The sequence below is a fragment of the Scardinius erythrophthalmus genome, assembly GCF_964197995.2.
Source record: "Scardinius erythrophthalmus genome assembly, chromosome: 9".
Taxonomy (NCBI): domain Eukaryota; kingdom Metazoa; phylum Chordata; class Actinopteri; order Cypriniformes; family Leuciscidae; genus Scardinius; species Scardinius erythrophthalmus.
Window position 1 is genome coordinate 23,034,924 of NC_138229.1, and position 63,567 is coordinate 23,098,490.

A 63,567-nucleotide genomic window follows, 5' to 3' on the forward strand; every position below is an offset into this window, starting at 1 on the left:
AGTCTTGGAAAACCTGGATAAACAATATTTCCTAATTTTAAAATTGATTGATTTCCAGACCTAGAAAAGTCATGTAAGTTAATCAAATCTTATAACTATGTGGGCATTTTATACATTTTATGAATATATATTTTTCTTGCTATGCCAAGCTCTAAAATTTTGTAACGGATGGAAATGAGTAAAAAAATATTTGTAAAAGTCGTCACCCTTTCAAAGACACATGAACATGGCCCAAGTAGTATGACACAAGTCGTCTCTCTAACAACTACACTGAAATGTCTACTAATGTAAGTTCTGTAAACCTTGTTTGGGGAGGGGAGTGGGAATATAACTACTGGCTTCTGATCCTCTGGGATATGATAGGAGCTGCTCAGTGGGGTAAAACGTGCAGCATCACTGCTTTTGCTACAGGGGTGAGAAGCTCTTAATGTGATCAGACATCTGCTGAAGACAGAACTCACATGACACAGTATCTGTAACAGAAATAGCAACTGTTCACACTGCCGCACACATCTGAATCTTAATTATTCACAGACTGAGATTTGAATAGATTCAAAGATTTTAGATCTGCATTGTATGTGACGGATGGATATAATTCAGTTTATTGCTGTGAGCAATGTAAACTGATATCATGAACTGGGGCCTATTTGATCTTCTTAAACTAATCAACTCATAATTGCTTTAATTTCTGTCATTTCCTCAACATTCTGTGCCTCGCCAAAGCCATGTGCCTTCTTTCTCTGACTAGACGCATTGTGTTTTTCATGTTGAACTGAATTTGTTTTCAGTTTTAACTGGAAAACGTAAATGTTCAAAAGGGTTGCAGTCAACAGAATTGCAGAATGTTCAGATTTCCAAAAGATTAATTCCTAACAAAAGTCTCCTCATATTTTGTAGTGCTAATGTGAAAGGCAGTCTTGAATGACCAGCACATTGGTCCCTGTAAAGTTAAAAGAAGAAAAGTCAAATAACGAAAGGATATGAGAGTACGTGAGAGGGGATTTCTCCAGCTTCACAGCAGCCAATCTCAGATCCTTGGAAAACCACTCAAATCCACAGGGAGAGCTAAGTGAAAAAAGTTTCAACAGCTGACAGAAATGGTTAAGCTCTTTTCCCGTGCCACTGATCTCTGCAGAAACACTTCACGGTATCAGGTCTTTTCAATTTCAAAAGGTGAAATGTTAGAGGATGTGAAGTGTGAAAATATCTTTGAAACACTGTGAACAGCTGGCCATTATTCATCCCAGGATATTCTCTTTCACTCAGGCTCTTTGTTTTGATTAGGCAATCATGAAAGGTAAATAATGAGCGCATGCAAATTAAGGCTTTTACAATGCCAGAATGAATTGTGTGGCTTTCATGGAAGAAGTGAGGTCGGCTTTACACGGATACAGCACCTCCTGGGGAAAAAACATACTAACTACAAAGCGGCTTCCACATACTCAGGGCCAAAACTCATAAATGTTTTCCCTCTGGCTCTCATCCAGTTTTCCAGTTGAATAGATGACTGCAGGTTTTAATGTAGGCTTCAGGTTTTAATGTAGGTTGTATGTCCTCCAAAATATGTATATCATCAACAACATCAAATATTTTGACATGATTTGGGGCGACTATAAGACAAGCATACCTTATTCCCCGACACTGTGGAAGACTCACCTCATTGAACCCTCATGGCCATGAATCTTTCCACTCGAATCCTGAATCTCTGTGAATGGGGCTTGCAACAACAAAAATTAGATGAAATTTTTTTTAATAAAATATATATGTATATATATATATATACTATAACCCAACTAGGTGCAAATAAAGGCTTAAAACAGCATTTAATGTCACTAAACATTTTATTAAAAGTTTACTAAATTAATAAACAAATATAGATATATACTGTGTATAGATATATTCTAATTGATATATTATTTTAGAGTATATAATTTATATATGTCCTCACCAAACATTTCATTAATTCATAATTCAATTTGTGTAGTGAACCAATAAACAGTTAAGATAAAAATGTTTAATTTTTGAACAAACACACATTTGTCAGATATCATATATACTATATACTTTATATATACTGTATATCACCAAACATTCAGATGTTACAACAACATCCAGTTATGATTAGAAATGAACCCTTGACCAACACCTGTAGCCAACCAGCTCCAATCTACCCAACTGTATATTGTAGACAATAACATGTAGATCGGTTTTGTTGCCTCATTCCTTGTTCAAAAGCAAAAGGCAAGAGCAAAAACCTTGGGCAGGCTAAAGGTTAACTGAGGACTTGAGTGAGGAGGTCATATAAGTATAAGTATTTTTACAGTATAAGGGCTATTTATCACATTCCTTCTGATCAATTATACCTATCTGTTTCAGTACACACTTGATTGAGCAGTTGATGGTCCATTCCTTCATTTATCCAGTCAAACTCAGTGTAAAGGATGAGAATTAGTAAGTGGAGACATGCTTTGCTCTGGCCCATTAATGCCTCTGGCTTGTTGCCCATGTGAAGAAGTTCAGGCAGCAGTGACAGGGTTGTGCATTTTTTAAAGAAAAACCTTTCATCCACAACAGGACATTATGTGCATCAGATGCAAAGTATTGTGAACTCTCTCTTTTTTTAATAAGATGTTGTGTGTTACAAAAAAACCCCATTGATTGCATAGACAAAAGACCTACTGGTGGAGAAAATGTGGGTCCACACGTGCTGACCCAAGTGCAAAGGTTGACAGGTCTGTGGTCACACAGTTCAGCCACAGCAGAATTGGGACATTTTAGTTTGGTTAATTAGTGCCCCTGGACATTCCCCAAAGGGGCTCAGACTGAACTCAATGCTTTAATTGCTTTCTGTGTGCATGTATGAGTCTATACGTTTTGCCTGTGTATTATTTTTATATTTCTGTGCTTACACTCTGTTCCAATGTTCCAAAAGGGGGTTTTCACAGCAATGCCATGAAAGAGCAATTTTTGTTTCCCCAAAGAACCTTTCAGTGAATAGTTCTTAAAACAACATTATTTTTTATTAGTGTGAAGAACATTTTATTAATCTACAAAACCCTTTTCCACCATAAAGAACCTTTCATGCGATAGAATGGTTCCATGGATGTTAAAGGTTCTTATGTAACCATCAAAGTCAAAACAATAACCTTTATTTTTAAGAGTGTAAAAGACCAACAGTTTAGAGAAATTCAGATATTTATGATATACGTCACACCAGATTTAAGTCACTTCAGATGAAAGTGTCTGATAAATTAATATTCTTCAATCACACTTCATGTTTGTTGCACATATGCAAGAAAGTATTAATTTTGCTGATCATAAAAATAAAATTGTATACCATGCAGCCATGGTCAGCATTACTTTGCTAGCGTCTTTGAATACATTTCCAAATAAATGTTGTTCTACGATGTCTGTGAAATTATATGACAATTCACAAAATGAATGAAGCTTGATGAGCTCAGTAAACAGCCATAGAGGTATGAGGTCTGATTTTCATTGCACATCATTCTAAGCAGCACATATTTATTTCAGCAGCCATACTAGCAGGTCACTGTATTTACAGCATATTCTGAGCCTATTTTTTGCCACACGATCATAATCATGATAATGTAGACTCATTAATCTTTGGAGTATAACTTATTGAAATTTGTGGTCATGAACTCATAACAAGTTAATGGAAAGGAGTGTCTACTGTCTGAAGAACCTCATTAAATTCCAAATCTACATCTGTGGCACAAAAAAGATTTAGACATTTGGGAAGACCTGTTCTGTGTGATTGATGAAGCAAATGATATATTAATCAACAGTTGTGTCTCTACGGTTTCATCCACCCAGCTGTGCTCAAACCTGAAGGGCAGGTCTTCACAAACCACACTAACTCTCATTATCCACTAAACTCTCACAAGGACCTACATTTGTAGCAATTCTCAATTTAGTAAAATAAACTAAATTCAGTTAATAAATCATGCCTTTTCCATAATTATGTATATAGAAAATTCATAGATTTTAACATATACAGGGCTTGACATGAACTTTTTTGCTCACCAGCCACTGTGGCTAGTGGTTTTCCAAAGTTACTAGCTACTCAGCTCAATACGCACAATCCAACACCAAAATTAAAGCCCTGTAACACCAACCATAATCATCTGGAGCAAATTAAATGAGTGAGTAAAGGGACACGGGTTTGTGTGTCAACTCGCTGTCGGAGAGATTAGAGAGTGAGAATGTGCAACTGGTATTGTGTCTCCTGCAGATAAGTTTCAAATATTTCAGTATCGATTTGTGTAGAAAAATCTATATTTTTGACAACAATAGATTGCACTTAGTTTCTTATTTCAGATGCCTTTTTAAAAGACTATACAATTAAAAAAGTATATTTTATCAAATTCAACCTGAATTGTATATATATATATATATATATATATATATATATATATATATATATATATATATATATATATATATATATATATGTCACGGATAGGTGCATATAGTCAGATGACGAATACAGTCAGTCATGGGTGATCCACACTCCAATCCAGTAGGGGGCAATCGCAGTAATGCAAAGCTGTTTGCCAACTGCCACAACAGGAAAAAGAGCAAAAGAAGAAGAAATGATATGCTCCAACCCAAAACAAGGGCATTTCTCAATACCAAGTATGCAAAGTTCGGATTTGCGTCCTTGGTAGTTCTGACTTGCCAAGTTCAACTCAGGAGTACAAACCCCTGGACGGGAGGATGGAAGTTCAGTGATTCTGCTAATGGAACAGCAGCGTTCTCGATAACTCACCTCGCCTTGGCTACTACGGTTATCTGTATGTATATTTACAATAAAACGAAATATGTACACCACCCTGCCACTTTTCATTTTAACAAAAAAAAAACATTAATAGACTCACAACTGTGGTTCAGGCAACGTGTACATTGATTATCTTCAATGCATGTATATTTACAACAAAACTAAATATAAAACACAACCCTGCCTCTTTTCATTTTCAATTTAAAAATATGAAACATTAAAGGTGCAGTATGCGATTTTTCATAATCGTTGTTGAACACTGTTATATAACAAACACAGCTCTCCCTTCATTTAGATGGGATATGCTTCTATCATAGCAGAAGGATAGCAAAATAACGTTTCACGAAAAACAAAGCAAAGTGTTATCAACAGAAAAAAAACAACAGGTATAAGTGAAAAACAAAGGTAAGTTTATTTGCAAGTTTGGATAATAGCAGCTGGCGAGGATATCAGGTGAGAGATAAAGCAGTCAGATAGTTTCAATAGACTTAGCTGTACGGTCACCGTTCTTTCTTGTGTTGCAGGTGGTGATGATCATAATAGTCACTGGATCTGGGAGATGGATGACTGAAGACGGACGACTGAAGACAAAAGACGGATGAAGTCGATCTTGTACCAGACTGCGGAAATTCCAACAGGTAAGGAGCTAGGTAAGTTGAAGCTGGTATACAACAATGAGACCAGACTACTGTAATGTGGAGGGAGATAATGAGCCGGTGCGTGGGTGATGAGTGATTATCCGTGGCAGGTGTGATGCTGGGAAGTCTAGTTCTGTGGTGACTGGGTTGGTGACTTAGGATTGTGACAGTACTGATGTACAGAACAGTACAGAAGGCGTGACCTTACGCCAAACAGAATCACTATGGAGTCATCCCTGGACTCTGGTCAGGGGCTAGATCCATTACAAGACCCTGGTCAGGGGCTGGAGCCATCACTGGACTCTGGTCAGGGGCTGGATCCATTACAAGACTCTGGTCAGGGGCTGGAGCCATCACTGGACTCTGGTCAGGGGCTGGATCCATTACAAGACTCTGGTCAGGGGCTGGAGCCATCACTGGACTCTGGTCAGGGGCTGGATCCATTACAAGACTCTGGTCAGGGGCTGGAGCCATCACTGGACTCTGGTCAGGGGCTGGAGCCATCACTGGACTCTGGTCAGGGGCTGGATCCATTACAAGACCCTGGTCAGGGGCTGGAGCCATCACTGGACTCTGGTCGGGGGCTGGATCCATTACAAGACCCTGGTCAGGGGCTGGAGCCATCACTGGACTCTGGTCAGGGGCTGGATCCATTACAAGACTCTGGTCAGGGGCTGGAGCCATCACTGGACTCTGGTCAGGGGCTGGATCCATTACAAGACTCTGGTCAGGGGCTGGAGCCAGGGTGTGTGTGGCCCCAACAAGCAAAACAGCAGATACAAAACTGGACAGGACCACATCTTTGAACCCATCGAGGCAAACAGGCATGGTAGGCTCTGGAATTTCTCTCACTGGAACAGACTCAGGAATTTCTCTCACTGGAACAGACTCAGGAATTTCTCTCACTGGAACAGACTCATGAATTTGGAACGGACTTGGGGATTTCAATTACTGTAACGGACTTGGGAGTGGATTCTGGATGTAGGGACCTGAGAGGGCAAGATTTCTTCAGGGCCTTCCAGATGGAAATAACCACAGGATCCACCACTTTCGCTTCCAGGTTGGCGCTGTTAGAAACAGCTTTCCTAGACTTGGGAAAGGTAACCTTGATGCGGAATTCTTTGCAGGAAGGGACTCTTGATTCCTTTGCTCGCATGAGGAGTGAAGATAGCAAAGGACTTGGGAGGAGTTCTGTGGTGTCTGGTGGCTCAATGGATAAAACCTCTGATGCCAGGATGGCTGGAGTGGACTGGAGAGAAAGCGACAAAGTGTAACTGGCATCTTCTTCAACCTCATCAACAGTGAGGGAAGAACAACTTAGCCACAGCACATAATCAATATAGCTCTCAAGGAAACAAGTGGTAGCTGACGCCGGTATCTGGTGATAAAGATGGTTGCCTAATCCACTCCAAAACATGATTTTCATGGTACCATCATTCCATGGAACCAAGCCTGAAAGCTCAAGAAATTATTTTACATAATCCTCAATTGGACGACCATATTGAAATGAGATTCGCTGGATTGCTAGGGGTGAGGGAAAGGATCATAGTGCTGTTTTTTGTCATTGTTGTGTCCGGTCTTCTGTATGAGTGTTTGCAGGAAGGCAGGCAAAGACGAAGAATTAAGTTTAACAATAATATTCCACTAGGTAGGCGAACAGGCAGAAGCAAAACATACTAAACGTAATGGAGACCGGACAAGGAGTGCAGGCAAGGGTGCAGCTTAAATAGTGACTCAAACAAGGTAATTTATCTAACCCAGTTGAAACAAAATAAGGGTACGTTTACACGACAACGATATGCTTAAAACAGAGACGTTTTTTCTTTGAGTTTTCAGGTGGTAACTCATAATGAATGTGACCATAGGAACTAAAGAGTGGCGGGAATACAAACAAAGAAACACAGGAACTGATGAAATACAAACTAAAAGTCTGTGAAAAATAAAAGTCAGTGAAAACTGAACATAATGGTGACACAAAGATGACTAACAAACGACAAGGAAACACATAAATACAGTACACAAGAGTATATACAAGCAAGAGTTGGTTTAGTCACCAGCAGCACACACTCAAAATCATGTTTCTCACATATGAAGCAGAAACAACGCAACCTCTGCATCTGTTTTTAGGCCTTCCCTCTTAGGTCTCTCCACCTTTTCTAATATTTTCCTAATGCCATTGCCTGATCATAACCCTTCTTTTCCAGTGATATTCCTCTGAGCTTTTCTCTTTTGTAATGTCTCTCTCAGCCATCTCTCTTTTCTTCAAATCTCCCTCTTGCTCAGCTCACTCTCCCCTTCCATCATAAATGGACACTCCCCCTATGATTGGCAACAAGTTTTTTGTGGTGCTCAGTCTTATCCACTTTTTAAAAGTATTTTTCAAAAATTGTTTACTGCACCTTTAATACGGGGTTCAGGCAATATGTGCATATGTAGCCTACTCTGATTATCTTCACTGTATGTACATGCATAATAAAATGAAATGACACAACCCTGTCTCTTTTTGTTAAATGTCGATTTTAATGGTCAATATCCATTAAAGAGTATAAGTATAAGAAGCTAAGAAATAAAGAAAAGCAAACAATTCATTCATACGTACAAAGTACAACTACCTCAGTGGGGACTAAATGCTGCTAGGTGATTCGCACTACTGTTTGTTAAAAATAAACAAATTGGGTATTGGGTATGTGCAGCATTTTCATAAACTCATATCAAACCATGACCCCAAAACCGAGGTACTTACTGACTCTTGACTTCTGTGTACTGTTACACCCCTAATATATATAAATATATATACAAAATAATTGTAATATAACGTTTTTCTTGTGGATATTTTGTTAAGCTCAGTCCCTCGAACACTCTGTAAGTGCAGGAAAAGGGTGGTGCCCACCATTCATTCTTTATCAGATATAGCAACAACTCTTGTCCAAGGTAAATTGGGTCTGCATGAACATAAACTTCCACAGTAAGTTTTAGTGTTGTTCTTAGCCTGCACATTGATTCGGAATGGTAAAATCCTTGCATTATCACCAAACAGAAACGCCTTTTGATACCAGGAGCAAAAGGAAAGTACATGCTTGGATGTCCATCAAACATGCTTACATCATCAATAGAGAGATAAAAAGAGAGATTTTGCTACAAGTCATCTTTTCAACATTTTATTCATTCATTCAGTCAGTCAGTCAGTCAGTCAGTCAGTCAGTCAGTCAGTCATTCATTCATAAAATATTCACTTGTCATATAGGCAGGTACATGTGATCGTCATATAAAATATTGACTTATACCTTCATTCCTCAATATCTGCTGGATTAAATTAAGAGTTTTTATTGACCTCCTTATATTTCATTGAATACACTCATTAAAATCCATTGGTTCCATTCATTGCCATTACAAGCTGTATAAATACACACTGTGTACTAATGAAACACACCTTACAGAGTTGTTTTTCTAACAAGTGTAACATATGAAACAGTGTTTGTTAGTATTATAATGTGTGTATAGTGCTAAATTTATAAAGATGTGAAATGATGTTGATGACAGGACAAAGTTGGGCCACCATTTTATATAACATCAGAGCCATTATATACACAAGATTGGGCATTTATCTGGCAGTCATATTAAGATCCCAAACTATCCTGTTATGTAAAATTAACTAAACTATTATTTGATCCATCTGCAGCTATCCAACTATTTTCTTTTGTTTGAAAAATTCCTGCATGACCCCATCTCTCGTTTGCCACACAGATAACAACGGACGTGTTTTGAAGCCGAGTGCATTTTCCCCAGCTATTCACATAACCGATTGCTAACTCTGATCCAGACAGAGAGGACGTACCAGCATCTATTTTGGCCTGAGTCCTAATTGGTCTAAAAATACACTTAATTGTCATTGATCAATTAATCTGTTAACACATACATTCTTTCTTTTCACAAATGTGTTAATGAAACAGTATTACACAGGGATGGCATTTCAAGAGTGCATTATTTGTCAGAGAATAGAGGTTTGTTTGTGAAGTGAAAAAACAAAGTTACATATATAAATCACGAGTTTGGGATTTCATCCCAGCCCTCATGAAGTTGTTCAAGAAACTTTTTCAATTGTATCACACACACCTGCAAAAATCAGTCTGGATGTGCTCACAAAGCAAATTAGTAAAATATCATCATAATACCCTAAAGCTCAAACAGGTGTGTTTAGATCTTTCCACTTATGATTGGAATAAAAACAGCTGTTTTTCTGTGTGTGTGTGTGTGTGTGTGTGTGTGTGTGTGTGTGTGTGTGTGTGTGTGTGTGTGTGTGTGTGTGTGTGTGTGTGTGTGTGTGTGTGTGTGAAGGATAGGACAAAGGAAGATGATAATTCCACTCTAAGGAATATTCAAGTCATTATCTTAACCAGACTGCTGCACTCTTCCCAGAATTCAACTCTCAAGCATTTATCTGATATCACAAGGATGCTATGTTATTTCAAATACATTTCCATGAGATTTGTAAAGTGAATGTGGGTGGAATTTTAGGTGTTATTAGGTGGAATGATGTTTGACGCAGGCATTACGTGCTATGAGATCATGTTGAATAACTGAAGGAAACAAGATGATTTTAGTCTCACGGCATCTGTGAAAAGTTCTCCAGGGTCAAATAAAAAAAAAAATTAGAGGCTCTGCACAGCTGCCAAAAAGAAGGAAAAAAAAGAAATGTCAATGCCTAGAAGAGGATTAACTCAAAAAAGTTTTAGTCTGCTGAACTCTTGATAGATGCAGGTGCTACTGCTCACCTGAGATCTGTTATTGCCCTGAACTCCTCCAATTCCTGTAACAGATCCCCAGAGCTCCCCAATTCCATTAAGAGTCCACAAACAACAGCACCATTCATCATGATCCACTAGTTTCCTCTGAAACTGAAGAATGAGCATTTCACATTTATAGGTATTTAAGTGCACTGCATAATTTTCCCATTCACCAAATGGGAAGTGCCACAAAGTTTGAAGTGCCATAAAGAATTCAGAATGAAGCAGCCAGAGAGAAGCTGTGCGAATAGCATGTGACCAATTAAGCATGAAGCCAGATGACAAGATTTGATTATTAGAGCATGAGTATACCAATGCTGCAGGATTCTGAACTCTAGATAAATAGTCTGCGCCGAGGTACCGTTCAGCCCTTCGCTATAGCGAGACCAATGGCATCTCCCAACAACAAACAAGTTTGTCGCTCTCTCTAGCACATTCCCAAAGCAATTGCCTCAAGCTAGGTCCATGAACTAATGCCAAAACATTCCAAAAGAACCATTAAATAACAAAAGGCCTGACAATAACAAAAGGCCTGACATGGCATTAAGATGGATGGATGGATGGATGGATGGATGGATGGATGGATGGATGGATGAATGAATGAATGAATGAATGAATGAATGAATGAATGAATGAATGAATGAATGAATGATTTGGGACATGGTATCATCTCCTATATGCCAGGAGCAAGAATTTCTTGGTTCTACTGAAAGTTGGAAAGAATCTTAACTCTTGCAGCTGACTTTTACTTTTGATATTAAAGACATTAATAGTGACAAAGGGTTGGTCCAGTAAAACAGATACAGCTATTCTATAGCACAATGAAGAAAATATGGCCTCTATAGAGACTCAAAGTAACACGAGAAGCTCCATATTATCTTCTTTGTAAACTAGAAAAATATATATCTTAAGTAATATGGAAGTGCTTTTATATAACAAATCAATAATCAAAAAGTTAATATGCCGTAATAGATCATTTTTAACCAGTATTGACAATTATTAAACAATGTCTTCAGACAACACACTGTAGAGGTGTTTACTTTCTGAAAGAATCGTGTTTTGAATGAATCGTTTGATTGATTGATTCAATGACTCATAAAGACACTGGTTTCACAGACAGGGTTTAGATTAGCCAGGATTAGATTAGTTCAGTTCAGCTAGGACATTTAGGCTAAGTAGCTTTTATAAACATGCCTTTGAAAAAAAAGAAAATAACTGGTGTGCATCTTGAGACAAAACTCTGACATGTTTTATGAAATGTCAGGGAAAGTTGCATTTTGGTCTGGGACTAGGCTTAAGCCTTGTCTGTAAAACGAGGGGATAAGGTCTTAAAGACATCATTTAAATGTTTAGTTTCTGAATGAATCAGTGTTTAGAATGAATTGTTTCAGTGAATGATTCAATGACACACCTATAAAGACAGACACTTGTTATGTTTCTGAATTAATGGGTGTTTTGAATGAATCGTTTGAATGAATGATTCAGACTCACTTAAAGTTGTAAGCTGCATCCACATTTGCATACTTCCCTATTATATAGTTCACAAAAAAACAGTATGTGAAAAGTATGTCTGAATGAGCAGTATGTCGGAATTCACAGTATTCAAAAAACAGTATTACTATTTCTGGTGAGATTGTGCATCCGATGAACACTTTATGCTTACTCTCCCATGAGACCAGAGGAGAGAAGTTGTAGATGGCAGTGAAGTGAAGCATTTGATGCTGGTATAGGTCACATGACAATGACAACATGACAAATTCATTATCGCAAAGTAATCACTTGTTCAAAAGAAGTATACTCACGGTTTCGGATGCAGACAGTAACTTTTTTTTTCCTGAATGAATCAGTGTTTTAAAAGAAAGGATTGAATGAATGATTCACTCATAAAGATGGTCACTTGTCACCATCTATTGGATGGCACTCTTGGTTTGCTGCTCGACCAATACAATTCAAGGAAAATAATAAAGCAATAACCTTTTTTTTTTTTATATAGACCTCATTCTGTTATGAGCACTCGCATCATAACAAGAACTGAAGGTGTAAATTAGGAAATTGAGGAAGTGACCAACCTTCAGTGAGTTGATGATGGAGGGGCATTTGAGGTGGGACAAAGTTAGTCTGGGAACTCTGAAAACATGGGAACCAGAGGGATAGAGCATGAGCAAAATCTATGGTGGGAGGAAATAGGTCACTTGCCTGAGAGACTTAAGAGGGAACACGGTTCATCTGAGTCCCACATTGTTTCTCAATGAGTTGGCCTATGACTTCAGTGACAGTTTTGTCCCATAAAACATTTTGTCCCTCATGTATTGTAGACAAAATATGCCTCTTCAATGTCTGCATTTTTTTCTTTTTTGTGCATTTACTTTCTTGTTATTTTTGCCATGCCAGTCAGGCCTGCGTCTGATCTTTGGCCCAGAAATGGTCATCATTGTCTTTCCCAGGCAGGACAGAAAAATGCTACAGTTGGTTGCCAATCTAATGTCTGAATGGATAAATCTCCAACACTGAAAAACAATTTAATAAACAGCATCAACATGAGCTGACATCATGATTTAGGTTTACATTCAGAACTGTAGGATTTCAGCTGCATCATTTATATCTTTTGACTGCTTTTAACAGTAGGCTAATCTTACATTTGTTGTAATATTGCAATGCAATGTTACAACTAAACTAAACTTGCAACCAAGTGACTTTAACATCTGTTGAAGTTTTGTGCTGTACATCAGTCTAAAGTCCCATATGATCAATTAAGAAAACCGACTTTGCACAAACTTACATTACTTTTTCTGAATTACTCGGTAAAGAGAAAATTTGAAAATTCTAGTGCCAGTGTATTCTCACTGCAGCCATTAGTCCTGGTTTAAGTTCCCAAAGCTAAATTTCTCAAGCTTAAGAATGCCTTTTAAGGCCACACTTTCTCTGCTCACTGATGTCCAAATGAAATAATAACAAAACCAAACACAGTTCCACCGATGAAAATATGACACAAGAGCTTTGATTTGAATAAAAAGAAAACACGCTTGAGAGCTCAATCCATCAGCAGTCCTCAATCAGAACTCTGTGAGAAAGCGTAATTCCTCCTCACTGTAAACCTCTTATCCTCTCAGCATAAAACTTTGTCAATGATGAATTATGATCTGTTTTCAAGAGCACAGCTAATAAAACACAAATGTGGCCTCAACAGAGGAATATTCATAACCACAGGAGCCCTGGCCCCTCCCACTCAGAGAGTGGAGGGAGGTTTTAATTTTTATGTCAACTAGCCGGTTTTGCTATTATTTTACTGCACATATTGGCTTATCCACTTTAAACACATGAATCAGCGCACTGCTTAATCTTCTAACAGGTTACACTGACCTCTGCTGACAGCCGAAGAGAAACAGCTTGGCTCTCACAAATATCCTACAGTAAATCATAAAGACAAATTAACACTCAGACTGCTTTCAATGAAATAAAATAATAATATCAAATAGCTTAGAGTAAATCATAAAGAGAAGTGAACACCCAGACTTCTTTCAATAAAAATAATAATAATGATGATATTAATAATAAATCTTGCCAGGAACTTTACATTTGTTTTCCATGACATGAGTTTTCAATTTCAACATTTGAGGTCGGTCTTAGACAACTATTAAGTATGAAGCCTGTTTTATTTAAACTGCATGAAGCATAAGGAGATTTTTTTGAGAAAAAGTGGGACTATAAAGGGATAAAAAGAACTACCCATCGATGAAGTGTTCAGGAACATCAGATTATGTTCATGTCAACATGTAAGGAAGCCTCAAAATGTATACATTTATCTCCAAGGTGGGCTATAAATATAAAAGGCCCTGGTGAAAAGTCCAGCTGAGACCATGCATGAATGTCCGCGCTGGTGGACCCGTAGTGTTTATCAACAACGGCCTTTCTGATTATAGTGATGGTGCTTGCAACAGCAAGGTCGTGGGTTTTATTCACAGGGAATGCATAAACTTTTTTTAAGTAGGCAAAATCATTTTTGAGTGCTCTAAAGGTGCATAGAAAATAAATAGGGAAAACTGTTTGGCCAGCAAACACTAACATATCTGCCCAATGTTGGACAAAGTTTCTTGTTTATTGCAAGTAGCCTACTTGAGGTAATGAGTGTGTGAATTACACTGAAACTTTGCTTAGATGGTTGGTGCTTAACGGTACTTTCGACGATTAAACTCGTGTGTGGGCGTTTGACGCTCCGTGAGAATAGGTGGCAGTATCGAGTCTTTCATTGGCGATGTTGTATTCAAATGATAATCGTCGAGAGACCATTCTTATTCCGGGTCGTTCTGTATTGTTATGCTAAGTGAAAACAGGTTTAGGAGCTTCAGGTTATAAATACAGTCGTCCTTTGAGGTTTAGGAAACAGTGTAGGGAAATACTACGACAGGATGCAAAGACCACAGTTTCGCCATCCCCGCCAGGGCTCGGGTCCACGGGCAGCGGGTTTCCGCAGCCCGCCTCCAGTTTACGACAGGACAGGGAGCATGTTTCCATCGCCTCCGTGGGCATTTTCCGGCCCTCCGCCGCCGTTTGGACCGAGATTTGGGCCGTGTTCTCCCAATACCCCACCGAGAGAGTTTGGTGGTAATAGGGGCGGTGGCGGTGGGAAATATAATAGCGGTCAGTCTCCGGGTCAAACACCGCGCAGATCGAACGCCAGTCCCCGAGGCGCACCGTTCCGACGCTCGCCGTATGAGAGTCCCGGGCGACACGCTGGATATCAGGTAGTTCACTCGTGTTCAGGACCAAATGCGCGATTGTAGTTTTTAAGCAGTCTTAAGTGCTGTGATTTCGCCTCTTTGCAGCACTCTGCTGCTCTGATCCGAATTAATTTCTGCGAATTGTGTGCGTTTATATTTTGTTGTTGGCTAAGACACTATTATATAACCTCTGATTAAATGTGGTCGTTTTAACGTCTTTCTGCATGATAATTTTCTCCTTAAGGGTTCACCACGGACATCCACACCATTTGGGTCAGCGCATGGCAGGGAGAGAGGGACAAATGATATGGAAAAGTTTTACAAACCATCAATGCTTCAAGATCCCTGGGCTGAACTACAGCCTATCTCAGTCACACAAACTCAGTCTAAATGCAACTCCAAACAAACCAATACAAGCAGACAAGGGAGGTACTACAATTAAAACGCAGTACATTTCTCTAACTTCAGTGAGCGGCAAAAGTCACTGAACAGTGCTTTTTATTTAGTGCAGCTGTAGTGCACTAAACTTTTAAAGTCAAACGGAGCCAGACGAACACATGGACCTGAGGCAGGATTCACCAGCAATAATTCTTGAGACACTGACTCCACAGCATTTTTAAAAATCATATGTACTTTCTTGTATTAAGAGACCTTCTCTTTTACTTTTATATCTGCACTTCAATGTCAGGATCATAAAAATGGGGTGCGTTTGTAACTGGCAGCCTATTGAAAGTAGTTTGCCATCTCTGGCCCACTCCCATGGAGTTTGCATTGAATTCAAAGGAATATGTCTTCAAGCTCAAAATGCAGTCTAACAAAAGAGATGTCTGATCACCACATCCACCTACCTCTCAGTATTGACTGTGTGCTGTTAAATAGAACGGGTCAAGTATTTGTAGGTTTGGCTCCTTTCCTAATTTTCTATGGACTGTTGTTTTTTTTTAAACTTTTAATTTTTGGTGACACTTTTTTGGTTTTATTCAAATCTATGGCTTTCTTTTCTGCATATTAAAAAAAACGTGATCTGATAACAGACATTGTCATTATAAATGGCCCACAAAGGACCATTGTTGAATTATAAGCCTAATTTAATTAAAATTTGAAATGCAATACCGTCCTTGTCAAAAAAAAACATTGAAAGTGGAAATCTGTTACGCTTTATTTACTAGTAAAAACATGTTTAATATCTTCAAAGTTAATCTTAATGTGGTTTTTCAAAGATAATGTAGATAAAACACCATAACATTACTACACGTCTCTGGAAGTTGTAATTCAGTAATTACACTTTTTGCTGTAGGATATACCATATGAATCTCATGTTAGAGGTCTACAAAATAGATTTTTATTAATGTAACAGAAACAAGTTTAGTATGCTTAAATGTTTGCTTTTCATTTTCATTCAACACTCGTATCACCAGAATTGCTGTTGTAATATTACATTAGAGATGTCAGGGTTTTTTTTCGTCTTGGTTGTCAGCTAGTTATTTTGATAATGCTTATAATTTGGCCTTACCTTATTTAGCATTCAGATTCCTGCATGTTTAGCATTTGCCAAGAGACACCCAAAATATAGAATGAAATGAAGACATTACATCTTGTATAAGTAATAAGAAACACTCAAACAATAGAGGCTTATATTAAAATGTCTTGTATTGTAAACATTTAGCACTCAAAGTCAGTCACTTTTTTATTTTTACACAAGTAATGAAGGGTTTCTTGAGGCATCCGCCATTGATAAATCAGCATCATTGCCCCATGGCACACTCACCACACAAACAGACCAATCAAGAGCTTTGTTGAAGGGTATTAACCCACTATGACAGATAAAACTGAAAGAACAAAAAATTCGCAAAAGCCACAGTGCAGACATAGATTTAGGTAAAGACAGTTAAAAGAAGCAGTGTTAGCTGCAAAAGAACAATATTTGGTAGAAGCCAGAATAATGTGGAAATAAACTTTCAACATCACATTTATTTACACATGGATGTGCTTATTCGAAACCATTCATCAAAGGGTGACGGTTTTCTTTTGTCTGAAATGCAGATTATGTCCAGCCCTTTTAGAGTTTCTTAGTTTTAGTATGAGCGAGTATGATTTCGCAATATGCTCTTGCCCACAAAATAACTAAAATTCTGAACATTTTAATTTACAATAGAAAATATAATTACACAGGATAAAAGTTGCAAGAAAATTTAAATTGCATATAAGTTCTAATAAAGTACACATTTCAGTCTGTGTAATAAAACATTCCAACCCGTTTTCACAGTAAAGTTGACTCAAGCTAGATGATGCTCTCATTTCTAAACAGCAAAATCCATGTGTTATTTGGGACCCATAGAAAAGCACAAATGAAACCCCTAAATCTGGTGCCATGCACACAGGGATGAGTGAATAAGCCCTTTTGACTATAAATATTTTATGCATGAGAGATTAGTTTAAATCACATATTTGAAACAAGTTTGATGCACTTAGGATATTAAGATGAAATAAAGGACAGTGCCAAAGGAGTGTTTGAATTCAAACAAAAGTTTTTGGTTAAAAGCCAATTAAATTTCTATAAACTCCATTAATTCTTGAGTTCATTAGCTATTTAGCTGTTTTTGATCATTTGCGCATTGTCTTAGGAAGTATTTAGCAATGCCTATGTGTTAGGCAAAGATATATATAGCTGTAATATTCTTTTAGATAGGTGCCTAAAAGCATTCATGCTTTTATATATACTCTGTATGTATACTCTAACATTAAGGCTTTACTTTAGGAACTGAAACAGAACAGGTGGTTTTAATCCTAAAAACACACCGTGAACTTTGTAACAAATAGCTTGGAGTAGTAGTATTTTCCCAGCAGTGTTAGTGTTCAGCACTCAATGGACTCGCACTTAACTAAAAGCAACTAAAGTGAACGAAATCCAGTTACCAGTTAAAATCATTATAGTAGTATTTTGTGGTGTGCTTGAGCTGAGAAATGTTCTAATCTGATATGTCAGACCTTTGACACCATTTGTCATTTTAATGCATATCTGATATTCTGTCCACTTATACCCATCGAAGGACCAGACAAAGACTGTTGACTAGATGTGTTTTTAAGAGGTGATCTCCAGCAGTTGACTGGAGAGTGATGGAACCTGATGGATTTTTTTTTTTTTTTTTGAAGCAGTGGAAGGGTAGAGAAGAGATGTAAGCATTCTAGTGCGACTCGGTTGTTATAAAATGCAACATCTTTCTCGAATTCTCTTTGCCAAACTTTTCCTCTTCTTTTTTCCATTTTTCTCTTTGCCATCTTCCATTTTTCTGGCTCTGATCTCACGCATGAGATCAAAAAACACCTGGAGAGATTATGAAGTTTGTATGAATGTCTCATTGAAGAAGAAAAATAGTCCATCCAAAAATGAAAATTCTGTCATCATGTCATCCAAACCTGTATGACTGACTGACTCTCTTCTGTGGAGCACAGAAGAAGATATTTTGAAAAATGTTTTTGTCTATACAATGAGAGTCAATTGGGGCTGTTTTTGTATCTGAAACATTTTTCAAATTACCTTCTTTTATATTTCACAGAAGAAAAGAAAGTCATACAGGTTTGAAATGACATGGGGGTGAGTAAATGATGACAAATAACATTTTTGGGTGAACAATCCCTTTAAGGATCACATGTAATGGTCGCCAAACCAGGCCTACCTTATCTACGTTGGCACGGGTTTTGGCAGAAGTCTCGACGTAGCTGACTGCCCACTGCTCTGCTCTCGCCTTGGCCTCCTCAACCCCGACTTGCCGTCGGTCCTCCAAGTCTGACTTATTCCCCACCAGCAGGAAAGGTACGTTATCCTCCTCCTTCACCCGAAGAATCTGTTCTCTGAAGTTTAGGGATAAAATGAGAAAACTTTGACTAGTATTATATTAATCATCAGTTTCAAAGTCGTTTCTCTACCTGAAATCAGCAGTTGCAGCAAAGGATTCAGATTCTGTAATGGAGAACACACAAAGAAATCCCTCTCCGCTGCGGAAGTAGTTGTCCCGAATGGCAGCGTAGTCCTCCTGTCCAGCCGTGTCGAGGATGTCGATTTGGACCTCCTCTCCATCCAGAACCACCTTTTTTCTGTAGCTGTCAGCTTTAGTGGGCTCATAGTCTTCCACAAACTTGAAAGAGACCAGCATAATTATACTTTATGGGTAACATCAATTTACACACTGTGAAATTCCAAAATATTAAGTCTTACCTCATCATACATGAATTGCAGTGTTAGTGCTGACTTGCCCACGCCGCCACTGCCCACCATTATCACTTTGTGAAGGGCCAAAGCGTTCCTGTTAGCAGCCATGGCTTCAAGCAATGAGACAGGTGGCAGTGCAGAGATGAAGTAGTGAAAAGTCAGAGGTAGATGGGTATTAAGGGAACCCTAGAAAAAAGGTCTTTGAGAAGAACACAGCAGATGTTAAAGCTTGTGAAACTTTTAACAATGCAAGACTGGTATTGTACTTGTTCAGGAGCAATTACCGACATTCATTAATAATAATATATACCTGCACCCTTTCAAGTCAGTCAAACATGATTGGGCTGATTTTTATGAATAATCAACTTTCTGACCCTGCCTGTAATGATGAAAACACAGCCCTACTTTCTCTTCCATCCTCTGAGAAAATGCTAAAACAATGAGGCTTCTCATTAAGGCTAGCGTAGCATTTGTCGGTTCCCTTCCTAACTGACACTGACATCATTGCTCACTCAGATTCTCTTAAAGGACTGTCAATAGTTAAAGGGATAGTTTACCCAAATTAAAATTCTGTCATCATTTACGTACACTTCTGTTGTTCCGAACCTGTATTATTAATTTTTATTTTTATTTTCTGCATGTGGAACATAGATATTTTGGTATTTATGCTGATAACCAAACAGTTTTGGTGAACATCGACTTCCATTGTATGAACAAACATTCCTAAAAATATCTTTTTAATTGTTTACAGATTATAGAAAGTCATAAAAGGTGAGCAAATGATGACAGCATTTTAGGTGAACCATCACTCTAAATATTCCTAACAAATGTACATCTATGTGGAATCAATTGGCTTCTATGTAGCCAAGAAAATCCAATTTTAACTTTAAAAACAATGAGAGATTAGCCTTAAGGTCAGCCAACTGTCCAGATTGTGAGACTATTGGCCAAAGGTGTAATCTGATAGTATGTAATAATAACATTAAAAAAAATCCTCTTTAAAAACCTGAAATCATGGGTGGAGTTACTAGACAATAATATAGGATTACAGCTATTGACTCAAGTGCAGACTGCTAACTACAGCTTCTGTTTAAGGTTTACTCAGTTTACACAGTGGCTAATGGTAAACTACATGATGCATGCAGTACAGTTGATTGCTTTTACATGATTGACCCCACATTAACAGCTTGTTTGTGCAAAGGGTGAGGGGGTGAAAAAATGAACAATTCAAATGAGCACTTGACTAATGGGGCATCACATTTCTATAAAGGTGCCTCAGTAGGCTTTTGTTTGTGGCAATGGTTCATTTGAATAACAGGCGAGAATGTTACCAGGTTGCAATTTAAGGACTGGCAATAAAGCAGTAGGCCTAAATATTTCTGGACCAAAGACTACAGGTCAGTAAATATTTCAATACAGTGTTGATAAAAGGGCCTTCTGTTAATTCATACATTGACATTCATGCATTGTGAGATGAAACAAGTACCTTATCAAAAGATATTTTCTGTCATTAAATGTTTTTACTTGTTAGCCTTTACACTCTATATGAGCAGATAGATAGATGTTTAAGTACCATACTACTCTGAGGTATTGATATCCACCTCTTAGGGAGTAAATAAGGCAAAGTTCCCCTCTTCAGGGTACTTCCCCAGTGAAAAGCTGTTTCCCCCCAAAAGGTACAATTTTAGCACACTGAAAGTGTAAATAGCCTATGATATAATAATAGCTATACACGTTCTCTAATAACGGCCTTCACCTGTAGCAGCAGTATCATTTCAAATCTAGAACGTGTTGTAATTTGTCTCTACAAGCATTTCATTTTGGGAGATTCACTATAATAATGTTAAAGTACATGTAAATATAATTTACGATGACTACATCATCACATCACCTGCTTCCTTTAGCGCAATACTAACAGCTCAACGTGCACGTGACAGCTGTGATGTTGTAAAAAGTGTACTTTTAAAATCAGTTTATACAGTGATCAGGCCTATTTCTGACAAATAAAAACTAGTTATAGGGTCGTGATACATTCCTCAACAATTAAATAATGGCTTACAATGCAAGCACGTGATATTTGACACCTGTTCCGCATGTACAGTCGTTTACAGGAAAACAAGACTCGCTTGAATGGACTTAATTCATTCAACAGCCACAAGTGAGTGAATTATTTCAACGGCCTGCTGTGTCCCATCATTCAAAAAAGGGAATAACGACAACATTGATTCAGAAAAGTGCTCATTGGTAGAGCTAATGCCTGCTGCTGAGCTAGCTAGCTAACTCAATCATTTCGAAATGACACGCACGATGGGCTGCTGTAGTTCGCGAGCACTTGGAAGTAAAATCACGAGTGATTTTCCTGTTATATTTAAATACTGACAGCGCGCTAAATGCCACTTCCGTGTTTAAGAGAGGATTTCGTTTTAGCACTCCACAGCTAATAGGGAACACTACTGCTTTAGTACGTGGTGGTCTTTTAAGCCATCTAACAAATTAAACGAATGGCAGTCTTTATTACAATAAAAGTTGTAGAAATGTGTGTATAAATCAGATACGTTACTTACCAAATGAGCATGAGCTCGCGAGTTTGAAGTCTTGTTAGCTTTGCTGCTGCGGGCAGATTTGTTATGCTTCAGTGCATGACTCAGAAGGGAGCAGCACTGCTGTCAGCTTCGGCTGGCTGGGCTTGGTCTTCTTCACACTGACTAACTTACCAGGTTAATTATGAATTACAACAAGAAAAAAAAAGTGCTCATATGCTAAGACTTGAATGTACCACGCCACATTACTCGATGGGGTTACGTTTCCGTCATAGGTTTTACTTCTCAAAACAAAACAATTTTAGCCTTGTTTCTTTCACCTTTAAACCTTTTGTAGTACCATTGTCTTGTCGATTATACATCTACTACAGTTTCGACTGTACAGTAGAGACGCAAACTAGCATGTTATGTTTTGAGACGTCATCACAGTAATTGTCCACCTAGAGGTCTCCTGATTATTGTACATCACTGCCAGCCAGGCTAGCCTTTAAAATGAATGGAGAATTATTATTATTATAGTAGTTCAACAAAAATAAATAAAACATTCTAACCATAAATGCCGATTATCAAGTTGGCATTCAACCATTCAGATTCTATAGATCTCTCATAAGGCCATGGTGATGGTGAACTGTGTGATAAGTAACTTTTTAGTTCCTCTCAAATAGAATCATAAGTAACATAATGAATTAAGAATTAGAAGTTTTTTTTTTTTACAAAATATAAAAACATTTATCTCAATCTGAATTTCACTGCATTAGATGCAAGTGGCAACGATAAACGTGGATCACAAAGTTTGACAACCAGAAAGTGTCCCACCCTTTTTGAACAATACATTTAGTTTAATTGTTTAAAAAACAAACCAAAAACACTTGTTTTGATATTTTGTTATATAAACTAAATACATTTTTACATATATAAAACTAAACTGTAAACTGCTTGTAATGTTTTTGAAATAAGTCTTTAATGCTCACCCTGGCTGCAGTTTTTTATTCAAAAATATAAGATCAGTAATATTGCGAAAGTTTTATATTTTAAAATGTAATTCCTGTTATGTCAAAGCTGAAATTTTCAGCACCATTACTCCAGTGTCACATGATCCTTTAGAAATCATTCTAATATGCTGATTTGCAGCTCAACAAACATCATCACAGTTAAAAACTGTTGTGCTGCTTAATATTTTCTTTCAGGGATCTATGATGAATTGAAAGATCAAAAGAATAGGATTTATTTGCAATAGAAATACTTTGTATCATTTTACAGTAAAACCACAACATGGCTTGGCTTCAGTCAATCACAGAGATATATTATTATTCATGAGGTAAAGCCATCTGAAGAGCGTTTATTTTGTACTCTTATGAAAATGTATGTGTCAAGATTAAATCAGAAATATCAGGTGCGTGAAAAGAAATTGAAAAGAAAAACACCTTAGGCATTTAGTCAAGAGCTTTGAAATGAAAGTATATGACTTTGTTTAAACTGTTTTTGACACTATAAGCTATGATTGAATCATACATTTGGTTAATATGACATCTCTGCTGGCTTTGCATTGAAATGCTGCCTTCGAGGGAGGCACTGAGCTCACCGAGTTTACATAAAGAGCCACAGAAACATTGCTGAGTGTCTGCGTCAGCCGTGCAATTTATTTGCGAGTATACAGTAGTGGCTCTCTTACAAGTGTCTGGTTTTAAGCATGACATATTACTCTCTCTCTTACACAATGTAAATCTCCCCATATCTTACGCAATAACCTTCTTAATTGCTGACACGTTATTACTTTAACAGCCCTTCAGTCATATTGGAGTCGCTCTCCATTCTTTCCCCTCAGTGAGTGCGCGAGGTTGGTGGATGAACACGCTGTATCGCACACCCTGGTTAGCAGCAGCGCGAACGAATCCGCTATTCGCAGTCATAGTGATGGCCCGCAGCGTGTCCCCCGTCCCAAAGATCATCAGTGATCTACGGTTCACTTTTGAGCTCGCAACTAAGCGGCTGGTTCGCTCAGACGGCTGGTCCGGAACCACTTTGAGTCTGGCTAGCAGCTCCTCGGCTCGGGATTTTTCTCCCGGGCCTCCTAACGTATCCAAGATCACGCGGAAATCTTCAACTGCAGAATGACAAGCAAACAGCTCTTTTCCCTTCATGAACTCCTCCAGCCGGGGCAGGACCTTCTCTTGCCGTTCCTGTGCGGCCTGCTCTGTCAGCACCACCTCTTTAAAAGTAAAGTGACAGTTGCCGTGGCTGAGGGAGGACACGTAAGTTATCAGAGTGGTGATGTCAAGGTTCACCCTGTTGCACACATCTACCTTCACCTCGGTAGGGAAGGCGAGGCTGGCCACAATGGTGTCTCGATCAACACGGGTGTGCATGAGGTCTGTATCGTCACTGTCGTCTTCAGCGTCGTCTTCTTCCTCAACCAAAAAATCGTTTTCTCCTTCCTGGCCCTCTTCCACACCACAATGTTTGTCTTCACTGTCATCCTCCTCCTCTTCCTCCTCCTCCTCCTCTCCACCTTCGAGCATTGTATTAACAGCAACAATGTCACCTCTCACAGATATGCCCATCTCTTTGAGCTTGTCTGCCATAGGGCTGGATACCCCGTTGTAGAAGGCAAATATAATGTGAGGGTTGCTGTACTGCACAGGCTGCTGCTGACTGGCCTCAAGGAAATCTTCAGCTTGCCGGATCACGCTTTTATCCCCATACTGGCCGCGGCCTTGCCAGATGTTGTGCAGTGCCTCCGCCTTGCGCCCGATGGCTTTCACCCAAGTGTGTCCTCCGTTTGCCACCACGTCGACTACCAACGTCTGCTTCTGTCCGTCAGGTCCCTCGTAGGTGAACACGTGCAGGACGCTCAACACATTTTCTAGATTCTCGGCTGACTCAACGATGGCCCTTAGATGAGTGAGATTGGTACTTTGCAGATGAGACTCCTTGATCACAACCTTGCCGGCCTCCACCTTCTGTAGGAACTTGAGCTCAGCTCGGAGCTTACTGCACAGTTTAGCACGTCCCTCGACCTCGCGGCCTTGTCGACTGCAAATCTTGTCCACTTGCTCAAGCAGCTCCTTGGCTACTCTGATCCTGTCCTGCAGCGTGTTGTAAGTAGCCATTGCTGTTAAACATTATTCCTACAAAATGAGAATGAAAAAGGTTTAAATAATGACCACAGAGCTACAAGACTGACTCTCTCTCTCTCTCTCTCTCTCTATATATATATATCTTTTTTTAGTAGAATATTTATAATTAAATCATCAATAATTTTCTGGATTTGTGTATTCTGGCAGGGTAATACACAAGATCTTCCAGGTAATCTCCCAAAGCAATTTCGCTTTTTATATAAACCATTAATATCAGCAAAAGCAGGATACAGCAATATTTAAAGCATACTTGTATGAGCACTAAAGCGCTAGAAAAACGAATAGTTCGCTAAGGCGTGGTTTTAACGAAACACTATAGGATAAAACATATATAAAGATATAGCTTTCTTACATTCTTACGAGAATATCAATCAATGCACACATTATCACGCTGTTTTTACACACCGGCTCATAAATACGTGGACATGTCAGCTTGCTTGGTTAAAGCCATGGTTTTCTACGAACCAGTCACACTTCCTCCTGTTTGCTTTTAATGAGAGAAGAATAACAACTGACCGTTTAGCTGAAGAAAAGCGAAGTTATCTGGAAACTGATAAACACTTACAGCATTTGTACAGGTTAAAGGCAAGTTCTGTCTCTTCTGTGTTTTTTTGCCTGATGCTTTTTCAACCACGAAGAAGAAGCAAGCAGCGCTGTCATAATGTTAGTGAGTTTGTGTTGCCACCTAGCTTGGAGGTTATGAATTGCATGAATTGTTTGTAGGTTAGTGTAGTATATTGTTTCACATGTGACATATTCAGGGCAAACTTATTGTATATTTTGTAATTTTATATTTTGATGACATATTTTGCATTATATACAAGTCCGCCTTTATTAGTCTATTTTGCACTGCCGATTTTCTTCACATAGTGGCGTGCATTCATTAGACACTTTACTTTTTTTTTTTATATAAATGTTACCATTAGGGCAAACATTTATTCCTTTAGGATAAATAGTACCTTTTTTATGTTACTAGTATTTTTTAAATACTAGTAAGCAATTCAGTTAATTTATTTCAGTCTCTTATAATTTTTTGACTTTTTTTTGCTTCTATTAAAGTTAAATCAAAATCTTGCTACTAAGTTTATATGTTATTAGTAACAATTTAGATATACATTAATGCTGAATAAATATGTTTGTTTCAAATAAATTATTAAAATGGTTTATCTAGCAACTATCGTCATTGTAGCATGATAAATAGGTAGGCCTATAGTACAAATGCTACTAGTAAAACTGAAATAGGTATACGATCAATATTATATGTATTTACTCATCACAACTATAGCCTTATAGCACAGGAATAAGTAGCGACTAAATGAATATAAAACTAGACACTTTTGGAATGTATTTTTTTATTATTATATATGTACCTTTTATTATTCCTAAAAATCACTTAATGTAAAACACAATATACAGTAGGCTATGTGTGTGTGTGACTGTGTGTATAGCCTATACATACATACATAGCCAGTATGTGTGTGTGACTGTGTGTACATATAGGCTATATATATATATATATATATATGTGAAATAAAAAAAATACTGTTACTGTACAGGAAAGAGGGAGGATATTAGGTCAAAGTGAGTCGCGCTCGCTCGCTTGCATGGAGTGAACTCATGGTTACAGATTCTGCACGAGCGTATGCGTGCTCCTGACGCAACAAGTATCTGGTTTCCAGTCTCTCCTTTGGATGACTACGCGCTGTCTGGAGACGAAGAGCTTTTAACATGAAGAAAATGCATAGCCAACATTGTATCTGAAGTAATACAGTTTTTAAACTGTCGTTTGTGGAGCTGCGCTAAGTTTCAACCGATTGCATAATAGTGGCTCTGACTTTTACCGTTATTTCTAGTCTTCTAGTTGCATTACAGGACCGAACTGTATCTGAAAGCAGTCTTTGGCGGATTTGCATGACATCTTTTCTTTAGCCGTACGTGTTTTACGCATATGGATACTTTTCCGGAGCGCAGACGGTAGATTATGCATTCCGCAGGATGGGTGCGAACAATGGGAAACAGAGCGGGAGTGAAGGTGAGTGCCAGAATCAAACTCTAACAGACAGCCACAATGCTCATTTTCCACTGTTAAATCTCGGTGTACAGCAGCCATAGTTGTGTCAACGTCACTATTCCCCATTATTCTTTGTGGGCAACAGTAGCCTTGCAGCAATCATCTAATTTTCGGTCATAGCATGAGCTTTTGATACATTTGAAAGGTCTTTCTGATGTTTCTGGCGTTTGTCCAAAATAAATATGCATATTACATGCATGTATGTATGTATGTGTATGTATATAGTTATAATTCTCCCATGTCTCTATGAACTGCATTTTGCTAGGCTGAATATTGGATTCATACATGAGAATTATGCCTATTTAAAAAAATATATATAATTAATGCGACATTGTCAACTGTTTCATAACACATAATTGTTTTTTAGTATTTCATAATTTTGGTATTCAGACTTCTACAAATCTTCCTATAAAAATATAATACATATTTATTTTTCTTCCAACTTCCAACACATTAAAGGACTGCCATTCTCCTCTGTTTACCTTTTGTCACAGAGGCACACACAACAATTGTTGCTGGTCTAAAAAAAAAGAAAAACATGGTGCCTGAAGCAGCTTTATGAGAACTTAAGAGGTTTGTGTTTGTAGCTAATAAGAAATGAGTTTGTGCCAGCATCAGAGTGCACAATTCAAGCTGACTGTTTTTAGACTAAAGTAACCATTAACGAAGGGTGTGTGTACTTTAATAAGCTGGGAATCATGGCCTAACACATTTTTATCATCTTAGATTGTGGGCTAATCTCATTTCTCCAAACATAGAGGTATACAACTGTGATTAGGCCAGGGCAAAGACTCTCCACTGAAATGTGAATGCTGAAGGTTACCACTGATCATGTCATAATAACCATAAGCATTCCTGCCAGAGATTTTGCTCTTAAAGAGTAAGTTCTTGGCAGTGTGAGAGACTTGTGGGTTTTTAAAGAACAGCAGATTTCTCTGGAAGGTCAAGGTTTGGCCCTCAAGACTGGCATGCAGTGAGAAAACCTAGAACTTCCCACATGCAGCTCTCCAATTTGCATATTTCACATATCACATCTTTTGATGTAGAGGTCCTTTCAAAGTTGATGTTGTCTACTGATTAGATCAGTTATTTCTACTTAGGACCTCCCTTGATGTCATTAAACATAGCATTTCCATTCTAATGCACTAAAACTGCAGTTTGTAAGCCAACAAATTGCACTTTCCCTGTAAAGTGGCATTTAAGTGGCTTAAATGCATTAAAATACTTGCTATTGTTTATTCTAGTGTCATTTATGAGATGTTTTTACAGAGTACCAGTCTTCTTTTCCCTTTGTTTGTTCTACAAACAGTACACAATGAGCCTTTAGTACATCATGGATGCATTAAAGCAAATGTTTAATTTGACGACTATATGAACTATATATTTTCTTCCTCAAACTAAAATCAGGATGTCCTGGATCTATTCCAGTGCATTTTTTTAATCCAAATAAGTCATCCTAAGGAAACCATCCAAATTAAAGTGAATTAGGTGCTTGCTTCTTTTTGTCATTTTCATGTGAAATTTATGGCTGACTGTCTATGGCAGTAGCTTTGTAGAATTCCATCAATGTAACGTTTAAGTCAATTAATCTCATCAGCAGTGAAGCACATTCTTAAGAGACAATGAACAATAAACAATGCTTGTGATGCGATCAGACGTTGAATTCAAGGTTAGTGTCTGAGCAGATTCCACTTGGGTTCACTGATTTCACTGATCATTAAAAAAAAAAAAAAAAAAAAAAACCTGGCCTGAAATGTCTTTAGTGATATCACTGGGAGACTATTTAGTGAAAAACAGGTTTGTTTACAGAGCAAAACACATTTTTTTTGCTCAGCATGTGGAAGCTCCATCAGTCAGACCATTTAGGGTAAAATAAAAGCTTATGCGAACTTTAGTTGTGTTTGCTCTCTCATCGAGCCTGTAAACATGCCTCATATGTGACCTGATGCTCTGAAGTGCCATTGACACAAACAGGAGTGTTTAGGAAACATTCACACCAGGGCATGTTGTTTTAGGTTTACTGTTATCCAAAAAAACGAAATGCATTTGTTCCTCTGGTTATCGGGTGCATTGATTCAGAATAAATCGCAAATTATCACAACGAACCAAAATGCAAATTGTAAGAAACATGGGGTTTAGGTTTGCTATTGTGTATCGACTCTTTCCTAATTTGGAATGAACTTTTCAGAGACTTGTAAAACAAAAGGCTTTTCATTTAGTGTTCCAAAGAACTTCTTGCTCACCATAAAAAAGTAATTTTGGCTTGTTTTTCATAGTTTTCTAGTAACTTTGATCATCTTTATTTAATATTTAGTGTTTTTTTATGTGATGAACTCAAATGAATGGCACTTCAGCTTGTTTTTTTTTCAGCTTTCTGAAATGTAATTTGTAAAAGAGCTTCAACTTTCAGGTTTTTTTTCTCGTGTCCCTGCCATTGGGGAGAATCTGTGGGAGGCATGGTTTGTTATTCTAAGTTTGTGATGGACAGAAAAAGAATGCCTGGCATTTATCGTACGATTTGGTGAATTCTGTTGCATTCGTCTCTTTTAAACTTTTTTAAAAAACTTTTATTTGTGCATTCTCAACGTATAAAATATGCTTTGATTGACTTTTTTTGTATTGTGTATAGCATCATGTACAGATGTGTAAGTGTGTTGAATATATGATGCAGTTTTGATGATTTCGTGTCTCTTTGTATTTTTTATCTTGCTATGGCTTCTGCTTTTTAAGGCTAATATGTGTATTCTCAATTTGTGTTGTTACCATGGGTGTCCTGATGTGTCCTGGGGTGTTCTTTGTGATTTTAGGGAAAGGCAGTTCCAGTATTTCCTCCGACCTGAGTTCAAGTACGGATCAGACATCAACCAAAGCTCCAAAGAATGCAGCTACCAGTGAAGGTAGGCATATGGTCCTCATTAACCATCACTAGCTAGCCTTTTGTTTTTTTTCTTGTTTTGTTCCTTTGGACTTGTTGATTATTTTGGTGGAACTTTTTTTCTAAAGCTATAAAAACTTCCATCACAAACACTGCGGAGAACAGGGTTTCAGTTTCATCCTTTTTCTCTTTTTTCATAATCTAGCCTCCAAATCTGGTCCAAATCCATAGCGTTCTTTAGAGTGTGCCTTGAAGGAAGAAAATCCGACTGGAAGTGTTTGGGTGAACTGTGTGAATGTGGATGAAAATAAAATGACAAATTCTGGGGAAATTGTGAAGCTGGCTTTAGAGGCCGTTTTCTTGTAAAGCTTTCTCAAGGTGACTAATTAGAAAATATGCCATATTTGTTTATTTAGTCTGGGTGTGGTTATTTAAAACAGATTTTGCTCTAATAAACCATACCAAGAATAAATGAATGAGAATTCCAACAAACACTTAAAGACCCCATGAAGTCAAAATTTGTATGTTATGGCTTTTAGTTATATAGTTGAGGTCATATGTACACTACCGTTAAAAGGTTTAAAGTCAGAAATTAATACTTTTATTCAGAAAGAATGCATTAAATTAATCAAAAGTGTCAGTAAAGATATTTGTCACAAATGACTTTAGTTTTAAAATCAATGCTGTTCTTTTTAACTTTCTATTCATTAAAGAACTTATTATTAATGATTTCTGAAGGATCATGTGACACTGAAGACTAGAGTAATGATGCTGAAAATTCAGCTTTGCCACCACAGGAATAAATTACAGTTTAAAATATATTAAATTGGAAACCAGTTATTTTGAATTGAATATAATTGAAATCATATTATAGATTTTATAATATATAAAATTATATTTTGTTAAAAATGCAGTCTTGGTGAGCATAAGAGATTTCTTTTTTTTTAAAACAATGAAAGTCCTATAACCCCAAACTTTTTAAAGGTAGTGTATGCTTTTTAAAGTTAAATGAACCATTATCAAAAATAAACAATTAAAATTTACAGTCTCTCTCATTTAGGATGAACCAGAGTTAATGATGACTCATCCTGCACTGCGCAGATTATTGTCCAATCAGATGTGAATTCCTCCCCCTAGTATCTCTTGCAAACAACTAACAAGTAGCAAATCAACTGCATAAACAATAGCCAGAAATAGAAGTTTCCTGTCCAAAACTTCCTGTTTCTATAGGAAATAATACATCAACACGGAAAAGAAGCATACAAGTGATTTCATTGGGTCTATAAATCTAAAGGTAAATAAAATAATGTGAGAAAGAACAGGCAGTAATCTGCTTTTCTCAATGTTTGTAGCTGTAAAATGTGCTGTGTGTGGACTTGGGGGGGAACATGAAGTGGATATGAAGGGGGTGGATAGCATGTGCGGTGTGGAGGGTTGTTCTCCAGTGAGCTAGGGCATCCTCAGAGCCAACCTGTGGTGTGTGTGTGTGGTTGCGGCCTGCAGTATATCCAGCCCTCAGTGAGAGCAGATCTCGTCTCTTCTCAGCTTGTCCACAGTAATGTCAGAGCGGTTCTTCCAATGACTGCCTCTGCGGCTTTGATTTACACCAACTCCGCCTTAAACACGGCAAATGGGAAGATGTTGTAGCCACTGCTCAGTATAGACTATCTAAGCCATTGTCTCTCTTTTTGCCTACAATTTGGTCTTGCAACCAGCAGAGGTGTTAAAGGGATAGTTCACCCAAAACATTTAAATTCCGTCGATACTCGTGTATGACTCTGCAGACCACAAAAGAAAATATTCTATTTTTGTCCACATAATTAAAGTCAATGTGCTCCAAAACAGCATTGTATTCAGTTGACTTTAATTGTGTGGACAAAAAGACAGAGACATTTTTCAAAATATCTTCTTTTGTGTTTGGAATGAATTTGGGGTGAGATAATGATGACAGAATTTAAATTTTTGAGTGTGAACTATCCCTTTAAAAGTACTTATTTATGTTTATAAGCTTAGTTAATTTTACTCACATCATTGGTTGAGCCAGAACTTGACATTTTGAATCACTCAGACACACAGGGCAATATTAAACTTGGAGAGGAAAAAGTATTTTTGCATCAGAAAAATTACACACTTCACCTTCAAATGTCATATTGAATGTGACATATATACAGCTTATAGGAACATTTAGAGTAAAATGACCAAACCAAACCAAATTAGCAAACTCTCAATTTATTCAAAGCTTGAAACTAAACCCACATGAATCGTGGGTGGTCATTTAGTCTCCACATGCTTGCATTTTACAAGGGCAGTTTTTGAAATGTATTGAGGACAAACTTGGGAGTGCTTTTTTAGATTAGCACTGAGTGCTAGCGAGGCATTTTTGTGTCCTGAGTTATTTCATTTTAATTTGCATGTGTGGCTCCTCATTGTTTGCCACTCCTGGGATGGAAAAGCTCAGCCACTCATTTGCTCCATAGTGAGTCATCTAGCCTTACGGTGTGTCAAACAGAGCACTAAACTTGCCACTGTTAGAAGTCAGTCACAGGGCGGTTTGACTGAGGAGAAGTGGGCAGAGCTGCTTCGGAGCTATCAGATAGCATTGTTCTGAGAGACGGCCCTTTCCTACCAGCACTTCCTCACTGATAACCCCACATGAGTTTGAGCCGTGCTGCTTGCGCTGTGGTGTGTTTTTATTGCAGAGTAAAAGCATATGTCAGCTTGCTTTGTATTTTCATTTAAGAAAAGCTTTCTGAAGCTATTTATATGGGATATTTGGCATCAGAAGCCCTTACAGTGGTCTTTAGCTGTTGTTTATGCCTCCTGCTCTGATCCACTGAACATTCCAAGTGTGATTAAATGTGTTACAGAGAGCAGTTCAGTTTTACACTTTTAAAGATCAGTTACTTTGACTGGAATGTAGCTCTTGACCCGTATCAATTTGACCCTAAGGAACTTTTGAACTCCATAATGTGTTGCATAATGCTATTAGATACTAGGTTGCATAATAATGGTCAGTAATGAAAACAACAACAATTTATTATTACTAATAATAGAAAGCTAATTGAAAGGAAGAGATCCTTCCCTTCAGAGCGTCTCCAAAGCCACACCTCCTCCAAAACACAGCAGAGTCTGCAAAGAGACGAGACGAGAGACGGCGTTAAACTACCTCTTGTCTCAAAGCACATAACATTACAATAATAGTGAGCGTAAACAACTTACAGAGCTCTAGTTGCTCTAGATTGCTAATATCCCACACCTGACTGCTTTTTTCGGCGTTGATAGTGTTGATCTGCATAGCCTTCGGAACACGCTGATGACGTGTGTTTTGCACGCGAGCAGGTGCGCGGAAGTATGGAAATACATATGTTGATAGGCAGGCAGGACAATTGTATTGCATTCAGACAGAATGCGATGATTGGACGGACATTTTTTTGGTCCTGAGACTTCCACAGAAGATATATGTACATGTTTTAAAGGGGTCCTATCATGCTTTTTCACTATTTCAACTTTAGCTGTTGTGTAATGTTGCTGTTTGAGCATAAAAAAGATCTGCAAGGTTACAAATCTCAAAGCCCACTCCAAAGGGAGATATTTTATTTAACTGATATATATTTTATTTAATTCCCTATCCAAGAACTACAATGAACGTCTAGTTTGGACTACACCGCGTTTTGTCCGGGCTTTATGAAGTCACAATGTTACTCATTTAAATAATCCCTGCTAACAGAATACGCAAAAAAGCGGATGAGGCCTCGTGGAATTGTTGCAATGTGAAAGAGATGCTGTTTTTTTCCACCCCTTGTCCAACTCATTTCTTTGACCTCCCTAAGGCTGACAAACCTAGAGTGGTTAAAATTGATTTTATACACTGTTCCTGCACATTAGAACCCCAACGTTTATCTGTGTGCTGCACATTTTACGGAGAACAGCTTCCAGAACCTAGGAGAGTACAATGCAGGCTACGCATAAAAGCTTCTTCTGAAATGGAGCAGTTCCCACTTTGTCGGGACAATCTGTTGTTTGTGGATCACAACTTGTAAGTGTGTCTTATTATTTGTAGTTGTGTTTTCTATTAACAGTTCCAATTATACGTTTTATAGTTGCTATGATGTAAACAAAGAGCAAAGCTGTTTGCCTCTGCTCGCCTGCTAACTAACATTACAGTGTTAATATAGTGTTTACTGTAGCTTTTGTAAGCTCTCGCTTTTGTATGGCTGTGATTTTTGTGGTTTTGTGATTGATTACTGTTTGCATTACCATATTTTCCAACAAATAACATGATTAAATGGTTTATAATTATATAAATATATTATAATAACCACTCTGAAGCGTCCTTTGAAATCCATGCTTGCAAAGTCCATGCGTGAAATGCGTTCTTCTGGACGATCCTCTTGTTTGTTAACATTCTTAAGTCTGAATCAGGCTTGAATTTGTTTGAAATTGACGCCATCCTTAATATTTACATATGAGCAGATGAAACTCGTGGTTATGGTAAGGGGTGGGACATTTCCCGAACACGCGCTAAACGGTGAAGGTATTTGAACCTTAGTTTATTGTAGTACATTATAAAGTTATTATGTAGTACATATGCAATAATAACAACATACAGAGTGTAAATAACTATATCAAAATAATTAAATGGATGCCGCCTTATTGGGGCAGTAAAGCCTTCCCTACACCTACCCGATAAACACATTATTCCTACTATTAAATACTAAATAATTAACTATTAAATAAATTTTTATTTAAAACAATTGCCTTTCTGAGATTATATGCGATTGGGAAAAGGGAGAAGAATGAGTTCAGATTCAAACTCGGTCAAAATTTACCACCACCTACCATACTCTCCACACCACTGCTCCTGTTAAAAGATGGGTTTCTTTAGTAATTTTGTCCCAACCAGTTAGTGTTAGTGTAGACACTCCAAAAATATCAAGAGCACAACTGTTTTCAATATTGATTGAACAGCAAATCAGCATATTAGAGTGATTTCTGAAGGATCATGTGACACTGAAGACTGGAGTAATGATGCTGAAATCCATCGCAGGAATAAATTACCTAAACAGTTTTTTAAAATTGCAACAATATATAATATTTCACAATATTACTGTTTTCCCCCACAGAATTCACAATTGCAGCCTTGATGAGCATAACAGATTTTTTTTTTTTATGTTTAAAAAATCGTACCGACCCCAAACTTTCGAACAGTAGTGTATACTATCAAAGTGACATGCTTTAAACTTCTGATCAGTACTCTACCATGTTACTAGCACAATAATTTAATTGTATGTAATAAATTAAGTTGTACATGATATGTTGCCAAAAATGCACCAAAATGTAGTAATTTGTGGACTGATAACATCTTTTGTTGAAGGTGTGCTTTCTTATTTTTAAGTTGATAGCCATGCCAAGCAAGAGCATGGACAAAAGCTGGATTGATTTTATCAGATGTAATTAGCCTAGCAGGCTTTGCTAGTCCTGCTGGAAGTAATCATTAGCCCCTTGCTAGCTACATCTTTAAGAAACATATGTTCTCTGTTTTAATCCCTGAGCTGTAAACTATGACTCTTAAAGATGACCCAAGGAGCTTTTCACGAGCCTGCACGCTTCTTAGTATACTTGGATGATACACATGATTTTGGCTAAGACCATGCTGATTTATCAGAAGAAGTTTGTTTTAAATTATATGTCAAGGTTATTCCAAAACAGGGCATGCTCAGCTGTTTTTAATTAAATGAGCTGATGGGAACGTAGTCCTCTTACATCTGAATTTTTCACCGTAGAGTTCCCTTATTTTTTACAGTTTGTTAACTTATTAGCAATGACAGATGTTATACATCACATCGAATATCTTTCATTCCCCAGTTCAAACCTTGAAATTGGTGTTTGAAACAGTCATCCAGGTCTATGATTTCCATCCTGTCGATACTTTTCTCCCTAGACATTACACATAGGCTCTTACTAAGCTCAAAATAGTTTTGAATTCCTCTATGAAAGACTGTGAAAGTAAAAACGTACGTCAGGCCAGTGGAATTCACTCTCCTTGACTATGGGATTGAAGGGAGTGCAGACTGACTCCCCTAAGGAGGAGTAGTCTTCATTAGATTAGAAAATTGTTCTATACAATGTTGGGAAATGGTCAGTGGTAGACATTTTATTAGCTTCATATTCATATATCAGTCAGCATATGTAAACAAATGAAGGAACACTTTGTGCTGTGGTTGAATAATGCCCTACTGAGTGCATATCAGGTCCATCACACTGTTTTAAGGCAAAGTTTCTCAAGTTTCTCAGCATTTACATATATATATATATATATATTGCAATAAATTGAACCCAAAACTGTTTTATATATTACATATCCATGTACAAATATAATTTTTAATGATACTGTTAATTGCATGCTTTACTAATGAAATGTTCTTTTCTAGTTTTCTGCTCTTTGTTTTAAATCGTGCCACTGATGGTTCAAATGGTACAGCCGAATCTGTTGAGACAGTTGTACCGTCGCATGGCATATATGGTCGTACCACATGTTTGTGATTATTGCTGTTGCGGTTGCCACCATGATGACGTGGCACGTGGGCCACAAATATCGCAGCCCATTTGTTATGTAGCTCTAGGTGGTAGTATATAGACTACCTGATACATGAAAGGGATGATCACAGTAACAAACACGTGGTGTTTAATCACACGTGGTAACAACTATTAAGGCTCTCTTGCACCCTAAAGTGCCTTTCTTGCTAACAGTGATCTGATATAGAGGGGTTTAAGTGTGGTTCCTCTTAGTCTTCTTTTCATGCAGAAATCTGATCTCAGCGTCTGAAGCGTGCTGGAGAGAGAGGCGTCCGGGTTGAGTTGAAGTTCACGGTGAGAGATATGTTTCCATGCTGTAGAGGTGTCTCGGGGTCACACACACACCCTCATTCTTGCATATATATTCATCTGTCTCTTTAATGTGGTTGCTTATATTGGTACACAATGACTGATACTGCAGATAATATCTTTCTATTTCATGAGGGACTGTTGATGCACACAATGCTAATATAAATATGAGGAGTTTGTTTTTCCATGTTTACATTAGATGTTTCAGTAAAACTTTCCTGATTTAGCTAGATCAAGTGTGCATTTAAATAAAAAAAAAGTGGATTTGTGGGAGTTCATGGAAAGAGCAAGATTCTAGTTAAGAGGTCAAAAGGTCTCTTTTTGCTAACTTTATAGATATATTGCTTTGGAACATAGGAAATCGCCTAGTGTTAATCTGCATCGCTATTTGTACTCGTTGTGAATACGCAGGCCACAAGAAGTAATTAGGTTGGGTTTTTTTTTATTTTTTTATATCACTTTTACTCAGGCCATGCTAGCTGGCAACAAAGGATTCCATTCATTATGCTAAGCTAAGCTAGCGCTGACCCTGTCAAACTAAAACAATGCATGCACTGAGACAAAAATGCATTTGCCCACCTATCTAAATGTAGGAAAGAAGGTGAATAAGCCCTATTTCAAAAAACGGTGGAGTGTTCCTTTAAGGCTATTAGAGTGAGGCATAAAACGGGTATAAAGCGACATGTCTTTTTTCTGCATTCCTTGCCAGGCAGCTTTATTGCTTTGTAGTTGGGCTTTATGTCAAAATCTGCACCCTGCTGAGAATGAATTTTGTGAAAAGCCTTCAGAATATTACACTATAGATACACTAGATAGATTACAGTGTGAGTGAAACAAATGTGACTAGTTAAACAAATATTAATGCATACAATGGAAATATCAGGGAATTTTATTTCCAGGTGATTTTTTTTGTTGTTGTTTAAAGGAACACTCGACCGTTTTTTTGAAATAGGGCTTATTCACCTTATCTCTTGGGCTTATTTGCGTGATATCTCTGCGCCCAAGTAGCAGTGCTTCGCCTAAGTAGCTGTGCTTCGCCTGTGATTCCCCCTAATATAGTCCCATGTCAATATCTGCCTAGGAAATCGCCTAGTGTTAATCTGCATCGCTATTTGTACTCGTTGTGAATACGCAGGCCACAAGAAGTAATTAGGTGGGTTTTTTTTTATCACTTTTACTCAGGCCATGCTAGCTGGCAACAAAGGATTCCATTCATTGTGCTAAGCTAAGCTAGCGCCGACCCTGTCAAACTAAAACAACGCATGCACTGAGACAAAAATGCATTTGCCCACCTATCTAAATATGGGACAGAAGGTGAATAAGCCCTATTTCTAAAAACGGTGGAGTGTTCCTTTAAAGGAGAACTTGGTAACTTTTTTAACTTAATAAAACTGTCTAGAAATCATTTGGATGGTTAAACAACCTGTTCTGGTGATATTGGTGACTTTCCCCGCTCCCCCCAGCGTTCCCAGGCGGAAAACCAACCTTGCAACTTGGGGACTACCGTCCCGGCAAAATAGAAATTGGAAGTCTCGTGAGAAGCGAGAACGAGAACGAGCGCGAAACACGAATTGCTTTACGGCAATTCAACATAAACACACACGCATGTACAATGTATTACCAGATTACCCACCTCGGTAGTCAGACATAGCTCCACGCGATACAGTTGGCTTGCTCCGATCAAAACAAGCGCACATGAGCAGCGGTAGAGAGGGGGAGGAGGCCGCCGCAAGTCAGTTTTTTACGACCGTGTTGTGAAATATACGCCCCCCCCACAGCTGTAGGGGGAGCTCGTGGGGAAAACATGCGACAACAAAAGGGAAAATCAGCGAAGAAGTGACTAGAGTTCGCTAGAGTTGCCGAGTTCTCCTTTAATTAATTTCTATGGCCTGGACAATTTGTGGAAATGAGAATTTAATGCTAATCTCAATTCATTTTCTATGAAAGCAATCTATATGAAATGATTTTTAAAATCCTTATCCACTCTTCATGAATGACTACAAAGGTTATGGAAAATAGATAAATTCATTGGCCAAAAGAAGTGGGAACACTGAAAATGGATTATTGCATCTTTTTCCCTGAGCTGAGCACGATAGGTGGGTGTGACTGTCAGATCAAGCGGATCTTTCATTACAAACATGAAAAATAATAATCAGACATCTGAGGTAGTCTGTGGCCAACAGTTTCACACAGCTGTTGCTTGGTCAGTTCAGGTCCCGCTTTGCTTTTGATTTCCTGTCTTTGCTCTAGAGGTACTGAGTGCCTGATTTGAACCGAGTAGAGCATTTCAGCTTGCACTTCTTCTGTGAGACTCCAGTTCAAGTTCAAGTTTTATTATCTGAGCTCTGGACGGCCTGGTCTGGACTAATTTTCTTTGGCATGACACGGAGTGGGTGTTGGAGAAAAGTCGTTGGTAAGGAGGTATGCGGTGCAACACGATAGGATTTGTGAGGTTCCACCCGGAAGATGGCCTTCATAAGTGTGTGCTGAATAATACGCCTCATTTAGACTTTGAGTGCTGGTGGGAAAGAGATGTAACAGTCTTTAGAACTCATCTGCGGCTCTTCCAAGAGAAGGCCAGTCAGATTTACGAGTCCAGAGCTGGATTAATGGCGTGGATAAAACAAGATCTGAGAGAGATGTTGCTTAGCTGCTTATATATCTTCACGTTTTTGTGACTTCATTATCCTGCAAAATCCATTGTGTGTTATGAACTTGGGAAAAAAAAAACGGTGTAAAAACTCTGAAAGGCCACATTATTTTGGCGCCATCACACAAATCATTACAGTGCGACCTGCATTAAAGACGTCCTTTTAAAGGGTATGTTTTTTTTACTTTTTCAACTTTTGTTAGTGTGTAATGTTGCTGTTTGAGCATAAAAAAATATGCAAGGATCCACTCCAAAGGGAGATGTTCACTTTAACACAAAACACTTTTAAAGAACTACAACAAACATCTCATTGGATTTACAACGCATTTCTTCCGGATCTTGTAAAGTCACAATGTGACTAATTTAAATGTCTTGTTGCCGTGTCAAAGAGATACTGTTTTTTCCACCCCAATTCCAAAAACCCTTCGTCTGGCCTTTCTATGGCCGATGAACTTAGAAAACAGTGGTTAAAATGTATTATACTACAGGGCTGTTGAATGCTTGATTCTGATTGGTTGACGAACGTTCTAAGGTGTGCAATTATTTTCATGGAAACGCACGGCTAAAGTAGTTCCAGGCAGGTCTTGACGGCATTACAGTTCCATATCACTTCGCCAAATGATTTCAGTTATTTCAAAGGTCCTTACAGCCTACAGAACCAAAACCCACAACGACACTAACCCGGGCAAACATATAGTAAACAATAGGATACTAACGTTAAGTTTAAGTTTAAGTAAATTTTTTTTCCACACACTTGCATGTTGTTAGCGCTGCTCTGACGATTTTATCTGTAAAATAGTTTAGCAACTTAAAGCTACACTGTGTAGGATTTTCTCCCATCTAGCGGTGAAATTGTTTATGACTACCAACTGAATATTACTTTCTAGCCCCTCCCATTCCGAGGGCGTTTTAACTCCTACGGTGGCCGTATTATTTCAAATCTGCCGGCAGTCGCGAGTAATCTCCCCCTCACATTCGTAACGGTGCCACTGAGTGTAAAAACGTGAAAGGCGAAGCTTGAATTTCCAGGTATGTCCCTCTTTGGCTAATGTATTTTCAAGATGGAGGCGCAACATGGCTGCCGCCATTCAAGCGACTCGCTCGTATGTATTCTAAATGGCAGATTCTACACTTACGAGAATACTTGATTAGTTAGTAGAAGTAATTACACATTAATAAGCACATATCATTTTGAAAGAACAAAGTGTTTTTTGCTAAGAATCAACTTAAAAAATTACACAGTGTTTTTCTCACTAGCGAGGTGCAGATAAACGTGGTTTCGCTATTAGTAAACAATGGTGCTGAATGGTGAGAGACTGTCCTGTAAAATCTGTGCTTGCAAACGTTCTGCACAATCCTCTTGTTCATAAACATTCTCATGGACTCAATCGGGCTGCAATTGGTATGGCAATATTGTATGGTATGGTATCGCTCTAAGCGGTTCGCCAATCAGAACACACTGGGCCAGCTAACCAATCAGAGCATATTTCATATTTCGTAAGGAGGGGCTTCATCGAAACCGGAACTAAAAGGGCGTTTGAGACAGAATGGGAAGAGAGGAGCAGCAATAACAAAATGCACTGTGATAAGTTCATTAAAAAAGTCCATCCAAGATGGTGGAAATATTGATTGCTTTTTTATTTCAAAATTTATTTTATTCCTATTTTTCAGCATCATTACTCCAGTCTTCAGTATCACATGATCCTTCAGTAATCATTATAATATGATGATTTGGTGCTGGGTATATTAATGATTTAAGATTGGTGTGCTGGGTATATTATTGCTTATTAGAGTATGCTGCCATTGAAGTCTGACTCTGTAGCCTTTGTGCCGTGAAGCTCACTAGTTTTAAATTAGAGCCAATATCTAAGACAATAGTTATATTTTAAAAGGACCATAAAAAATTATTTCTCCATTTGGCAATTTTCCAGTGCAAGTAACAGTCATGTTGAAAGCTGCTCAGCAGCAAGGGGAAGTGATTTGTTTTTCAAGGGAAATGTCCCGCAGGTGTCTGTCTTACAACCTTTCCCAACACAAGGTTTGCCTTTTTAACCCAACAATATGGATAGATTCGGACTGCTGTTCCGTTTTAACCTCTAGTCTGGATGTTTCAGGTGAAAGAGTTTCCCTGAGTGTCATGACAAACCTCTGTGGCCATGAGCAGAAAACAGGTTGGGAGAGTTAAGAGGGACCTGCAGCAGGAGAGCCGGGCCTGATTTATCCCTGGACTTTGGTTTTAGGTTGTAGGTATATTTTCTTTGTTTGCCTGTTTTGAGTGCTGCTGAAGAGATTCAACAGTAGAAGTTTAAGAGAAGAAATTCATTTGATGTCCAAAGACACTTGGCAGAGCACTGCATTTAAAGATTCCCATACTCAACCACACTGTTTTTCTTTCCACAGAGCTTAAGTTTTTGCAAGTCTGTGAGAGGTTTGGTAATGGCACTGCTGCAGGTTTTCAAAGCTTCAGTCATTCTCCTACTTCTATTTTCCTCCATACAGTGCATTAATAATACAAAGGCAGGGATGTGCACATTGTATTTCTGAATTCTATATCCATAATATCTTGAAAACTAAAGTGCCATTGACTTATAATTAATAGGCATGTTCTCATGTTAAAATTCAGGCTGATATGATATGCAAGAAGACCCCATGCCAAGCCTAAAATCAGTTAAGAACGTGTTGGAAGATTCTGGGCCAGCTACTTTAAACTCTTGTAAGCTCTTCAAAAGTCTTGAGCTTTCATGCCAAATGACAGGATGATTACAGCAACCGCAGTGCACCCCTGATTAGTGAGATGTAGTTATGTGAGGGCAGAGTGGAGAGGAGAGGAGAGGGATGCTTCTCTTATGTGGAGAAAGAGTAAACAAGACCCCTGCTGGACCAGTTGATGGTGTGGTGCTTTAGTGTGGCATTTATGTAGATACTCAGTCTGCCATCTTTTTACTTCAAAACCACCATTATGGAGGTAGGTGTGGTAGTTTGACTAATGTGCCCTAAAAAGTCTATCATCTTTTTAATAAGCTTATAAAGTCTTGTGAAATTGTCATTTCCAGTAAAAATGGAAGAAAGGAATATCATTGACATTTGTCATTCTGTGTCCCTGGCGTGTATGTTTGTGGAGAGCACAATGTCTCCTCTTGGAGTACAGAGACCTTTGTCTCTCACGGTTGTTTCCTATAATGGGGAACAGTAGGGAGAACAGGAAGTCAGTAGGCAGTTATTTCCATTGTGCCCCAACTACCCTGGTGAGGTCATTGCTTCCTTTTAGGAGGCCAGGAGCTGCTTTATAAGAAGCTTACTCGCCAGTATGAATGTGAAATAATATTGGAATAATTTTATATGGACTTTTTGGTTGGTTGGGGAATAAAAATGTGAACAAAATAAATTTAGTTATGAATAAAAATGTGATTCTAATATTTGACAATTATTGCCATTGACCCAAAAGCATGGGTCAGCAACTCTGGCCCTCGAGATCCATTTTCCTGCAGAGTTTAGCTCTGACCCTAATCAAACACACCTGAACAAACTAATCAAGTCTTGAGGGTTACTAGAAAGCTAAATGCAGATGAGTTTGATCAAGGTTGGAGCTAAACTGAAATAGATCTTGAGGGCCAGAGTTGCCCAACCCTGATTGGCCAGGCATAGTCCACCCAAAAATTAAAATTCTGTCGTCATTTTACTCACCCTCATGCCGTCCAAAACCTCTATGATTTTCTTTCATTTGTGGAACACAAAATATGATACTTTGAAAAGTGTCTCCGTTTTTTTATATCCATGCACTGAAAGTCAATGGGGTCAGATTTGTTTCATTTTGGGTGAAACTATCCCTTTAGGAAAAGTTAATCAATAGAATTAAAGGATCAATTCACCCAAAAATGAAAGTCCTATACTCATTTATGTTGTTCCAAACCTGCTTGACATTCTGCCTTCTGTGGAGCACAAATGGATTTTGTGACCATTGACTTCCATTGAAATACTCAAAATACATTTTGTTTTTTTATGTTACACAGATTAAAAAAAGTCATACTAGTTTGGAATGATATGAAGTTGAGTAAATGATGACAGTTAACTATTCCTTAAATACTATACAAAGGGCAATTTTGGAGAAGTGGAAAATGTCCCTTTCCATTCACATATATGGAATAATGGAAGACAGATAATAATATTTCATCCAGACTATGAAAGAGGACAGGAACTCTTTAGAACTACTCCAGTCTTTTTCTTAGGATTAACAGTATGTTTCGATTTAGCCTTGAAATGTACGGCTCAGTCTGCAGATTAGCTATTTCAGGTTTTGGAGATTAGACCAGCTAATAAGAATCTGTGAATAATGAGCTTTGAGGCCAAATGCTTTGGCTGCTTTACATGTATAAGGCGGAGGGATCATTCACGTCTAGATCTGACAGCCACTATGAGATTTGGTTGCATAGTGGGCCATCCAATCAAAATTCAGTATGACTAGTTTCTAATATTTTAGTTAATCTTTTAATCCACTGCCATAAAACCCCCATTTAAAGATGTATTTGTGTAGGAACTTCATCTCTGTGATCTTCTGAAACAAAAAATTCATTGTCTTCATTCGCTTTGCTGTGCACACAGTTTCTTGTATTTAATTTTCTATGCACGTCATCTGCTAATGTAGAAATTTGTGTGCAGGCAGAGTGTACATGTGGTTAATTTGTGTAAGGGGGCCCAGGCCAGGACGAGGGTGATCAGGCTTCAGAATGTTTCTCCAGATCCTCTCTGCTTTATGCATCACCAGCCTGGCTTTCCAAACTGAGGAGGGGAGAGAATGAGAACAGGGCAGACTGGTTAGGAACATGAAATGCCTTTCCCTCTGCTCCTTTACTGTGGCAAAGCCCTGGTTTGAACACCAGATGTTTGAATATTTCCTTTATGATGTTTTTGATTAAATAGGATGAATCCTGCGCCCATAAGGAGGAATATTTCTAGAACAATATTTATGGTGACACGGTTACTTCACTTCCTTTTAATATGATAATTAGAGAGTGAAAACATCAAAGAGACGCAATGGTTTGACTTCTCCGTATACTGTTATGAATAAATGCACGGAATAAAATAAACAAACAAAGTGCAAATTGTATGCTTATGCCGGAACTGAACGTGTTTTTGCACCTATTGCTTTGATACCTGATACTGCTTAAGATGGTGAACTTTTGAACAACTTTTGAACAGTGCAAATAATTTAGCTCCCACGTTTGTTCCACCATTTCCACCATGCATTTTTTTTAATATGCAGGATAATGCAGAACACATATGAATTGCTAATTAATATACAAGTTAATGTCAGAATAAAGTGGGATAACGTGAGTGATTGTTTCGTGTGTTTGCTGGTAGTGAGCACAGCTGCTCTTTAACGCAGAAACTCTTGCAGAGCCCCAGAATCTCGCATGAGAAGCTCCGAAGGCATTTTAATCAAAACAAGATGCCCCTCTAGAAGCTGGAAGGGGCACAGCTGAGACATATGCAGGACCAGCGTCTGTCAGGAACTGTGGTTAGACTGACAGATGAGCCAAGCACAGGGAGTGCCAGGTCTGTCAACAACCTCTGATAGAGCTGAACGACTCAAATGCTGCCGCTGCAGATGGAAAGATCCGGCTCTGCTGTCATGTACCCTAGTACTTTAACATTTATGATTATTTCATTTCTTGGCTTGACGTTTGTTCTTAATAGTTCTGACACTTATGAAAGCAAGTTTTGCTGAATCAAAGTCCAGCAGCTACAGTCTCTGGCCCCCGACACCACAATGTTACAAGTTCCCCTCACATTCGCGATGTGAGATCAGATTACTGTCTGCTGCCAGAGGTCACGCTCGGTGTCCAAGTGAAAGGTACATGTCTGAAGACATCACATTTTGTTTCTTTTAACTAAAACAATGAACTAATGGTGAGATTGGAGACCTGAGGTCGTGAGACTGAATTTGTAAGCAGAGTACAGAGTGGTGAATTGCGGAATTATTGAATTACGACTGTGTCTGAAAACTTGTTGCCTCACTGCTCTACAAGCCAATGACTTCACAAGCAGCGTTTGCGCACAAAGGTACCTTCTAAACTGATTTCCGGCTTCAGGCTTCTGATGCAGCATAATGGATCTACAACTAAATAGAGAGAGCTTTGATGATTGTAATGTTAATATTTAATCACCACAATACTAATTTCACTTCAAATTATGTCGAAAGCTGAAAAAAGTGAGCAAAAACTGAACAGCAGCCAACTTTCAGACACGTTTTTTTAGCCCAACTGTCGGAATTGGACGCACAGTATAATGAGCTATACAGTGAAGTATTGCTTCGGCAGTGATACAACTTAAAAAATTGATCAGATGAAGGTATCTCAGTAGACAGGATCTGACACAATCATTAAATTCAGACATGGCTTGTTGCCTTCCTACCTCCGTATGCTCCCTGCAGGAGGATTTTTAAGCTTTCAGACACAGCCCAAAATTCAAAGATATTAATCACAGGTTATGCATTCTGTTTTCCACCCAGGTCCACAAAAGTTAATTTCTCAAATATGATAAAATATATAAACTCTAATAATAAAAGCTTATAATAAGGCAAATAAGCCTTCAAACTTCAGGGGGTTTAAAACATAACATTTTTAAAATAAAGGTTTGCCAAACTTTTTTTGTTGAACAGATCTGTGTTTCTCTCACCAGTGAGAGGAAAACTGTCAACCTCAAGTGAACCGATCGCAGGATGCTTTGAACTTGGTGGGGAAATTGCTGTTGCTCCCTTCATACAGTATACTTGGCTATCAGGTAGCCTTTTTTTTTTTCTTTTTTTTTTTAATAAATGGGGTAGAGAGAAAATAGCTTCAATGTATTGTGAATGTGATGGATTATACAACAACATATCTGCAACTTTGACTGATGTGGTGTTTGCAGGTTTGAAATCTGCCTTGCATGTTCAACACAACTGCCAGAGCTGAATTTTTTAGTTTTGGCTAGTGGTGATTCCCCTGATAGTGGCCTGTGTGGAGCTGTGCAGTCATCTGTGCATGAGTAAACAACATGAGTGAGTGGGTCTGACCTCCCGTTCACCCTCATTCCAGACCCTTTGGAGTCTGCTCAAAACATGGAATCTGGCCTTAACTCCAAACATCTCATTTTCATCCTTCAAAAGGTAGAAGATTCCAACTGAGATTATGGTAAAGGGTCCTGTCTTAAGATAACCAATCTGCATTAGGCATATTTGTAAGCAATTACCCCTGGAACTCTCCTGAGATGAAACAGGACTTTTGTTGTCAAATTTGTAACCGTGATTCCCTCCCAACCACTCCTTTTCTGTGCAAAAGACTGTGAGAACATAGCATATCTATCAGATTTGATTATTCCGATCAGACTATGAAGTATGTATGAATAAAGGTCTTAAAGTTCAATAGCAGGAAGCTTTCGTATAGAGGAACAACTAATCAATCCCAGAGCTGACAGCTGTGCAATTAATAATGATTGTAATGTACGGGCCACATGAGCAGCGTCGTCTCGGATTATAGAGGTGTGTAGGAAAACATTGCCGGCTGACGTTGTTCAGAGGTCATTGAGTGACGGGATGCTGAACAGCTGGAAGAGTGATGAGTCTGAGAGTTCACAGCAGGCTTTGCTTAAGTGAGCTAGAGGGTAAAATGACATTCCTCACATTCCCGTCTGTCGATTTTTGGTCTATGTATTTAAAAACCTTTACCTACACCTATCTTGGTGCCAGGCTGTGGAAAGACTAGACAGCTCAACCTCAAGATTTGCTCTTAATATTTTGGTTAAATGAATTGCATGCTTTGTGGCAGAGCTTTGGCACAGTTTTAATGAATGGGTTGCAAAATTGCTGTGTTTGGTTAATGTTTGAAAACAATTGTAAAATTTTTATTGTTATTTTACAGAACGTGCACTTACAGTGTACTTACTTAAGAAAGTACTTGGTAATATAAGGTAACTACATGGGTTAAGGTTCTACACAAATTTCTATATTAGCAGATGACATGCGTAGGTTCAGGGTTAGTACCTAGTTATTACCCAGTTATTGCAATTTCTATAAGTATATATTGTACAGTCAAACCAAAATTATTCAGACACCATATATCATTTTTGATATTTTTTTATAGTGGGTGCAGGACACTATAGTTAATTTATGTAAGTTAGGATACCAAGGACTGTACATGGGGAAGAGGACTGTAAAAAAAGTGCTACTGAAATTGCTTGTGTTATTTGAATGTTGCAGCTGCAACTTGGATTCCTGATGGTTCAGTCTCATCTCCCATTCCCTTTAAAAGCCAGTTGCACTCGCACCATGGCAGATTCGCTATTTACATAGCGGAATTTGCAAACGAAAAAATGGATCTGCTCGTGCGCGAGGTTTAAGCGAACGCGGGTTGTTGACACACTTATAGGCGCATATTACTAACGCGCTCTTTAAATAACAACAACAAAAAATTGTGCAGTCTATTTCAGTTACCTCAAAATATCAACGCGGCAACAATGCGCCTGAACACACCTCGTTTTCAGACCAGCACATCCATGGGCGTACAAATGGGCGCAAATGCATTTGCTATTTAAACAACTTAGCCTACAGCGCAGGACGTGAAAATGATAACTGCGTTGGGCTGAAACTAGCAAAACTAGCAAAAAACATTTGCCTGTCGCCACATTGCGCTGGGTGTGATAGGACCCCTTAAATATGGGTGTAAATAGAGATAACTGGGCTTTCATCTCCTCAGAGTGCATGGGTGAACATGATCCAGATCAAACTACCTCGAATTTAATCCTATCCTGTTTTCAATATAAAGCAGCGAAGATTTTTTAATCGTTTTTATGGGTGAATACATTTTTGGGTGAATTATCTCTTTTGTGATGGTTTATTTCAATTAATAATTGAAAGTCAATATCAAAATCACCAGGCCAAGCAATTTTGGTGTGCCATTTCACAACAGCTTAAATCTTATCCCAGCTCCCTGTTATTTTTTAAAATAGATTAAAAAGAGATGCTTGGAAAGTAAACTGTGCTACTTTGGTTGCAAACAAGCCTCAAACAGTGTTTCTTTGTTGTTGTTGCTTTGAAACACTAGATGCTTTATTTTTGTCTGCTTTTTAAAAAAAAAAAACCTTTGTCAAAGTGAGCATTAGTCAGTGGATTAAATGGCTAGTTGGCATCTTGTCTCTGGAGTAGTTTTATGTCTGAGAACCTCATTGCACCTGCCTGGAATACCAATCCATAGTCTAGTATTCACCATAGACAGACTTTAACTCTTAGATGAAAAGAGGAAGAAGGCCTCCCCTGAACAATTCAAACAAACGTCACAGAGGTATTTCACATTTTCAAGGTTCGACTACCAATGGTTTGTAGGAAAAACTGTTTAAGTTCTACATTGACATTAATAACGTTTTAGCTTCAAGTTTCATGTTTTCACCTCATTTTCATTAGATTGCAACCAGAACAGGCATGGAACAGTCTTAAAATAAATACAATAATGAGACACAATTCGTGGCTTGAGGTAATTATGGCTTCTGTGGCATTATATGTGGTTTTGGGTTAAATTTGGCAAAGGTACTTCTTTAAACCAGAAGTTTTGGGGGATTTACAAGAAAATAACTGGAGCAAATAAAACTTGGAGGCTTGGAGAAAAAAACAAAATAGTCTTTTTTTCCTATATTGCAAACATTACTGAAAAACGTTCAGATTCTTTAAGGCTAAACAATATATATTCTAGAAGGTCCTTAAGAAGCAGTCTGAAAATGCAAAAGTCATGCCAGAAGCAGGTTTCTCCATATGTTTGTTGTCATTTGATTGCTACAGTGGTACTCTTGTGGAGGTTTTCACAGATGAACCATCCATTGATTTAACACTAATGGAGGATTAGTAGATTTTTAATCCTCTTCTTAAAAGCCTGACACACTTTAGTATCAGTGCAAATGCTCTATAGCCCTCAGACCGAGGAGCTTTAAGCTGCTGAAATCCCATGCTTGAGTAATGCATTAATGTGTGAAACAGACACTGGCACCCTGATTACAGCTGCTGCTTTAATGTTTAGTCAATCTGTCGAAGAGAAAAATCTGTATGTGAGTGTATAAACTGTTAACTCAGGAAACATAATTTTAGCCACCTGTTGAGTTCTTACAATAAGCAACTTTACACTTCTAGCATTTAGCAAGATAAATTAAGCAAGATGTTCCTGGTGGTTAAAACCCGCAAACTTTCAGATATATGCACTCCAATATTCTTTCACACATTCATAGCAAGCAACATTGTGGCTGCATCTGAAATCACATACTTCCTTACTATATAGTATGTGAAAAATAGAGTATGAGACAAAAGAAGTATGTCCAAACTCACAGTACACATAAAAGAGTAGGCAAAAAGTACCCGGATGAGAGTGAGATTCTGAAGTGTGCATACGATTTGCACACACTTTACCATCCCATGAGGCCACGGGAGAGGATTTATGAATGGCTGACGCTGGTAGGTCACATAATAATGACAGCATGGTGGATGTAGTATGTCCGAATCACATTCATACTACACACATTCATACTATATACAACGTTTAGCGGTCGTGAAGTAATAACTTATTCAAAATAAGTGCTTTTTCGGATGCAGCCTTAGACACTGACTATGTGAATGAACAGATGGTCAAATGTTCTTGATGCTCATTGGATTATTCTCAAATCACATGATCATCAGGTGGGTGGAATTAATGCTGCTCACATGCCGCTGTCATTAAAGCAAAAGGGGGAATTCTAAAAAATTCATTCCTCAATTCAACAAATTGTCATGCTGATAATACTATTACAGCAGATCCAGGTCGAAACCAAGTTGGCCAGTTGATAATTTGGCTGATTAACCAGTTTGGACCTGCTAATGTCTATAAATGAAACCATGTCAAATCAGCTTTAAGCTGGATTTTCTAGCAAGGTTGCTATTAGTGTTTTGAAAATGACCACCATGACCATGGAGCTCCTCCTACTGTTTGTTCAACTAGGAGCTAATGCTTTGTATTAGCTGTGCAAAGCAGTGTAATTCAGCTGGTAGTGAGGGTGGGTATCTATCGTGTGAGTCAGGGCTCAGGGCCATGCAGCCTTCACGGCCACTTCCAATTCTTTGTCTCTAGTGGTGACATTAAAATGTAATTGGCTTCTGCTTCTTCTGCCAACTGTAGTGGCTCCCCATAACATTATGGGACTTTGGCTGCTCTGAGGACTAAGTTTGTGAATGTGGTGGCTGTAGCAATTCAATCAAAGCTAAATGTCTCACTATATGCTCCCTTCTGGCACTTTGAGTTGTGTGGGGGTTTTGTCCTTACTGCTTTCTATTTCTTAGAGCATTTTGTATTTACTTTTTCATTAATTATAGGGGTTGGAACCAACAGCCTGTTATGAATAAGATCCGGTTTGCATGGCGTTTACTACCATTACCGGTTCTTGCACATGCAATTTTTTTTTTTTCTAAATGAAATGTGTTACCACATTTTTTTTTGTTTAATATATAGTTACGGCCAAGTATTTTAGAGATTTGTGCATGTAAACAAAGCTTTGGCAAGAATTGTTTTAAAGGGGACATATCATGCTAAATCCACTTTTTTAGCCCATAAATGCATTTTGTTGTATATTTGGAGTGTTTTGAAGTACATAAAATATGAAATTATTCTCTTCAGGTGCTTCGTTGATATCTTTATATTCTGTTTTGGTCATATTTTTCAACCTGTTCCGATTTTTCTGTTATCTATGACGTTTTGTGAACTAATACGTCACAGTATTTGCAGCGGAACTGCCAAATAAGGACATTGACTCCCGGCCCAACACTTCGAGCAATCTGCCATTTCTATTTCTCACTGCAATTTTGTAGTCCAAGCTAAAGGATGCAGAAGTTACGAGAGGGTAAGTTAAAATGTTCGGTTGTTGGATGTAGTAACCCACACACTTCATTACACCGTCTAATGTAGATGAACTGCCGCGCTTGTGTCAGGACCAAGCGGCAACCTCCCCGTCTCTCTCTTGAAACCAACACGGAAGTGAGTTAAACTGCAATTCGTTGACTGGCCGCTTGAGGCTGTTGTCAGAAGCGAGTCAAATCTGTATCTCCTCCATGTTAAAATGCCAAATTTTACAGCAGAAAAAAACGTGTTTAAAGCCTGGTGTCTGTATGTGGATTTGGTCTATACAGCTCATTTTGCCCTTCATAACAACTGTGAGGGGGGTGAATTATTTTATAACTCGTCCGTTTAGTTGATTAATATTTAAATTTAAGGGTGTGGCCAAGCTACTTGAGTGACAGATGGATTGTAGTGATGGGAAGTCCGGTTCTTTTCCGCGAACCGGTTCTTTCGGACAGTTCGTTTCAATGAACCGGTTCAAAAAACCGGTTCACCAGTTCTTTTACGTCATCACGTAATGACGTCAATTCTATCATCCCGGCGTATAAATATACATTCAAATAAAGGCATTTGTAATCATAACTTCAGTTAAATAATAGTACTCATCGTCATAATCATCTTGGATAGGTTTCTTATATTTACGTTTTGAAAATGAACCCAGTAGGCCCAAGGCAATGCGCAAACGCGGATGTTTTACATGTCTTAAAGTGAATAAACTGGTCTTCATCATTTTTATTTTATTTGTAATTAAATAAACTTACATTTCGCCGCTTAAACTTACATTCGGCCCCTCATTCAAGTCCTTGGTTCACCCGTGCTCATGTAACAGCACAGCACGCAGTATATAAACACAGCATCAGTTGGCCAAAAGAAAGTTCGGTTCAGAGACGGTGCGATCACGCATGCGCAGTCTCTCCAGCTCATCGGTTTTCCGTATCGAACGTGTCCGAAAGAAACAGTTCTCGGTTCTGTACTGGTGATCCGAGAACTGCTGCAACAACCAGTTCTTGACTCGAGAACCGTAGCATATGCCTGTGTGTGAGCTGAAAACTACTGAAACCTTACTAGGCTAATTCAGTCGACAAAACTAAAAACTCGATGCATGTCTGACTCCAGTAGGCTATGTTTAATACGTTATGTTTTGATTAACACATTATAAACATTTAATTTGCACCCTTTAAAACCTTGGAAAGAGTTTACGTCAAAAATGTATATCAACTTACTTAGAAATTAAATGATCTGTTCCTGAAAATAATGTTTTAGTATAATAATAAATGTTTAGTTTTATAATCCATTCATTGTTTCCAATCTTTAAAATAATACAGTGAAAAGGTAGTAGCCTATGTGATAAACATGTTTCTAACATGTTTTATTTTGTTACACTTATTGATGTTCAATAAAATACTTAAGAAACATGCATTTCGTCCCTCTGAAAAAATTGCACGCATGCTCAGCTCATCAGCTCATCGGTTCTCCGTATCGAACGTGTCCGAAAGAAACAGTTCTCAGTTCTGTACTGGTGATCCGAGAACCGCTGTATACCTGTACGTTCGGTAGTGCGCGCATGCTCAGTATCAACTGCTCGTGCTCATCACTTCTCTCAGCACAACATGTCTCAGTTCAGTGAACTGTTGGATTTACTAGAGTAACATATATGCCTATTTCGGGATATTGGTTTATTTTGAGTCGAAGGGACTGTCAGGACTCAGGCATGTCCGAAAGTGAGTAACTTAACTTGTGGATCAGCGCTGACGCAAGACGCGAACTGCTTCGAACGATTCAGTCCGATTTAGTGTACTGGTTCGACCAGTTCACTAAAAAGAACCGGTTCAAAAGAACGATTCGTTCACGAACCGGCCATCACTAATGGATTGCCGCTGTCAGTGCTAGCCGTTTGTCTGCTGTTACTAGCCGTCACTTCACCTCAGCAATGTTAGATGCTGAACTTGCCATCTCTGCAGTGTTTGTGCTTTTTTTCGGGATTATTATTTCATACAATTTAATACTTGGGTAACGTTACAAAGCCCACGTCTTTGGATTCCGTCGTTATCGTTCGAGAGAAAAACCAGAGCTGTATTTCAGTTGTTTTCCTTTGTGAACATGCACTAATGGATGTCTGGCAATGTCGTTGCTTTTTGGGGTTTTCAAATTTAAAACGTCAATAAATGCTCGTTCGTTCTGCTCTCACGGAACAGATGGATTATAATATGCTTATGTAAGTTACCGTCAGATGAAATCATGCAGGCGTCGGCGCTTTCTCCGTCCGTGCAATAAATGCACATGAATGAGCGCGGATTTTCTAGCACATTTACTTGCACTTCAAAGGCAATATATCTATGGTTTAACGGTTAAACCATAACCCATTTGAGAGACGGCCAACATCAGAATTTAAAATGGACTGAATAAGCTCTCTACGAACTTGAGCGATGCCGCGCTGACGGACCATGAAAGAGTGACTGACATGTATGCACATAAATCACCTTCATACACAAACACTCTCGAAGTAATACACAGTCTCACTTGTAGCCATGTCTTTTAACTATTATAATATTTCGAAGGGCAAAAATAGGAACGTTTAATTGGCTTTACATCATCAGCTAACTCGATCACGTCGAGCTAGGTGATTTCAGATAGCCAGGCCAGGCTCCTCAGCTCCACTCACGCCCCGCCTGTTTGCCTATTTTCTGTTATCCGGGAGTGACGCAAGGCCAAGATGGCGACGGCCGGCTCCGCCCACTTTAGGCTTCAAAAATGCTCTTCGGAAACCTACGGGTGACGTCACGGACACTACGTCCATATTTTTTTACAGTCTATGGTCAGGACGCATGTTTAACTGAAAGAACGAGCAGAGAGAGAGACCCGGTCGCGCGCGCGCTCACTCTCTCACTCTTCAGAGCCAGACGAACGTGTAAACAAGACATCACCGTCTCCAAACTAGACGCTGTCTTGCTCTCTCTCCCTCGCACATATTAATCAAAATAAATCGACACGGTGGTAAAAGGTCGGAAGACCAAAGTTTCATGTGTAAATACAGTAACACACCAAGACGTTGTTCTGCAGATTCGTCGTCTTCATTTTCATCTCGCTCCGGCTCTGACTCTGGCTCGAACATGTAAGGCTGGATGGACAAGTCTTCCGTTGTTGACATTTTGTTTATAACGTGTGAATAAAAAGTGTCTGTGCCGCTAGATAATCGTATCTCTGCTATCAAACTACAAAAATGGCTGAACGGGGTGGAGTTGAACCTCTGCAACCTGTAGAGGGGCGGGGTATGAAGTGTCTCAGTTGTATTTAAAGAGACCGCACCAAAACGGGTTGATTGAGACGCACCTCAGAAAAGGGGTAGAAAAGGGGCCTGTGGAGCTATAATAATGAGGAATTCAGACCCAAGCATTGCAGTTCCGCTTTATATAGACTACAAATGTATGATTTATATGTAAAAAGGAACAATTTAAAAGCATGATATGTCTCCTTTAAACGAACTTATTGAAATTACACTCGCTAATAATAAATATAATATAATATTATATTATATTATATAAAATAAAATTATGATATATATAATAAATTGGCAATAGAATCACACTTTTTTCCAAATATTTAATCAGAACAGAAGCTTGTTAAATGTGTCGATCAATGGACTTAAATATCTTGTGCTGTTATAGAGATATGATCTTCATAAAGGCAGTGCTTGAAGACTGAGCTTGCTTGCTTTCAGATTCTTGTGAATGGAGGCATATCCGTCATATATGGGATATGATTATGAGCTGCTGTTTCCCATTATTCAACACAGTGCACTGTGAAACTGTAGGAGACAAAAACATCTGTCAAAGGGAACAATGGAGTCATCATGCCCATAAATTAATGGAAATAACAGAGTTATGGCTTGAGTTTTGCTGAACAATACATATTGCAGTTAAGCTGCTCGCAGTTTAATCAAATGGAATAATAAAAGCTTGGTAACCCTTGATCCTCATCCAATCATTACTTCCCTGATGGTTCAGGAAAAAGTAAATAAGGCCTGATACATTATATCTGGGGTTTCAGGCATGACCTGGGCCAGATCATACAGTGGAGGAAATTCATGGTAGATTAGTCTGTGAATATGGCTTTTGCAGGCTGCATGTACAATACATGCTAGATCTCAACAACACTGCCAGAGAGTCATTTTTTCTTAAGCTATGAAACACTTTCTACCTCAGTCAACATTGTGGGATGGAGCCAAGTGCTTTGCATGTGCAGAAAGACAATGCATTAACTGAGGAAATGATTTGAAAAGGAAAGACTGCTATTTATTTACATTATTTCAACAACTTGTCTTTGTTACATAATGATGTATTGTTCTCAGAGTGGTTTGAGTGCAATATCATAGTGTGTTCTTGTCTTTCTCTCTCTCTCTCTGCCTTTCCTCTTCATTTTTCTATTTCCCTTCTTCCCAGATTCGGACCTTAGTATGCGAACATTGAGTACGCCAAGTCCAGCTCTGATATTGCCACCTCGTTCATCTTCAGCTGTACTTAATGGCTCCTCTACATCCTCTTCCACGTTCGGCACGGAAACCATCGCCATGGTCCACACGCCGCCCACTTCCCTCACCCATCCTCAGAGGGGCCTGCGGCAACCGAGAGACCAGCAGGGGGCGCCCATCGACATCCTCCCCGACCATGCTTTCCTACAGATCTTCACCCACCTGCCCACCAACCAGCTGTGCCGGTGCGCCCGCGTGTGCCGTCGCTGGTACAACTTGGCCTGGGACCCCCGCTTGTGGAGGACTATTCGTCTGACTGGAGACGTGCTACACGTGGAGCGTGCGCTTCGGGTTCTTACTCGCAGACTGTGCCAGGACACCCCCAATGTGTGTCTGACCCTGGAGGCGGTGGTGGTCAGTGGCTGTCGGAGGCTGACTGATCGAGGACTGTACACGGTGGCACAGTGCTGTCCAGAACTCCGTCGCTTAGAGGTGGCCGGCTGTTATAACGTGTCCAACGAGGCCGTGTTTGAGGTGGTGTCACGCTGTCCCAACCTGGAACACCTGGATGTTTCAGGTAATTTGTTTCTTGAGTGAGGATGTTTGGTTTTATTACTAGTATTTATCTCTCCTAAACAGGTGCTGCCCACACTGAATGCAGTCAGAAGATATGTAATGTTTAATGTACAGTTATAGCAGGATTTTAGATCAATGCGATTTCACATTGAGTGCCCAGCTACAAAAACAGAAACAAAGCTACCATCCAAATGGTTAGGACAAAAACTCAGATTTACAGTATTGTGATTGTTACATTCGGCTTGGTTCAGAAAGTGTAAAGGTCACAATAGCGATGAGCTTAATTATTGGAAATAAGGCCCTGTTGATAATATAAGAAATGTTCTAATTTTATTTATGATTTATTTATAATGTAATTGCTATTTTACATTTTGTTAATTTTTAATTGTTTCAAATGGTTTTGCTTCAGAATCAGGACTTTACTTTGGACATCAATTGGCATCCCAACACAGCACCAAAATTGTTATGTTGTAATTTAACATCACGCAATATTACATAAACTACATGCTGTATGCAAAATTATTCAAATTATTCATGACCTAGACTGAATTTAGAAAATTGACTAACTTTGGTTTCTAAACGTGTCTTTAATTTCAGTGGTCTCATGGTCTTGGCTGCCACATATCAAATCCAGCTTTGATTTTCCCCTGCTCTCCACAATCCTATCCGAACAGTCCTGAGAAATGTGTCACAAAAAGAGTATTTGAGTGTTGACTTGACACATTTATATTCAATTTGACATTCTCAAACTAACATGCCAGTAAAGTAGCTGTGTTGGTCTACAGACTCTCTAAAAACCCAGAAGGATTTGTATTCAGCTATATAAATGACTTACTGACTCAGAGCCAGACAGCCTGTGCTTCACCTGCTTTGTTGTCCAGCACAGAAGACAGTTTTACTCGCAGAGATTACTGAAATGTCCAGAACTTCCTCTTGGAAAAGCTGGAAAAGGTATTAATAGCTCTGGCATTCTGTCTGTGCTCTCTATACTTCCCAAAAGAAACATAAGCCCAAGCAGAACCAGGACCTCTGACTTTAAGGTGCTTTGGGAAAATCTGCTACCCCAATTTAGAGAATCAATCATCAACTGTATTTTGTATAAAATAAATGGCTATTAAGGTAGATTATTAAATGTTCATGAATCTTTGTCCATTTCTCCAGTTTGTTTTCAGTATTGTGTTCCCAGCACATGCTATTAATGACTTTACCTGGCAACATTTTAGCCGGATTTCCTTTGTTTTCTTGCAAGTATTACATTTCATAAAGGACTATATAGAGGTTTACAATGTAGGATTCAGTGAATATGTCAGAAAATAATAATACTCCTCCTCATGTCCTCAAGTCCCTTCCCTGGTGTTTTATTTCCAACTTCCTGCACTGCACTTCCTGTTCAAGCACGTTGTTGTTTTCCCTGTGTGAGTGCAGGGGTCCGGCTGGAGTCCCTCTGCCGATGGACTCGAGCGTTGCATTCTCACTGTGCTCCTAAAGGACACATGGGGAGATCCCATCCCCCACTCCTCCTGATATGACTCAGTTCAGATGTCTCTGCAAGGTTTCAGTCAAACCCTCTGCTGCCATTTTCATATTCTTCCGATATTCTGCAATAACCTTCAGCTTTAGTTCTACTGTCTGAGGTCTGATGTTGGAGTTTCACAAGTTAAATCAGATGACCAGACAGCAGAGGAGATACATTTCTTAGATGGAATGTTTTACATCAAGGCTTTCTGTGATTCCTGTAAAAACAGATCTAAAACCAAAAATTGGGTTTTCCTTTAATGTGCATCTGACAAGATGAAAATGTCTGTCTTTTGGGGGTAAAAAGCATCACATGCACATGGTTCTAAAGAGATATGTTTTCTTTTTCTATAATGGTCAAAACAGTCCCCAAAGCTGAAATGTGTCATTTTTCTTAAAATACTTTCTCCTATGGCAGCTCAATATGCAGAGACAGCTATAAGAAAAAAAATGGATCACATTTGGTTCTCAAAAAATAAAGCAAAGATGTGGGTGCTCCAGAAAGAATATATATTAGTGAATATCTCCTCGCGAAATACTTCAGGCACATAGATTGTGATATTAAAAAGCCTTTTTATTGTAGACCTAGACTATCCTAAAATTTGAATATGTACTAATTCTTAAATGCAGACAACTCGTATTATATGATAATGTGAATAATATATAGTAATTGTATAAAAACTATATTTAATATTTATCATTATTACCGTATTGTTATTATTACCAAACAGTAAAATTAGCATGAGAGCACAATTCCAAAAAAGCGCTGATGGGAGTGGAAAGTTCTGCGCGTGATCTACTGACAACGCACAAATTAAAGAACACAGACGCAGCCAAATCATTTCCATAATGACCAACGCAATCTACCAAGAGTAGCGCTAATTAGTGTCTGACTCTGGTTTAAGATATGCTTTTTTGGGGGCGGTAAATAATGGCGCAATTACCAGTAAATTGACTAGCGCAAAGCTTAGTAAATCACCTTGCATGATTCATTTAAATACTCTCCTCCCATAAATTTTGCGTCTGAAAGGGAAACTCCTACAAATGCAAGTGACAAAAGTCAGCTGCAAAAATAAGCCTGTCCACACCTTTTCGGCGCACTTTTTTCACTGCGTGTCTTTAGTAAACCCTGACAGTAGCTGTTATTAAATCTGGCCTTTTGGTAACACCAGAACCACAGAAATTACACACTTCATTTTTAAGCACAGGTTTCGGTCAAATGTTTCATATCAGGTTCAGAATTCTTACATATTGTGTGTGCAAATGAAGTTCGCTTTGTATTACACTGTTCATATTGTTTACCGTCTTTGTTCTCTGCAGGGTGCTCTAAGGTGACGTGCATCAGCCTGACTCGGGACGTGTCCGTGAAACTCTCCCCTCTTCATGGCCAGCAGATCTCTATCCGCTATCTTGACATGACTGACTGTTTTGCTTTGGAAGACGAAGGCCTGCACACCATTGCAGCTCACTGCACTCAGCTCACCCACCTCTACCTGCGGCGCTGCGTGCGTCTGACCGACGAGGGCCTGCGCTTCCTGGTCATCTACTGTCCGTCCGTGCGGGAGCTCAGCGTCAGCGACTGCCGCTTCATCAGTGACTTTGGCCTGCGGGAGATCGCTAAACTAGAGGGCCGCCTGCGCTACCTCAGCGTAGCGCACTGCGGCCGCATCACAGACGTGGGCGTGCGCTACGTGGCGAAATACTGCATCAGACTGCGTTACCTGAACGCCCGTGGCTGCGAGGGACTGACGGACCACGGCATTGAGCACCTTGCCAAGAACTGCCTCAAGCTCAAGTCCCTGGACATTGGGAAGTGCCCGCTGGTGTCGGACGCAGGCCTGGAGCAGCTTGCACTAAACTCGTTCAACCTGAAGAGACTGAGTCTGAAGTCGTGCGAGAGCATCACGGGCCGTGGGCTGCAGGTGGTTGCTGCGAACTGCTTCGACCTTCAGCTGCTGAATGTACAGGACTGTGACGTGTCACTGGAGGCGCTGCGCTTTGTCAAACGTCACTGTAAACGCTGCGTCATTGAACATACTAATCCAGCCTTTTTCTGAGAGCTGCACACATGAGATTGCGTGGACGGATTTGAGAAGATAATCTCTTTTGACCCGGGCCGGTGACGTCTCTGCTAGACAACATAGCCGAGATTTGCACTGCTGCACCTCTGTATTTAATTTGCATGGTTGGGAGAAATCTTAACTTTTTAATCCATCTATTTATATTTTTATTCACTTATATATTTTTTTGATTACTCATCTTTTGTATATGTCAGATTGTATTACATCTAACATGTACATTGCAAGCAATGAATTTTCATGAATGCAATTTCTTGATGCATAGAGGATTACATGATGTGACTTTAACCAGACATGAAACTAGTTTGCAGAACTACATTGGTCCATAATTCAGTTTTTTTAGTGTTTACATTTGATATCTCTGTTGTGAATGTTTTGCTTTGTTTCATCATGTAAGCCTTTCTGTCTTGGTTTCAGTGCCAAGTAATATTACCGAACAGTGCCATTTTTGCTGTGACGTTCACCTTTGTAATGGTCAATAAGGCTCGTTTCAGGTGTTTAACAAATTGAAGACCACGGTGGAATAAAGAGGTCTAAGCCATATCAAACAAAATCATGATGTCTGCTTTTATCTTGCTAACCTGCAGTAGTCGAAGTCCATGAAAAAAAAAAGCACAAAATATGCTATTACAGTGGTTGTCAACCTGTGGGCTGCTACATTCTAGAATTGTACATTCTAATTACTCATCTTGATTATTGAATTACATTAAATGGTTAGTTCACCCAAAAAATTGCGTTCATCTTCGGAACACAAATTAAGATATTTTTGATGAAATCTGAGAGCTGTCTGACTCCATCATAGGCTTCTATGCAATTTCATTCTGCCAGTCCAGAAAAGTTAGTAAAAACAACGTTAAAATAGTCCAAGTGACTACAGTGGCTCAACCTTAAGTTTATCAAGCGACAAGAATACTTTTTGTGCGCAAAACCCCCCCAAAATAACAACTTTATCGTGTGTGTGTGTGTGTGTGTGTGTGTGCGCTTGTCCACCCATCTTTTGAGGATTAACCGCACCCACGGATCCAAAATTTCAATGCAATGATCTCCGAGCCACTTCATTATCACTCTTGCCTTATGACATGATGTTCCATCATGCCACGGATCATCACCAAATTGCTCCTGGATCGTTGAGAGATCGTTGCTCTTGCAGAACGTTTTAAAATCTTTCTTTATTCATGGCAGTGTTTTTGGGCAGAATTGTATGAGAGCTCACTCCATTGGATGAAAACAAACCCCACACATGGACGGTCTCAGGATTCTTCACTGTTGGCACGACACAGGACTCATATAGCGTTCACCTTTTCTTCTCCGGACAATTGATTTACCAGATATCTCAGACAGTCGGTAGGGTGCTTCATCATGGTAGGTTGCTTCATAGAAAATAACTTTTAACCAGTCTTCTGCTGTCCAATCTTCAACTTCCTGCAGAATTTCAGTCAGTCTTTGATGTTTTTCTTGGAGAGAAGTGGCTTCTTTGCTGTCCTTCTAGACCCCAGGCCGTTGTCCAAAAGTCTTGGCCTCACTGTGCTGCGAGTACAGATGCATCACACCCACCTGCTGCCAATATTGAGCAGCTCTGCACTGGTGTTGACACGACTCCATTGCTTTCTGGACACTCTGGGACAACCTGAAGCTTTCATCACTGCAGTTGAACCTCTCTCCTGAAGTTCTTGATGATCCAATAAATGGTTCTTTCAGGTGCAATATTCTTTGCAGTAGTTTCCTTGCATGTGAGGCCATTTTAATTGCAAAGCGATGATGGCTGCACGTCTTTCTTTGGAGGTAACCACAATGATTGGAAGTACTTTTTCCCTCCTTTTATAGCAATCAGTCTGCTCCTATAATCCAATCAGAATGATCAAACCATTACGCCTATGGAATAATCCGTCCGCACAATCGTGTGTATTAATTTATGTTCATCATTTATATATTTATTTGGACCTGATTTTATAATCACTGTCAGGTGATTAAGTCCCTGATTAAGGCCTCTTCTACATTGTAAAATCTGCTAAATGTTAATAATTATAATAAAAAAATAAATTAGAGGGATCATAGATTGCATGTGTTATGTTGTACCGCCATGAATAAGCTATTTTACATAACAGATGTTTATATAGTCCACAAGACAAAATAATAGCTGAATGTAGAAAAATGAACCAGTTTGAACAAGTTCAAAAGTTTGCAGTCTTGATTCTCAAACTGTGTTGTTACCTGGATTTTTTTTGTTTTTTTTTTGTGATAGTTGTGATAATTAAATGCCCTTTGTTCTTCATCCTTCACTAACTCTTTCCAACAGAGACTGTATGATATTGGAATCTACGGAACTGATGCTCCAAGTCACACAATCCTATATTTATAATATATATGTTATTAGCCACGTTTAAGAAAGGCGTCTAAGGTAAGCACTGTGTAATTTTACATTTGAGGCAGTAATGTATAATTTTAGCTGTTTTGACAATGTTACTTGCAGGTTAAGCTGTTTTAGCTATCATTTAGCCGCTAACTGACACCTTGGTCAGTTGCCACAGAAAAAAGCTAGCTGGCAATGTATTTGTGAGAAAATAGAAGGAAATGTAATGAGATTAATTTGAGTCTGACTATTTCTTAGTGATAAAACAGCAGTACAGTCCAGTGTAGCCTAATATTACATCCCTGAGCAGCAGAGCAGTCCAGGCTAACATTACGTACACTACATAGCCAATATACAACTAATTCAATTATCATCACAGCCCACAGCAGTTCAGAACAGCATAGAACAGAGTTTCCCAGATTGGTAGGGAAATCCCCAACATTTACGTGAGGTTTGGGCACCACCTGCTGTCTTGACCCGCAAAATTCACGGGGAATTTTGAAAAATCTATATATTATGGACAAATAAGTAGAGTGGAAAAGGATGTGTGTATATTTAATAATGTTGAAGCTTTAGGGTTTAGGTGTTAAAGTGTTTGACACTGATTCTTATACTGTTTTTTTGAAGAACGGGTGCATCAGCCCGGCTAGCTCAGTCGGTAGAGCATGAGACTCTTAATCTCAGGGTCGTGGGTTCGAGCCCCACGTTGGGCGTACGTTTTCTCTACATCACAGAGGGCACAACAGCTAATTCTCACTAACACAGACCTTTCTCTTTATTAAGTAATAATAATAAAAATGTATATAGATTTACTAGGTATTAAAATGACTATTTTCAGACCTAACACGACTTTTTGGTCCAGCAAATATATAAGATAGTAGCAATTTTATATCATCAGATATTGCGAAAAGAAAACACACTATTATACACTTTTTAATTTAAAAACAAGACAAGATCTGTAATTGTACTAACCTTGCACAGCCAACAGGGGACAGTTCAGATAAACGTGCAAATAGTCAGGCATTAGCTAAATATTTTCTTTGAAAGAAAAAAAAGGTTCAGGGTCTGTGTAAATAGGTTCAGGGTCTTAATAATATTAGTATCTTCATATTATTAATATTACTACTATTAATATTATTTTTAATAAATTATTTATGAATATTGTTTTTTTTTGGTTGTGTTTTTTAGCCCTCTATCTGCCTGGTCTTATATCTTGTTGCCTCTATTTGGGTTTCACATTAAAATAAAACAACATGTTGTGTCAATTAGGTACTTTTTTTTATTGACATGGCAGATTATAGCAATAATTACAGTGCTCTAACAACAGAGGTTAGCTGGATACATTAATAAATAACAACTGACATTGAACACGATATAGATGTAATGAAGACCAAG

The 63,567-nt window shown here is 38.6% G+C and overlaps 4 protein-coding genes across 6 annotated transcripts; 2 read left to right on the forward strand and 2 right to left on the reverse strand.

Moving 5' to 3' along the window:
- Window positions 1-14,529: 14,529 nt before the first annotated feature.
- On the forward strand, window positions 14,530-16,588 carry mplkip (M-phase specific PLK1 interacting protein). The gene is made up of 2 exons (XM_081374012.1): window positions 14,530-14,962; window positions 15,183-16,588. Exons 1-2 carry the CDS (start codon window positions 14,627-14,629, stop codon window positions 15,378-15,380), a joined length of 534 nt encoding a protein of 177 aa, XP_081230138.1. The 5' UTR covers window positions 14,530-14,626; the 3' UTR covers window positions 15,381-16,588.
- Window positions 16,572-22,139, reverse strand: ralab (v-ral simian leukemia viral oncogene homolog Ab (ras related)). Its single transcript, XM_081374011.1, has 5 exons — window positions 21,713-22,139; window positions 19,155-19,347; window positions 18,866-19,074; window positions 18,616-18,790; window positions 16,572-18,263 (listed from the first exon to the last, which is right to left on the reverse strand). The coding sequence occupies exons 2-5, from the start codon at window positions 19,254-19,256 to the stop codon at window positions 18,141-18,143; spliced, it is 609 nt and encodes a 202-aa protein (XP_081230137.1). The 5' UTR covers window positions 19,257-19,347; window positions 21,713-22,139; the 3' UTR covers window positions 16,572-18,140.
- A 750-nt stretch (window positions 22,140-22,889) lies between these two features.
- Window positions 22,890-25,470, reverse strand: cUnh7orf25 (chromosome Un C7orf25 homolog). Of its 3 annotated transcripts, XM_081373593.1 has the most exons (3): window positions 25,391-25,459; window positions 25,231-25,312; window positions 22,890-24,816 (listed from the first exon to the last, which is right to left on the reverse strand). In XM_081373593.1, exon 3 carries the CDS (start codon window positions 24,796-24,798, stop codon window positions 23,479-23,481), a length of 1,320 nt encoding a protein of 439 aa, XP_081229719.1. In that variant the 5' UTR covers window positions 24,799-24,816; window positions 25,231-25,312; window positions 25,391-25,459; the 3' UTR covers window positions 22,890-23,478. The 3 variants fall into 3 exon arrangements, with proteins under 3 accessions (XP_081229719.1, XP_081229717.1, XP_081229718.1); XM_081373591.1 differs by lacking the exon at window positions 25,231-25,312 and having other exon boundaries at window positions 25,391-25,470; XM_081373592.1 differs by lacking the exon at window positions 25,231-25,312 and having other exon boundaries at window positions 25,342-25,465.
- A 953-nt stretch (window positions 25,471-26,423) lies between these two features.
- Window positions 26,424-60,547, forward strand: fbxl7 (F-box and leucine-rich repeat protein 7). Its single transcript, XM_081374013.1, has 4 exons — window positions 26,424-26,857; window positions 29,704-29,793; window positions 55,625-56,230; window positions 59,065-60,547. The coding sequence occupies exons 1-4, from the start codon at window positions 26,821-26,823 to the stop codon at window positions 59,799-59,801; spliced, it is 1,470 nt and encodes a 489-aa protein (XP_081230139.1). The 5' UTR covers window positions 26,424-26,820; the 3' UTR covers window positions 59,802-60,547.
- Window positions 60,548-63,567: the final 3,020 nt, after the last annotated feature.

Coding starts and splice junctions, on each gene's coding strand:
- fbxl7 (XM_081374013.1), top strand. CDS start 26,821: ATGGGTGCGAACAATGGGAAACAGAGCGGGAGTGAAG. Junction 26,858..29,703: donor GAAACAGAGCGGGAGTGAAG/GTGAGTGCCAGA, acceptor TTGTGATTTTAG/GGAAAGGCAGTTCCAGTATT. Junction 56,231..59,064: donor GGAACACCTGGATGTTTCAG/GTAATTTGTTTC, acceptor TGTTCTCTGCAG/GGTGCTCTAAGGTGACGTGC.
- cUnh7orf25 (XM_081373591.1), bottom strand. CDS start 24,798: ATGGCTACTTACAACACGCTGCAGGACAGGATCAGAGTAGCCAAGGAG.
- ralab (XM_081374011.1), bottom strand. CDS start 19,256: ATGGCTGCTAACAGGAACGCTTTGGCCCTTCACAAAGTGATAATGGTG. Junction 19,075..19,154: donor TGCAATTCATGTATGATGAG/GTAAGACTTAAT, acceptor GTCTCTTTCAAG/TTTGTGGAAGACTATGAGCC. Junction 18,791..18,865: donor GCTGCAACTGCTGATTTCAG/GTAGAGAAACGA, acceptor CCTAAACTTCAG/AGAACAGATTCTTCGGGTGA.
- mplkip (XM_081374012.1), top strand. CDS start 14,627: ATGCAAAGACCACAGTTTCGCCATCCCCGCCAGGGCTCGGGTCCACGG. Junction 14,963..15,182: donor GGCGACACGCTGGATATCAG/GTAGTTCACTCG, acceptor TTTCTCCTTAAG/GGTTCACCACGGACATCCAC.